The 71,887-nt window shown below is 46.4% G+C and overlaps 1 long non-coding RNA gene across 1 annotated transcript; it reads right to left on the reverse strand.

Annotated features, from left to right (window-relative positions):
- Positions 1–35,064: 35,064 nt before the first annotated feature.
- On the reverse strand, positions 35,065–52,912 carry LOC116443564. Its single transcript, XR_004239982.1, has 3 exons — positions 52,902–52,912; positions 47,273–47,276; positions 35,065–35,165 (listed from the first exon to the last, which is right to left on the reverse strand). It is a non-coding gene; the product is annotated as an uncharacterized LOC116443564 (long non-coding RNA).
- Positions 52,913–71,887: the final 18,975 nt, after the last annotated feature.

Genomic DNA, 71,887 nt, shown 5'->3' on the forward strand with positions numbered 1-71,887 from the left:
CTAAATGGTTCTGTAACTTTAAATTCAGAGAGGTTTTGCTCCTTGCTCTGCTTTCCTAAATTGCATCTTGTGAGAGACCTTGAAGAAAACTCTACGGATCACCCAAAGTGGTGCTTGGAGTGCTATTCCCAGGTTAAGAGGAATAATCTGCCTTCACTGCTCTCACCTCAGCTTGGCTCTCTCAAATGCGTTTCAAGGGATTTCAGGGTTTCTTGCAGAGCACTGCACAGTGCACAGTGAGATGACAACATGTAATTATCTGCTGGAAATGTGTCGCTTCCCACATCCATGGGGAACAGACAGAGCCAGGCAAGGTGGACAACTGTGTCACTCCAGCTCTCCCCAAGCATCACCTTGCCTGATGCTTTGGGAAAAAGGCACCACTTCGGCAGTGACGGGGGAAATTCTGTTTGTAAACAGAGTGTAAACAGAGTGTAAACCTTCAAGGGGAATGGTGATGGAGTGGGTTAAGCACTGCAGGCTCCTCAGCAGAGGAGAACATTTATCAGGGCAAGAACAAGCACAGACAGACAAAGTGGGAGTTTATAAAGGAGTCACATCCAATCTCTGAGGGGAAGAGGGAAATTGCAGAGCCATGCTTGTGTCCAGCTGGACATCACAGGTAGAGAGCTCAGTGAACATTTCTGCAGCGCAGACTCAGGGGAAGGATGGTCCAGTGATTTGGGCATGCTCGGGGGACTGGGAATTTATTCTTCCTTCATCGAGCTGATGCCTTAAGAGGCCTCCTAGAAAACAGAGACTGGACAGGAGTAAGGGAATAAAAGAGGTATTTATTCAAAAGGCCTTCAAAGGTACACCCTGGGGAGCCCGAAGCTTTTCTCAAAAATGGACCCCAAGATGGACCCCAGGTCATGAGTTCTTCACTCTTTTATAGGTCTGGTTCATTTGCATTGCAGGGTTAATTCTCCAATTAAAGCTTCAGTTTTCCCCTCAGCTTGCCCCTCCCTTAGCGGCTCTTTGGTTTATATTTTTGCCTAGGACGGTCTGGGTGTCCTTGGAGAGCAGGGCTGCAGAGGCTTTGTTATGTCTGCCCAGCATGACAGCAGAAATCAACAGGCTACAAGAAACTTCAGAGTCACACACCAAGCAGCACAGAATTTGAAAAATATAAAGGTTAAAACCTAAGGCATCGTTTCAAGTCCTCATCTTCACTTGCATTCCCAAGAACTCTATGCAGCTGGGAAAGCAGGAGAGAAGCAAAACCTCCACATTATCCTCCAAACTGCAGCTGAAATCCCTCCTGCAGAACCTCTTCCCTTGGTGGACGCTGAGTGATGGACAGGTGGATTATTCACATGCCAGGTGCCATTCCCAGTGTGGAGACTGAGGGAAAAGCAGCCCCTTCTTTTGCATTTCAAACTGAGCTGAGCTGACCTGGAAGCTACTGAGAGCAAATAAATATGGAGCATGGCTGTCTGTCCTTCCCACATGCTCACAGCTACTGGACTATTGCCATTACCTTAAGAAATAATTATTATCTCTCACCTGCATAAATCAATACTGGCCTCAACACCAACGTGGGCCACATCATCTGAGCTATTTCAAGTTCTCTTGAGAGAAGGAGGGACAAAAAGCAAAAATCAGGGAAATCCAGCTTTATTTATTAGGCTACAGCACTGCCACAGGCATGGCCGTAAGATCTCCATGTGAGGAAATCCGCGTCCAGAGCTGGGAGTGATGGACCAAACTCTGAGGAATCTTTGTGATTCAGGACCAGCTGAGCCTGTGAAACTCTGGTGTCCTTTGTTTTAAAATTCAGCTCCCAGATAAATCTAATGAAGATCTTGATGTTGAGAAAGAGTAACATAATTCTTATGATAATGAGAGATGTGGCAGGGTACCTGTAACTGGTAACATTTACAACATTCCCTTCGAGGAAATGTGCAGTGGGATGGTTCACATCTGGTCTCTGTAAGCCCAGAAGGAATTAAGGAGGGTCAAGGACTGAAGATGCCTGCAGGATCTGTGTGTGGCTTCCCTGCTTGCAAGAAAAGTCCAGAGCTTAAATGCAAGGAGGAATGAGTTTGGGAACCTCAGCTGAGCCCATTGAGCTTGCTGGAACTTGAATTTCTTTGGTGCATCAAAGACTTGCAGCAACCAGTATATCAGTCTTCATCAACTTAAAAATGGGGGGGGGGGGGGACGGGGGGGGGCAGGGAAGCATTAAAGAGTCACCTTTAAGCTAATATTCACCTCTTTAGAGGGTACAAGAGTGTGGATTTTTTTCCTCAGTGTGCAACCATCACTGTCTGCTGGGGTGTCAGAAAAGAAACATCTCTCAGGTTTCAGTGCAGGAGGTTTTTCTCTTTATTGTGCTGCAACTCTCCTTAAGGGTCCTTTTCTGGGGAGTTCTGGATGGGTGTCCTCTGGTAACAAGTGCCAGCCCTAAGCCAGGCATCACCCCACAACAAGGTTTACTTCCATCTTATCCACGGAGCAGACTCACCTTGGGAGGCACCACGCTTTCTGGTCAATCAGATTAAAGGGAAAAGGGCATTTCTGGACTTTCTGGAGAGAACCCTTGGTTGGTGCCGTTCACCCAGGGCTCCCCTTCGATGAGGAGTTTGTGTATTTCCCTCACAGCTGCAGTTTGCACCATTCCAGAGTTCTCCAACAGGAATGCAGGTGCATCTCCAGATCCTTCCTTACCTGCTCTTCCCTCTCCTTTACATCTTTGCTTTATTTCCTGCACTCTGGGGGAAGTTTAGGCTGGGACTGGGATGCTGTGATCAATGTTAGGTCCAATTTGCTGTGAATAATCAGGCAGGACTCACAACTCAGAGCCACTCTGTGTTTGACCCTACGTTCCCATCCCAAATGAATGGGAATTCTGCTCTGTCTGAGTGCTCACATCCCCCAGGAAGGGTTTACTTGACTCTCTCACTCACTGCTCTGCCATAAACACATTGGAGAGTGCTTTGAGTAAGAATCCGTAAATCCTCTTCCTTCCATCCCTCTGCTCAAGACACCTGAATATTTTCCCCTGCCTCACATATTCTCTACATCTGGTCTTAAAATCAAGAGTCAAACACGGTTAGAAGGAAAAAAGGGATTTTACCTTGGTATTTATTTTAAGGATCCTTAGGTGCACTATGTCCAGGTCAAATGCACCTCAATGCACACCACAATGCCCACCCCCGAAAGATCTGGTATAACATTATAGGTCTTACTAATTAGCATATCTATCAAAAATTCCCCAATTAGAGGCTTGAATGAGCCCCGCCCCCCCCCCCCCCCCCCCCCCCCAAGGAGCCTTCCCCTGGATGGCTCTATCTTAGTTTACAGAATGTGTTCTGGAGAGGACCTTGGGGTCTGGGGCACACTGATCCCTACCTACGAAGCTTCTAAGATGTTTGGTCTCCTGGCCGAACAAACAAGTCCAAGCATGTAGGCAAAAAAGCACAAAGAATACCGAAGTTGTAAAAAGGTATAACAGGGGTATAAAAGAAAAGGCAAAAAATCATCATGGCATTATCTGCAGATCTCTGCTTTGCCTGAAGGACTGCACAAATAATTTAAATGGCTGGCTTATTGTTAAAGGCATGTTCCTGATTTCCGCGGCGCTGAGGCGGAGTGAATCGTCCCAGCTCCATTGATTTCAGAATTAGAGTGTCAAGGATCCAGCCCACACCTTATTGAAATCAATACCAGTGATCAGGACCACACAGAAACTGCTCATAAGCTGTTATCTTGATATCAACCCCAGTTAACTGGCAATGACAACAAGTTCCATTGAATCAGATGGGCCATTAAATTTCGACACTCAAACCCTGAGCTGAAATTCGAGTCAAACATTAGTGGGAGAGAGACCCTGGCTCTGACTCTGACCCTCCTCACGCTGGACTGGTGTTACCAGAGGTTTTAATTACGCAGGGTTTCCTTTGGAGCTGCTTTATTAGCTCACTGCTTTTGTGGGTTTTCTTTTTTAATGGAGCGTGGCTGGAGGAGAGCAAAAAAAAGCTGCTCACCTGCCTCTCCAGCAAAACCTCGGCCTCCCCAGGGCAGGCAGAGTAACAGTGCACACCAATAAAATCATCACACACCCAGCTGGAAAGTGATAAGACAAAATCAAGCTGCCTGCAATAACAAAGACAGAGCCTTTGGATGGCGAGCAAAGAGGGAGGGTGTCATAATGAACATTTTATTACTGCGTTTCTCAAACCTCGCGGTGGTGGGGATTTAATTCCCTGCCACGCTGGTGCTGTACCTGGAGCAGAGAGGGGAGGAGGGAGTTTGTAGCTACCCTGGGTATCCCTGGATTGGCAATCAGAGCCTCCTGGGGCTGGAGGCAGGAAGGGTGCTCTCACTTTGGCCACGCCAAGCAATTAAAGTGTTGGGCAGCTCAAGAAGTTCCTGTGGGCAGCTGAGCCCTCCTGCCCGTGTGCTCACACCCCCCTGGGCTGCAAAGTAAAACGTGTTTGATTAAAGGCAGATTGTTTATTGATTAATAATCCTTTTTAACTCGGCTGCTTCAGATGATTGGGAATGGGCAGCAATCTGAGCGAACGTGTTCCAAGTCCTGGTGGATGCACATGGAGGAATAAAGCTCAGTCAGGAAGGCAAGCAAGAGCTTTTGAGGTGTTTTTTCAGTGAAGGGGGAGTTAAGGACATGTGAACAGCTCGTGTGAGAGGCTCATTCTGCAAAATTGGGGAAGGGGAGGGTTGCAGGGACAGGCCATTACTGCTGACAGGTGAAAATGCAGGCACTGGAGTGCTTGTGATTATGTCCCTGTGCCCTTTATGTACACACACATACAGCTCACCCTTCACACCAGGGGTTTTGAAGCACAGCTATGCAGAAAGCCATGAAATAATTGAGGTGGCAACTGAGCTCTGAAGGTCACCTGGTCCAATCCCCACCCCATTCAAAGCAAAGACAACCTCAGAATTAGATCCAACTCCAAAGTTAGACCGTGTGGATTGAGGTCATGCGCCCATGTCCAAGGTGTCATCCCACTTAGAAAAAGACATCTAGGGCAGGATTTTATCCCAGGGTAGTGGGAGCAGCTTTGCTGCACTTTTCCCATCATCTCTGTGATGGTCAACATGGCCTTGAAATCAACAGGCATCTCCAAGGGGTCTTAATGAAACACATTTCAAAGGCTCTTTACACCTCAGCGCCATAAAAGAGACCGAGGCCAAGTAAAAATTACTCTTGTCCCCTGATTCACAGCTCAGGCTTATTTCTCACAGGAAGAAGCAGGAAGATATCATTTATGGGGAAGAAAAGGGGGAAAAAATCGACTTTTGTTCGGCATGTGCCAACAGGCAACGATAAGGTACAGCTAAAGTGGCAGCCTGTGCTCCATGGGGGTGAACTACTACTCAGATAAGATGGAGGCAAGAGATCTTCGTTGGGCTAAGGCAAAAAATCCTGGTTTAAGGTTATTACACAGGAAGCGCCCTGCTGCATGAAATCTATGGGAAATTGCATATTTTGTCACATTTAGTTATTGAATCCCAATTTCATCCTAGCACGAGGAAAATATACATCACCCTCCCTTGTAGCTCTTATTAGATTTCACAGCCTTTCAATATTAAAATGCCAGCCCGGGGAGCTGTGTTTCTCTTTCCATTTTCTCCCTCTTCCCCCTCCTCCCCTCCCCTCTGCGACACTGCAGTGCTGGAGGTGTGGTGCAGGAGCCCTGGTGCCACAGAATGAGTTGGAATTACCAGCTCTGGGCATAAAGATCCCTCCAGCTTTGTCCCTAGCACTCATTTATCCTCTAAAAATACGTGGACAGGCCCAGAAGTGCCCATGCCCATGCTAGACCAGTCTAGGGTTGCATCCCCTCTCTTTTTTCAGGGATTCCCCAAATCTGCATGTTTTGCAGTGGTTTAGTTCCTGCTGAAACATACAGGAGCTTTAAGAAGGATAAGCTCACCCTGTCCTCCCCTTCCACTCGGATTTATCTTCCCAGCAACACCCTTAATGCATTGGAGTTGGTTGATGAACCAACGTCCTCATATAAGAGGAGGATAAATTGCCCGGCAGCCCAAATCCTGTCCCTCCTCTGGCCTGAGGGCTGGAATGGATCCTTTTGCAGTGGGGTGGCACTGGAGGACCATTCTGGATTGCAGCTGGAAGGATCCTGTGGCCAGAGAAGACCTGAGATTTTAGGACTTTTTGAATGGATTAAGTCATATTCCCAAAGTTCATCCAAAAACCAAATTAATATTTTTGCATCCCCCAGTCAGACTCCATGACCCATCTTTTCCACTTTCCTACAAGTGAAAGAAGGGAAACCCTGCTCTGGTTACAACCAGAAGTGTTCCTTCGCCATCCCCAGCCTTGTAAATCTTCCTCTGTTCTGCAGGGACTGGCTCTGGAGTGAGTCGGTGTTGAGGGTGTCAGAGAAGGGCTGTGAGTGCTGTTCCATAAAGTTATCAATCTCTCTCTAATATAAACCAAACTGCAGCTGCTGTGGGGAAAAATGTGCTGATTTCTCTTCTATTAAAAAAGAAAAATACCCTCCTCTGTCTATAAACAGATTGAAGGAAACAAATTATTTCCCCCAGTTAAATATTTTAAAGAGCAATCCAGGCTTTGGTTATCACCTAAAGTAGGGAGGAGAAAGCAGTTTCAGGCTAAAGGAGTGGATTGCTTTCACAGTCTGCAGGATGCACCTTGCATATCTGACCTGAGTGCTCTCTACCTGTGATGCTTTCCTGGCTCCTGGGAGGAGGAAAACCAGGGTGAACTCAGGTCAGGTCAGGTCAGGATAAACCCCAGCAATCTGATCTGAATTTGTAACAGGCCACAGGAGAAATAAATCCCACTACTCCATAGCAGAAATGGGAAAAGTACTGGAGTGCTCGAGGCTCAGTTCAGATAAAAGTCGCAGCTAATTATCTAAACAAAATATTCATATCTTTGAATCAGCATAAAACGGGGCTGGAAACTTGAAGGGAGCAGCCTCTCCTGTGATGTCTCAGTTTAAGATTTTGGTCCCTGACCCTTGGCAGGAAGGACAGAATTAAGAGAACTCCAAGTGAAAAGTGGCCAGGACTCAGGGAAGACCTTGCCGAGGGCCAGAGGAGCAGCTCGTTTTTCTAAGCACTTCTAAGGAAAAACCTCCTCCCTTCAAAGAGAGGAAAATAATATTGCACCATCCCAAAAGCTTCCACCAGCACTGCTGGACCTTTCCTGATCTGTTCCCAACCTTCTTAGGTGTGTTCCTCCCCAAATCAGAGCACTGCCAGGTGAGACACAGAGGCACAGGTGTGACATGTGCTGCCTCACACAGCCCAGGAAGGATGAGAGCCAAATTCCCTTAGTGCTCTTGGATGAACAGCCTTAAAAAGAAATAAATTAAAAGAAGTACTAAAACCCCTTCTGCCTCTGAAGCACTCCCTCTGAATAAAAATAACAGTGCTGAAGCAGCACTTTCCATCCTTAAATCCCTGTGTGCTTTTCCAAAGGAAGGTCAGTGCCATTGCCCCTGTTCACAGGTGTGGGAAAGGAGCTGCTGCTTTTCATAAAGGGTTTTCCACCCCACAGCACGGCCCTGTGTAATGAGCCACTGGCCTTGCCTTTTTCTAGAGGTTGAACCCAGTCCTGGGGGTTTCTGTGGGGGCTTCGATGCCCCTTCTTGTCCTCCCTGCTTTAAGGAGAGCAGGGTTGTGTTCCCTCATCCTGGAGGCCAGACTGGCCTGCATTTGCTGTGTTCCCCTCCTTGATCCAGCCAAAATCCCACAGCACTTCGCTACAGTGAGGATGGAGCAAAGAGTGAAGGAAGTGGAGGCTTCATGAAATTAAGATTTTGCTCTTCCTTGTGCCCTTTTTGAGATGGCATCTAACCAAAACTGCTCAGTTGTTGCCTGGCAGCACCTGAGTCCAGGTGAAAACCAGACAATGGGGCCAAGCCCACCGTCTTCTCACCTGCCCCATCCCTGCTACACTCCTTGTTTCTTTTGGAAGCGTTGTGTTCATCCTACAGATTTGTCTAACGCCTCTATCCCTGGCTTTCTCTTGCTTTTCAGTTCCTTCAGACACCTTCCACTATCCCAGGTTTTTCAGAGCCCCATCCAGCCTGGCCTTGAACATTTCCAGGGATGGTGCATCCATAATTTCCCTGGGCAATCTGTGCCAGCCATGCAGTTATTGCTGGAGGTCTGATTCAAGTCATTCTTACTTATGAAGAAACAAATCCCCCCCCCCCATAGATTTACATTAATATGAATAGAATCAGGACCACATGGGCCATTTTTAGAGCATTAAAACAAATCTTTTTTAGCAGTTCGCTAATGGCTATAGACTGTAACTCACACCCTGTCTGCTGACTAATTTTGCATGGCATCAAAGATTTTTGCAGGCAGAAATATGGCCAAAATAACACTTCAGTGGATCAATACCACTGAAATATAAGGCTATCCAGTTGCTAAAGAGGTCTGTTTAGTTTCTCTGTCAGATGCTGATCCTGGGTAGGATCAGTTGGTTTTCCTTACAAGCATTAATACATTGTGTGTGGAGGACTCCTACCCCAGGGGCAGGAGTGCTGTTCCTGATAGGGAAGTGGAGAAAGGGCTGCAAAACATGTGCAGAGCATTCAAGGAATTAAAATCTGTAGTAGTTAAATGTCTTAACTTTGTGGCACTACTTCATTTCAGCAGGTGTTTATATCATGGAATTGTTAAGGATGGAAAAAACCACTGAGATCATCAAGTCCAACCCAGCACCACCATCACATTCACCATTAAACAATGCCCTCAAGTGCCACATCCCCAGGTTTCTTGAACACTTCCAGGGGTGGTGGCACCACCACTTCCCCAGGCAGTCTGTTCCAATACTTGGTAACACTTCAGTGAAGAAATTTTTCCTAATATCTAACCTGAACCTCTCATGGCACAGCTTGAGGCTGTTTCCTCTTGTCCTGCCACAGAAAATAGATGGACATCTGTTCCCTTGATGATGGCCTGGAAATAAAGAACAGAGACTTTTCAGCATTGGTCAGACTGTGTGGATACAAAATTCTACCTCATTCAGGGAGAATATACAACACACATGGGAAAGAATTTAAGGAAGTGTAAAGCTGTGAAGGGATGGAGGAGGCTGAACTCCTCCTGTCTCTGTCATTTTTAATAGGTTTTTGAATTAGCATTGTGCCTGTGATGAAATAAATGTACTTCAACTGCTTTGCCTCAGCCTGTCTTGCAGTAATTACCCCAGAGAAATTAGGACTCCTTGTTTCCTCTCAAAAAATAATTCATGGAGCTTTTCTTGAAGAAAAATCCCCCAACAACTTTTCTGGATGATACTGTTGGATACTATTAATTAAAAGGGGTCAAACAAAGTTGAGAACTTGGCTGGTGAACCTCAGAGGATCAAAGAGTTAGCACTGTGGCCTTTGAAAATGCCCTGTCCCCTAATTCAGGCTGTACCAATAGTTAGGAAAAGCATTAGGGGGCACTGGAAGCACTTTTGTAACTTATCTGCATGTTTTGTTTAATTAACAGCTGGTTAAGCAAGTGTTAAGCCACCTAAAAGCCTTTCAAACCCTGCAGTGCTTATCTTCCCAGCACCTGCAGCTTTCTTCCTGCCAGTGCAAACCTGCTCCTTTTCATTTCCCTGCATCAATTGCAGAGAGAATATAGAAGGCAAAAAGGGAGATATTCACTGAGGTGTCCAGGTGCCAGACTCCAAACTGATGAAAGCAGACACGGCTCCACACAATCAGGCCGTGGCTGTTGTTTCCAGGAGGTATCAACTTCGAGGCCTGAACCTCTGTGGGTTTCTCCAAAGCCTTGTGCATCTCTGTGGGGAATGAGGCCATCCAGGAAAGAGATTAAACAACCTGACACAGTCTCTGTCCTCAGAGTGCCAGCCAACGTCCAGCTAATGAGCTTGGGGAAGGATTTTACTGTCTGGGAAAATGGTTTCCTGAGTGTCAACTCCAAAGTCCATGTAGAAGGAAATATCCAGTCAACAGAGTCACTCATGGGGACATGATGGAGGCTCTGGTACAGGTTGTCCATGAAACTGTGGCTGCCCCAGCCCTGGAAGTGTCCAAGGCCAAGTTGGGTGGGGCTTGGAGCAACCTGGGATTGTGGAAGGTGTCCCTGCCCATGGCAGGGGCTGGGACTGGATTAACTTTAAAGGTTCTTTCCAATCCAAACCACTCTGTGATCCTGTGGGTCTATGACTAAAGGCTTTAGTATCCCTGATGCTGAGGGTAACAGAACATATTTTCCCTTCTAGACTGAAAATCATCTAACATCATTCCCAGAAAACAATAATCTAACACATAATCCCCAGTTTCTGGAAATGAAGGAAGGACAAACATAAAATTTTTTGGGTTTTTTTTTTTGGGGGGGGAAGTTTTCTGTTGCTTTTTTTTTTAATTTGTCAAATTTGAAAATGTTGTCAGCAATTTGCAAATTCCCCACCTGTTCTGTGCATACATGAAAATAGCCTGAGTTCCTGCTCCTTCCTAAGTGACTTTTAATGTATAGCAAGAATGCACAGTGTTGACAGCTCTCTAATTTTAGCACAAGTCTCATTATCCTTTTTTTTTTTTTAAGCAAAGGCCACCTATCCCAAAATAAAAGATGTGTTGGTTTTGGTTGGGTTTTTGTTGGGGGTTTTTTGGTGAAAATATGCATGAAAAAGTCTCTACTTTTTTTTTTTTCCTTTTTGTTTTAGTCAAGAAATTTCAAGTACATCAAGAAACTCTATTTAAAGATCCACCACCTTTACGGGGATCACAAGATTACTCGTGATTCTTGTCTTCTGTTTGGAAAAGAAGGTAAGAATGTTCTGAGACTTCATGCAGTAGGGCAAAAAATGCTTGGAATACCATTTCCAGCAAACCAAAGTACGGAAAGCTCAGTTTTTTAGATATGGTTTTTTTTTGGAAGGAGTCTGCTCCATACCTTTTGTACGTGTTGGATTCGGAAATCATGAAATCACAGAATGGTTTGGGTTGGAAGGGACCTTAAAAATCATCCAGTTCCACCCTCTGCCGTGGGCAGGGACACCTCCACTATCCCAGGTTGCTCCAAGCCCTGTCCAGCCTGGCCTTGGACACTTCCAGGGATCCAGGGGCAGGCACACCAATGGTGACAAGGAAGAACCAGATGTACTTGTTATGACAGGGTAATGATACCAAAGTTGTGGCAAGGTAGCAATTGCCTCCAGATGAAGGTAGGAATTTTGTCTGCTTGAAGTTGTGACAATCAGCAAAAATAAAGGAAAAAAATCAAAACAGAACAATGACAAGGCTTTGTATCTAGGTCAGCTGTGGGGGGACATTTCCATTGCTCTGTTCCTTGGTAGATGTGCTTCTCTTTAGGTCTGAAAACTGCTATGAAAAGTTCTTCGGGTACCTAAAAGAGCAGGTATGATGGACACAGAGTGATGTCTTTGAGGCCTTAAATTCAGCTGGAATTCTGTGCTAAGCACTCCTGTCCTTTGAATGACTGAGACTCAAATCCCTGGTAAATGTGGAGCTGTGATGGTGCCCTCATGGCTAAACTGGGAGTACTGGAGTTAAACCCTCCTTCAGAAAGCCCAGATTAGCTTAATTACCACAGAGCTCCAAATGCAACTCATCACACTGAGTTCCTGCATTCTTTGAACCTTGACTGGCAAGTTTATTTGCTGATGTGCATAAATATTCCTAAAAGGGATGAATTCTTCTGTTCTCCATTTTCCTTACTGATGTTTCCCCAAGCTTCTGTCCCACCAAAGTTTCTCCACTTTGGTTGCTTTGTTGCCTCTTCTTTCCCTCCAGACCCTGGGTCTCTTCCTCCTACCGACATAAAATCTCCCCTTAAACCATTGCCTGCACTCTTCCACCTGGGTTTACATGCCCTTTCTTTCTTTCTTGGAGTGGAAATCATGGACTCTGTGTATGGACAGCTTAATTCTGTGAGGGAGACTTGACTCCAACACCAGTGAAAAAAAAGAGATCAATATAAAGTATATTGACAGCATAAAGACATCAGTTTACAGTATCTCCATGAGATTGCCTAAAGAGTTTAAGATCCTAGAAGACCCAATATTGCAAGAATTGTACACAAAATTTGCATTCTGTTTGGATGGAAGTCGTGGCTTTCAAGTCCATTTTCCCCAAGAGCTCTGGAGAGGTAAGACCCAGCGGTTTTGACTGACCCCGTACAATGAGAAGAACTGTGAAATTTAGATCCAAAATTCGAAGCTGGTTTAGTTCAGGTTTTATGATTCCTGTCCTTGCCGTGCTGGTCTGGACGGATTAAGAGAATTACCCATGCTCCTCTTATTTACATGGACGAGTTGGTTTGTGATCCCCCACAGAGCTCATTTCAAAACCCCCTTGCGCTTGGCGAAGGAAGAAACTTCAGTAACCATCAGCTGTGGCATTGATCCTTCAGAAAAATTAACCAACTGAACTGAGACATACTGTGAAATCAGTGATGCTCAGCAGCCACTAACTCCATTTGGAACTCACTAGTGTTAATGCATTTAAAGTATTGATCCTTCCTCGTGTGCTTTGCAGCCCCAGCTCCCTTTTGGCATTGTGAACACAAAGGCAGCTCTCTCCAAAGCCAGGATGAGCAAGCAAAACCCTTCAACTCCGAAAACAAACTCATTATTCAAAATGCTTGTTGGGCTCGCTGCAGCAATTGGATTGATTGGGGGAAAAAAAAAAAAGAAAATAAAAGCTCTGAGGCAGATAAAAATCGGATTATTCCAGAGCATGGGAAAGGAACAGGCAGAGGAAACAACCTGATGTCTGAAGGGAGCAAATCTTCCATTGAGTCCTCATAATTTTTTGCTTCATTACTGCATGATTGTGATACTGTTGGGTTTTTACTTGCATGTAGCACATGAGATTGAGAAAGAGCACACAGAGCTGAGGCTGTGCTAGGAGCTGGATATTCAAAACCACAAGGACCACAGGATTTGCACAACAGCATTTCTAGCACTTTTGCAGGTAGTTTTGGGGAGGACATTGCCCTTTTCCCATGCTGGGCTCCTAAAGGGGAGGCTTAGCTTTTAACTGATTACTGAACCAAAGTAGCCTGATTTTTTAGGTGGTTTTAATTTTTTTTAATTTTTTTTGCTTTTGCAGCAATAAGTGAGCCTTCAAATGAAAACTGCAGCTGAAAGCAGAGGAGCTGCGGTTTGCAGCCCACTCTCTGTGCTCTCCAGCATTCCCTGGGCTTTGCAGTGAGTTTGCTTACACAGTGCTTTCCCTTGCCCTATTTAAGTGCCTCTGCAGTGTTCTCATGCTGAATTAGGTTACTCTGTAGAAAAGGATACTGCAAATCCCCTTCTCTGCTTCAGCTGCTCCCCTTTCCCTGCATGACAAGCTGAGTGCTCTCTATCTTTCTCCAGTTTTTGGAAAATTGCAACCCCATTGTGGGGGCTTCTACAAAGGAGAATTGGCTTCCCCCTAGGATTAGTTTCACTCCAGAAGTGACTGGTTCTCCAGCTTCTCCACAGACTCCAAGCCTTCTCCACTTCCAGTTCTTAAATTGTTTTTAATTCCTTTATCCATGTATCCTGTCCACTCCCAGGCTGCAGCTCTCAGCAGTGATTGCACTTAGTTTATGGTCTCTGTCTTTAAATGTCACATCTGGGCATCTTCACATGCACACATCTCACTCTTTAAAATATGCAGGTGTCTTATCCTGACCTTCATTAGTGCTGTGACAGATTCCAGCCATCCTGCTTGTTAGTCTATCATTTAGCTGCCTGTCAGCCACTCTCTGCAGCTCCCCGTTTCTTCTGATGCAGAGATGCAATAATTGGCTGCTTTGTTTTTCAGGCATCTTCAGCATTACTTGAACCTACTAAACTCAGCCAGGATGAAAACCCAGCTGTTTCCAGGCTGTTTGTAGAGGCCCCATTATTTTCAGTGACACAGAATAGATTGGGATGTCTGGAGGGGTGCAGGGCTCAGACCCTGCACAAAGGCGACTTCATTTACCTTCAACAATGTCTGCTGGTCTCCAGGAAACACACAGCAATGCTGCAAAACTTCTCTGGCAAGAGCCAGGTAGCTCCTGATCCCTTTTCCAGCATAAACCACAATGTGGCAGCTCTAAGTGGTCTCTTAAATAGAGACACACTCCCCAACCACTGTGGAAAGACTCCAAAAAGGTCCTTTCTTCTAATTCTTCTGACTCTACAAAAAACATCGGACTTTTTTTTCCTATTCTTCAGCAATTGTGGTGTTTACACAAACTGTTCTCTGATAAAAAAACTTGTTCTGGTTCCTTTTTCTTTTTTTTTTTTCTTATGTCCTTTCACCGGCATGTTCTGCTTCTGGTTTTGTTGGGAATAAATAGGATCAGCTGTGTCATAGCATACCTGCAGTCCTACTCCCTTACGGATTTGCCAACACTGTGATGGGACAGAGGCTCCAGCACCTCTCTCAGGGTTGGACAAGTGGGCTGAGCAAACCAGAGGAGCAAAAGCTCAATGGAGAAGGGAGAGGACAGGATGTTTCCTCCTGCCCCTTCTCCCTCCACCTTGGAGAAAGATGCTGGTTGGTGTGAGAATGCCCAAGGCTGTGCCCAGCACTGATAAACCCTGTTCTTTCAGTGTCTTTTTCCACTTTTTTTGCTGATTTCCCTTCCCCTGCCCACTGACCAGACAGCATTCCTGACCTTTAGAGGACAGGGAGGTTGCTGTGGGTCAGTCTGTCCCTGAGCATCAGCAAAGCAGGAAGAGAAGCCCTGCTAGAGATTGTGCTGTGTGAGGGCTTGTGTGTTTTAGATAGAGAGAACAAGCCTAATTTATTATGAAACAGAAGTTAGCTTTACATTTTCATAATTAGGGAGGATGCTAATGTTGCATGATTGGAAAATGTCACCCTGCACAACTAATTTGAGGCCTAATTGAAGTTCAGCATCATCTGCAGCTCCTCCAGCAATAACTTTTTCGTAAGGTGCTGCAGAAATGCAGAGAGAGTGGTTAGCAGGGAGTCATTTATCACCTCGTTTCCCAGCAGATAGAGGGATCTGGGAGGAAATGACCAGAAAGAAGCAATCCCAAAGCCCGGATCATCAGGCTGGCAGAACAAAGCACTCCATATAAGCACAAACGACAGGGTTAATTATCGCAGGGCTGCTGCAGAGGACAAGACATTTCTCGGGCATTCTGTCCAGCAGTTGCTGAAGAAAGTTGGATTAGGTGTGTCACTGTATCACAACACGGTGTCCGAGGTATGGATGGGCCTGCCCTTATCTGAAGTACACTGGGGGTTGCTTTGTGTCTTGAACACAGAGGAGACAGGGGCCACAAAGAAGACACAAAAAAAGGCCACTGCAAGAGTTACATCTTCTCTTTGCCATCCAGAGCCTGTGTTACTGTGTGGAAAAGCCAAGCCTTGCTCTGGTTTCAAGTGCTGTCACACCACTCAGGCTTAGTCAGGCTTGATGCAACAAAGAAAAGCTGTGACTTTAACTCTTCTCAGACATCCAAGGTTTATCCTTTCAGTACTTAAAGGGGGCTTAACAAAATGAGGAAGAGAGACTTTTTACATGAGCAGGTAGTGATAGGGTAAAGGGGAATGGTTTTAAACTAAAAGATGAGAGATTTAGAGATTAGGAAGAAATTCGTCCCTGTGAGGATGGTGAGGACCTGGCAAAGGTTGCCCAGAGAAGCTGTGGCTGCCCCTGGATCCCTAGAAATGTCCAAGGCCAGGTTGGACAGGGCTTGGAGCAGCCTGGGATAGTGGAAGGTGTCCCTGCCCATGGCACTGGAGCTGCACAGGTTGTTCCTCCTAACTGGCTGTCTCCAAGAGTAGTTACAGACATATGAATAATGCATGAGGACAAGGCGAGGGTTTGTGGAGTTTCCTCCCTGGTACTTTCCCTGCCTCCAGCCATTTGAGACTCAGGGACTTCCATATGTTCTCCCTGAATTTAATGACACTGACTGGATTTTTCTTTGAACTTCTCTGCTCTTCCCTGAACCCTCATTAACACTGAGCACTGACTATATATCCATGGCAAGAAATTCCACAACTTGGTTGCACTTTCTCTGGGACCCCCAAGTTCCTGCACTGGAAAAGGCCACGAGCAACCATTGTCCACCCATCCTTTCCTTGACACTCATGATTTTATGTACTCCACCTCATGCCTTCCCAGTCATCTCTGTAGCATCCTAGATTATACTCTTACTCCTTATGGAGAGCTCATCCCAGCTCTTTGAATGCCCCTGTATTTTTTTTCCCTGAGCCCCATGACTCCCTCTCCTCTTTTCCTCTTTGATTAATAGGTTTCTATTGATGTCTGGTGGTCTGGGAGCACTAAGGAGAGGAATCCTAGCCGGTCTCATGAAGATGAAAGCTTCTACATGTCCCCCTGTAACAAACAACCACTGGGAGAGTGTCCGGGGTTGCAGTGTATTCTATTACCATCCTCAGGAGCTGTTGAAACCAGGTGGGGCAGTGTTTCCTTGCCTCCTCCCCCCAGACTATCTTTCTGTTAATGGCCCATCATTGTCCTGCCTCATGACTCAGAGATAACTCCCTCCGGACTATCTTCTGTTAATGAGCCTAATCAACACTTGGCCTCATGACTCATTACCCCATTGTGAGATGCTCCACCCAGAGGGAGGAACCAAGCATCCCATCGTGGATATAATCTGGGACTCAGAGACAATCCTTCCCACTGGATTTCCAGAGGACAGGAGCTACACAGCCACCATTGGACTTTCTGAGGAAGAGCAGACTCTTTTACTACAGGATCACTGCTTCAGAGGACTGTAGCCACCATTCTACCAGACTGCTACCACCACCCTGCCTAACAGGGTGTCAGGTTGTACCTGGACTCTGTCAGTTTGACAGTGTTTTCTTTTACTTTTTTTCTTCCTTTTCTTTAATTTCCATTAAATTGTTATTCTGACTTGGTGCCTCCCACTGGTTTGTTTTCAAACTAGTACAGAGAGCTCAGGTGTTTGCACTGATAATCCCAAATTAAGATAATCCTGCTTGGGCAGGATTAACAGGCTACAGCCACGAGGAAACAAATGAGAAGATTTGACAGAAGGAAGAGAGGGAAGGCTGCCTATTGAGCTGGACTTCATCCCACTCTCATCCTGATCTAAGATCCTAGAGAGATGGAGAAACAAGGACCTAAAGGCTGGGCTCTGCTGGCTCTGTGACTCATGGATATGGTTGAGAAAAAAATCATTCTGGCTCCCATCCAGGCTCCTCTTCCCCAGCCAAATCTCCATGAAGAAGAGGATGCTGTTGCTGTAAGCTGGATTCCCCAGTGTCCCCACAACATCTCCAACTCTGCTCAGATCATTGAGGGACACCAGAACTATGAGACCTCACATGCTCCTCCTGATCTCCTCCATCCCAGTGTCATCTAGGTCATCTCACCTGCTGGGGATGGGCCAGCAGCTTCTGGAGTCCTTGGCACCCCCAGCTGCAGGTGGCTCCCTGCCAGCCCCATCCGGAGGAGAAGCCCTGGGATTTTAGGGTGACTCTGGCTGACACAAACACACAGTGAAATTTAATGTCACACCCCCACACAAACACAGGTACCCGTTTCACTGTGTGGCCTCCTCCAAACCCCAAACACATTTAACATCTCCCTTCCCACAGGATACCCAGAGCAAGCCCCGTGCACGGGTGCCCTCTGAGAGATTTAACACCAGCAGGGTTATAATGAGACACACACCCCCCTCAGTTTAATGTCCCAGTGCCACCCAACAGGGGAATCACACCAGCTCTGCAAAGCCCCCTGCACTACATTAGCGGAGAGTTAATTCACTGGAGGCAGCTATAATCTGATTTCAGCCTTACAAGCCAACATTATTATTCTTTTCCTTTCTATTCTTTCACGCTTAAACTGATCCGCTGTCATCCTTTGTCTCTCTCCATCTCCAGCCTGTATCGCTTTCAGGACAGCCTGTCTCCATTAGATTTTCCAGCTCCTAATATTCAATTTAACTTTAAAGCTTGTCCATTCTCCCTCCCTTTCCCCCCTTCCCCTCCTGCCCTGCAAATCCCCCACCCCTCCCCGATGACACAGCTTTCTTCCTGATTTCCTCCCTGTGATTTCTCCTCCCTTTCTTCATTATCAGCATGTCAGATTAGGATCTGACAAGAAAGTAGAATCAACTGTTCATCCAGGGCTTTACAGCATAAGCAGGATTAGTTACCCTGATCTAAAGGACATTTTCATTTTTCTGGAACTGGAATACATCTAAAGATTCTCATCATCCAACCAAGGATGTGGGCTCCTGGCCTTTTCCACTGGGAAATGGGCAGTCCATCAAAAATTGCTCCTTGGTGCTGTAAGGCTCTCAGGGACATGGAGGGGAGAGAGAGAGGAAACGTGGAGGATGAAATCCCAAGGCTTGATGGAAGCAGATACCTGGAGTGGGAGATGTTTGGACCTACAGCAGCCTCACCACAGATCAGTCTCATCCCAGGGGATATTTTGCTGTTCAAAATCACCTGAGGAACACCAGCAAACCCCAGCCCATGAACATTCCTGCTCCCTCCTGCCAAGGAAGGGATGCCACAGACAAACCCACCTCAATCACACAGTAAAAGACCTGCTCCAGGTTGGAGAGAGTGAACTGATTAACACATTCTAATGATGAGGCTGATTTCCATACAACAGCACAGATTTTCACGATGAGACCCCTTGGCCTCCAAAGTCCTGGGCTGTAAAAATCTCTGTGTTAATGCAAACTCTCTGGCTGATTGACTCACACAGCTCACACCAGTAGTGCTCCATCTCAAGCCATAAACCTTTAAAATTGGAAAGGGAGCAGCGGGGAGGGAAATGCAGAACACAAATAAAGGCAAAGAGGGTTGAAGTTTCCTCGTGGCTGGAAGGACTGAGGGAGTGAGGGCTCCTGGGTATCCAAAGTGAGGGAGACAACAGAGATAACCAAGGTGAAGTGATTGTGTTCCTTGTGGGCTGAGGGCACAGATTCATCCCTGCCGTTCTGGCCCACACAGAGAATTCAAGTGTGAAGAACCCCAGGGTACAAAAACATGAATTGGGAGCAGCAAGATTTTACCTTCCTGTGCAGAGTTTCCCTTCTGCTCTCAGTTTGGCGTCTGAGCTAGATCGCCAAATGTACATAATTAAGGGATATCTTCTCCCCAGTCACACAGGGGTTGTCCCAGCACCCGGGGATCTGGGCTGTCAATGCAGGACACAGCTCCTGGCTGTGGCCATTGGCAGAAGGTTCAAACAAAAGTGTCGGTAGACTCCAAGACAGAGGGAAAATAATTTGTTCCCCCATAACAAGGCATCCTCCTAATAACTAAGAGATTAATTTAAAGTCTGAAACATAGGATGTTAGATCCCTCCTGAGAGTTTTTTATTTTACATCAGCTGTTACAACTTCAGATGTTCGGGTTATCCTCATAAATGTCCGAGCCATCCCTGCGTCTGGCTGAGTTCCTGGCCTCATTGACATCTTATGGAAATGAGTCCCTCAGTCTAATTACACTTTGGAAGACAAGAGATTTCCTTTGCATTGAGTATCTGTCTCATTTCTGTCGTCTGAGACAGAGAGAGCCATTCTCAGCCTACCTCCCTCATTTTACGTGCATCCTCTTGTCTCTGCCCTTTCCTCCCCTTTCCAATATACCAAAGTGTAATTTCATTGGCTTTATTTGCAGAAGACATTTCTCAGGAAGTTAATCCTTCTTATTTTTCCTCAAAACCTCCCCTGTGTCCTTCGACAGATGTGGTGACCTTCCAGGTAAATCGTGGCTGCAGTGATTTATGTGACTGCAATGCCAGATGTTCTGTGGTGTTCACCAATTCTTTCCATGTGCCATAAGGAAATGCCATAAATAAATGCCATAAGCATATTCCATAAAAATATGGTATAAGGAAGGACTTGGTCAGTAAAAATATGGCATAAAATATGCAGTGCAATATCTGGTTAATTTTTGGAATACAGCTGTCCAAGGAGATGGAGCCTCTGCTGGGCTGACTCAGGGTCCCTTCTTGGTATAATATAGTTAAATGAGAGGTCAAAAAAGTCAGTGAAAAGTCTATTTTTAATTTTTTTCCATGATTTATTCTGGGACAGTGGATTTTTCAGCTGCCTGAGGTCCCTGAAACAGTTCCTGATGTTGCCAGGGTTATTGAGAGAATCTGGTGGGTGAGGAACTCTATAGAAGATGCTCTGAACTTCTTAGGGTAAGAACAGGTGAATATGGGATGTGAATGGGTCTGAAGTGTGTATGGAAAAGGGATGGCTCCTTGACCCAAAAAGTGTCCAAACAGCCCCTAGGAAATTTAGGGACCGACTGTGACAGTGCCACTCCCCCGTGCTCTGTATTTCTTTCCTTTAGGCAAGATTTCTTTTAATGGGGATGATTTAGCTTAAGCTGAAAACTGAGCTAAACAGGCTACAAGACACTGGAGAGAGATCAAGGGGAGTTAAAAATAAGTGAGAGAAGGGAAATGCACGAGGAAGAGAGGGAGCAGCATGAAAGGGGGGCTCAGGTGAGAGTCTAACCCACATTGTCCACGTAAAAGGGGAAGCCTGCAGAAACTCTGTTACTGTTCATGTGATTTCTCCCAGAGCATGGAATTGAGAAGCAGAGGAATATCTCCCCCATGTTATGCCTCTAATTTTCTGTCTGGAGCTACCAATTTCAGAGTCATTAAGGGAGCAATTTCCAAGGCACCTTTGTCTGAAGTGCTTTTTTGAGGCCAGGTCTCCAAACCTGCAGGGTGAGGATGGCTCTGCCACCCTCTCCGATGGCCATGGGACACTGAGTGTCCACTCTGAGCCAGCAGATCCCACTCTGGAGGCCAATAACAAAGATGAGGTTTTAGTCCACAGTGCTTTGGAGTAACCAAACAGAGGCAATTTCATGACCCCCAGTTGTGGCTGCCCATCCCTGGAAATGTTCAAGGCCAGGCTGGATGGGGCTTGGAGCCACCTGGTCTAGTGGGAGTTTGCCCATGGCAGGAGGTTGGAATTAGATGACCTTTAGGGTCCCTCATAACAAAAAAAGTCCTTCCTTATCTCTATTCTGATATAACCTAGTCTAGAATCCTACAAACTACCTTAAAACCCCAAAGCAAACCCATCTACCACTTAGAAACAAACAAATAAATAAACGACCAATAAACCCAACTCAATCTACAGCCCACAGGGGTGAGATCTAGAAGTTTTATCTCTCCATTTCCTTACAAATCAGTGGCTTGGGCAGACCTGAAGAGCTGGGTGAATTTTGATTGACCTGACACCTGCACTTACGGATAAGAAGCTCCCAGGGCAGCTCAAGAGGCGAAGAGACAGTGCCAGGACTATTTAAAGCAGTGGTTTTAAATTTAATTTCCTAGCTGGGGGAGTAGGGGGAGGGATAGAAGGCAACAGCTGTCTCATTATGCCACAGAGGGTTCCTTAAGTGAAAACTGAATAGATTAGTCATGGAGAAAATTAAGGCAAGGTCTTTAAGCCATCAGTATCTCCCAATTTGAGTGCAGGAGGGAAGGGAGTTGGTATTTGACTTCAATCTCTGTGTCTGGGGTTCAAACTTTATTTTTAAATCTCTCTTGAAGCCAGATGTGAAATATTTTCTTTCCCCCTTTATTTTTTTTTTTTAATTTTCCAGTCCAGCAATGATGTTTTTCCATCAGTTCCCAGGCCAGCGTGCAGGATGGGAGAAACTTGCAGAAGTCTGCATTGTGTTTTTAGTCAATGATTTGAGTTTTCCTTTCAAGTAGAAAGTCAGGATCAGTTCTGCCTCCCACCAACGGATTATATCATGGCCAATGTCTGCAGATCCATCCCATCACTTCAACAGGAAGACCTGCAGGTGTCAGGACAGACATGAATGTGGTTTGGAGGTATTTTTGGTGCTTTCGAGGCTCCCCTGAGCATTTGCATCTCACCACCAGCACTCTGGGGAAATGAGCATTGAATGGTCAGTTTCTGAGCACTGGTTTGAGGTGGTCTCTGATGTCCTTCAGGGGAACACAGGATGGGTAAGGTTGGAAAGGATCAGTGGGGTCATCAGCTCCAAGCTCCTTTCCTCATGCTAGCTGTGCTCCAGACTCCAGCCAGGTCTCCAACTCTTTCTTTCTCTTTCTCTTTCTCTTTCTCTTTCTCTTTCTCTTTCTCTTTCTCTTTCTCTTTCTCTTTCTCTTTCTCTTCTTTCTCTTCCTGCTCCTCCTTGGCATCTCCCTGAAGTATTTGACACAGCAAGATGAAATGTGGTAGAGAGGGACCCCCAAACTGACCTCTGCCCACTGCCCCCAATTATTTGGCTAATTTTTGATCACACCAATTGCCAGTTTGGGGTGCTCAAGAAGCCGAGGCATTTATTGATGGAGAGGATGTTGCATGAGCATGTCAAGAGCTTTGCTGAGGTTAAGCTGTCTTACATCTGCTGCTGCTCCCCTGACCCACGAGGATCATTACACTGTCATAGGAGGAAATTAGGTTGGTTGGATGTGATTTGTTCCTCGGAAATTGAGGCCGGATGCTACTTATCCCCTTGCCATTTTCTAGGTGCTAAGAGACAGACTGCTTGACTCTTCACTCCAAGATTTCTCTGAGCACTGAAGTCGGGCTGATTTGTCCCTAATTCCCCAGACTCTCCTTTCCTTTTACTCCCTTTCAGGAGGATGATGTATTTGCTAGGTGATGATAGCTTTACATTTCTACCAGATCTTGAGGTTCAAATTGACAGAGGGTTGTTCTGCAGTGCTGAAGGTCCTTCCCGTGGCATGTGGGCAGGTCATCAAAGATTCGGTGATTTTAGTTGCCCCATCCTAGAGCTAAGTGGGGCAGCTCTGCCCCAAGCTGAGAGGCTCTGCCTGGTACAGTTTCCCAGGAGAAGCTCTGGGAATCCCAGTCCTTGCTTGCTTGTGTTTAAATCAAACCAACTCATTATCAGGCAAAGCTAAAAGGCAGGCAGGGAAATAAAAATGTGCTCAAACTCCCTTTATTCTTTTTCTTTGTTTATTTTTTTTTGTTGTCCAACCTAAGTATCACCTCTGTTGAGACTTTAATTATTTTTTTTCCTTTAATAACAAGCCACTGCATTGTTGTCTCCCCGCACCCTCATTGTTGTGCCTCTGAAAACACAATTAGAGTATACGTTGCTAATTTAGTTTTGAAGAGTGTATTGTGGGGAATTAAAAAATAAAGGCGAGGGGGGACCTTGTGTTCTCCGCCGTTGCTGCAAACAAAAGCGAGCAGGGTTCAGACAATTGGCTGGCTGGGATGGCTCTTGTTTCCTGCCTGAAGAGAATGAGCAGGACACAGAACAAAGCCCGGGCTCAACATCTCATGGAGTACGCTCCGATGGCCAAAATGGAAGGGTTGCTGTGTGTGAATAGCACGAAACAAAGGAGATTTTAATTGCAAACATTGATCATCCCCTTTGGTTTCTGGCACAGATTGCTGTGGCTTCGTCACTTGGAAGCTTTGCTTGCTGCAGCTTTGCAAATATTTTTCAGGGGCCTCCGTCATGTGACCTTGTCAAAGTGACAGAAAGTTGCTTTCTTTTTTTCCCCCCCAAACAATAATTATCCAGATTTTTTTAAACTTCTTTTTCTATTTTAAGGTTGCAGCAAAACCCTGTTAGCTGCAAGGCTGCCACAGTTTCACTCTCATCTGACCAAGCTGCAGGAAACCGGGACTCCAGTGACCTCTGGCTAAAGAATAAGGTGGTCTCTGACTTTTTCTCTGCTCATAAATTCTGTTTGGGTAGATAAAGGTAGCAAAAGGTCTGTGTTGTGGCCTCGCCACAGATCTGCTGGTTGGAAGCTCTCCTGGGAGGCCAGGAGAGAAATTACATCTGCCTCCTGGAAAACCTCTGCAAATACCAGGCTGCAGAGCAAACGGAGCAGCCTCCGCCTCCTCTGGGCACTTGGCTGAGGAGGGGGACGTGGTGCAGGGAGTGAAGGTGGGTAATGAGTATCTCTGGGTCTGCCGAGCACACAGAGCTGGAAAAAAACCCAATCCAGGGGCAGTTCTCTGATCCTGAGGCCAGCTGGCACTTCTTGCCTTGCATCCTCATTGCTGAGCTCTCCTCGTCTCCACATCACAGTGTTTTTTTGTTGGGAATGGCCCTGGCATGGGGTAGCCCCTGAGCTGTGCTGGACTGGGGTTCAGGACAGTCCTGTCTGGACACAGAGCCATTGCCAAGGGTTTAGCATGTGGATGATGGAGGGTCAGTGCTTGGTTAGGTATAGCCAGAGCTTAGTTAGGCCAGCAATAACTTAATTGTGATGCTCGTCTCAGATGTGAAACTTTTCCTGGCTACTTTTACAGTGTGGACAGCAGGGAAGTTGTTGATGAGGTGCATCATGCCTTGGTTACAATATTTACTCATGCAGAGGCACCTGTGTGCTCCTGGACAAAGCTTAAGTGAAATAATGGACAGAGAATGTCAGGACTCGCTGTTCACGAGCTGTGGAGTGCTCCAACAGCTCCTTCCAGCAGGTCTCAAGGTTTCCTGACAGCAGCAGAGCTAAGCTTAAACCTCTCCTCCTGTGATGCTTTTTTTGATGCAGTGTCATTCTGACTTTCTGCCTTCCTTCTACCATAATAAAATGTGCCCTCTCCCTTCTCCTTCCCAAACCTTTCCTGTCCCTCTTTGAGCTCCGTCCTTTATTTTTTTTTTTTTCTAGACAGCCCTGGGGTACTTCTGCTGAAGATTCATCTGGCTTGAGGAGACATTTACCTGTGTCCAACGAAGCCTTGATCCTTTTACCATCACTGGAGGGAAGGAGGCACATTCAGGGTGATGCTATGATGATTTTTTGCCTTTTCTTTTATACCCCTGTTATACCTTCTTACAACTTCTGTATTCTTTGTGCTTTTTGCCTTCATTCTTGGACTTGTTTGTTCAGCTAGGAGACTGAACATCTTAGAAGCTTCATAGGTAGAGGATAGTGTGCCCCAGACCCCAAGGTGCTCTCTGGAACATATTCTGTAAACTAAGGTAGAGCCATCCAGGGGAAGGTTCTTTGTGGAGGGGGGGGCTCATTCAAGCCTCTAATTGGGGAATTTTTGATAGATATGCTAATTAGTAACACCTCTAATGTTATACCCAATCTATCAGGGGTGTGCATTGTGGTGTGTATTTCAGTGCATTCAACCTGGACATGGTGCACCTAAGGATCCTTAAAATAAATACCAAGGTAAAATCCCTTTCCCCCTTCTAACCTGTTTGACTCTTGATTTTAAGACCAGGAAAAGGCATCACAGGGAACGATTAGTTCAAGTCCACATCTGAATCAGATCAAGGAAACTGTGCTAAGTGGCATGAAATCCTGCCTGGCAGGGTATCTGTGACCTCCTCAAAAGACAGATGTCGGGAGAGACAGCACTGGCAGAGCAACCTGAACTATCCCCTGCTCTGCATCTTTAGTCTGTTTGCCCTGGAAATTGTAGCTGGAGGTACAGGTGGGAGTGAGCTGGAAAAAGGCAGCCTGGCATGTTCTGCTGTGGCTTGTTTGTTATTTTAAAGTTTCCACCATTCTTTAATTTTTAAACATTTTTATGAGGTTTTCCCTCTGCAGATAACTGTCTCCCTCACATGGATCCCACTTCCTGGACCCAACACATCTCTGAAATGAGGAACGCTGGTCTGGAACTGCACTGGAGGCTTTGCTAATGTCAAAGTACATCTGAGCTTAGCCACAAATATAGGTCTGGTTCCTGTCACAACTCCTGGGTGCCCCATCTTCCCACCCCACAAGAGCTTTCTGTCAGCTTCCTCCAGAGCCACAGGGAGCCTGTGCCAGTGCCATTCGTGGTGGAGGCTGAGGACATGCTGTGTGCAATGGTATAGAAGAGGAGAGTAGTGTAAGGAATTACACATTTAGTGTTGTGGTACCGGAGGAAGGAAAGTCCTCAGTCTCACACAATGTTTGATGTTATCTGAGGTGAAAACACAGGGTGAATAATTTCAGGCCAGTGTTCATTGTCTAAACCTAACCAGAATCTTGGCTCCATTTAGAAAACTTTTGTAGCATGAAGGGTAAAAAGAGCAGCAAAAGTCAGACTGTTGATGCTCCAAGGGCTGGAGCAACTCTGCCCTGGAGCCAGGCTGGGAGAGCTGGGGGTGTTCACCTGGAGAAAACTCCAGGGAAATCTTAGGAGTCCCTTCCAGGGCCTAAAGGGGCTCCAGGACAGCTAGAGAGGGACTTGGAACAAGGGCCTGCACTGATACAACAAGGGGGAATGGCTTCACACTGAAAAAAAGCAGGTTTAAATTAGATATTATGAAGAAATTCTTCCCTGTGAGGGTGGGCAGGCCCTGGCACAGGTTGCTCAGAGAAGCTGTGGCTGCCCCTGGATCCCTGGAAGTGTCCAAGGCCAGGCTGGATGGAGTTTGGAGCAACATGGGATAGTGGAAGGTGTCCCTGCCATGGCAGGGAGTGGAACTGGATGGTCTTTAAGGTCCCTCCCAACCCAATTCCCTGTGATTCTCTGATTTCATTTGGCACTCTGGCCATGCAGAGCTGTCAGATTGGGATATGGACGCTCCCAGTATTCCCCCTCCTTCCCCAGGCCTCTCCATGCACAAGGTCACTCCAGATATCAGCACCAATAAAGATCCAGGCTCTGACAAAGCAAAGGCATCTTTACTGACATGCAGCAGACACAGGGCAGAGCGCCTGGCTCCTGTTAACCCTTGACACCTGCTTTTTGAGTGGTCCTGGTGGTTTGTGTATGGAAAACAGACCTGATCTGTCCTGGGAATCTCAGCAGCTCTCCAGGGTCTTCAGTGCAATCCTGGGGCTGTGTGTGGCCCTGGCTGTAATGCAGCATGGGAAAGTACAAATGCTACTGCAGGGAGATCACTTATAATAAAATGTAGAGTGTTTTGCAGTCATTTACACAGAGATCTGCCAAATATCTGGAGTTTGTCTCTGATTTTATTTGGAGTTTCTCTCTGTGTGCTTGTGTGTGTGCAGGCACAAGTTTTGGCTGGGAGATGCTGTTGCTTTAAATTCCTACCAGCATTTGCAGGTTTCCAGCCCTTCAGGGACAATTTCACAGAACAACTCCAGTTGCCTGTAAACATTTGAAGCCTTCATTCAGCCCAACTCAATTCCCAATGAGTTCTTATGCCTGGTATTCCTTACGGACTGGCTCTCCATAGCTCCCTCTGTAGCGCTTTCCTTAAGCCGTCTCAGTGGCTGAGTCTCCAACAAACAGGGAATTTAGGTAGGAAGTTTAAGCTTCCTGCATCTTGGCTTTCTTTCCCAAAGAGCCACGAGTGCAGCAAAATGCTCATCATTTTCCCCAACCATCCCCAGCTTTGTGAAGGGGCTTTGAATTCTTTGAGTGCCTGAAGACATCACCTCACTCAACCATTCCTGTCCCAATAAAATGTAAATGGATTTGCTTTGATGCAAAAAAAACCCCACCCAACTCTGCTAATGGCTTTTTATTATGTTTGACTTAATGCTGGCATAAATTCTCCCAAATTTATTTCAAGTTTGCTTGAAAACCTCATTTGCCTAATTGTAATAATAAAACAACATCATATGCAGATGTCTCCTGTCTTTTTCAAACTCAATTTATTTTCAATTAGCAGTGATTCAGTGTTTGTTTTTTGGGGGGAGGCACATGGATGGCTGTTGGGGAAAAGGTGTGTGCGTCAGGTGGCACCTCGGAGTTGTTAGGAAAACAGCAAATTCGGGCACAAGGGATTCACAGAACCCATTGCCCTGGTCTGGCTGTGCAAATCTGCGAGAGATCAAATCCAAAGCATGAAAAAATATGATCTGGGAGGCTGGGAAGTGCCAGGAGAGGAATGTACTGTCCAAAGCACTGTGCCATGGGCAGGTGCTGCCTACCAGCCTTGGGGAGGTCTGGACCACACTGCAAGTCATTTGGGAGGTGCAGCCATGCAAATTAGGGAAAATCCAGAGAACATGATGAAATTATGAGAGGAAATGACTCCACTTTACCCTGCTTCAGGCAACACTGAGAGCCCTGCTCTGCTCTTCATTTCCACAGCTGACCGAGGGCTGAGCAGCTCAGATCACAGTTAAACCCTGCAGGCACTGGTTTTGGGAAAATAAATGGCATCAGCTTCATTTAAGAGATGGGGAAACCGAGACACAGCAACTCTGCCCATGGCAGGGGCCAGGGGAGGTTGGAACTGGATGATCTCTAAGGTCTCTTTCAACCCAAACCATTCTGACTCTGGGATTGTATGAACTCTGCTTTGGCCACTCAGAGTAACGTGATTTTACAGGGTTATGAAACACTCTTTTTCTCCATGTTGTGATTGTTAACAGGCTCCAGCTAAGGCTCAGACCTGAGCTGATGGGGAGCTGAGCTGTCTTCATCTGCTGCAGGATTTGAAGTGACTTGAACCAGGCTAAAACCCATGTAACAGCTGCAACAGGTCTGGAATAAAATCATCCACCTCCCTGACAGACACCTCTGAAAGTCATTGATGCAGCACCTGAGAGCAGCAGGGAAGCTGTAGCATGGCTGAGGTGCTGTGGCTTTGCTTCTTCTCTTCTCCCTGCTGGGATAAACGAGGCAGAGATCTCCCAAAGAATTCAGCATTTTCTTGGCATGTATTTGTACAGGAGAGGTCAGACGGGGCTTGCAAGAGGTGCAGCAACATGCAGGGAGAGCAAACCATCAGTGACCTTTCCGGGTGTTTCCAGAGTCATGTTGGTCATGATGCCCTGGCATAAGGTTGGAATTCGAGCCCTTGTACAGCCTTTGGCTATCTCGAGCTGTGCTGAATGAGATGCAAATGAATTGTGATGAGCATCTGGAATTCAAGGAAATTGCTATAAATAATGCATGTGACTTGGTCAGGTTTGTAGGTTTGCCAGGCAGGACTGTTCTGCAAATCATTTAGGGCCAGTGAAAGGTGCCAGGTCAGTGTTTGTGCAGAAAGAGGCTCAGGCTTGTGCCCCACAGCAGCAGTGCCCTGATTGGGCTGCCCAGAACTGCCACCTTCTCTCTCCAGTTTATCATCCAAAGACTTTTCAGCTCCTGAACTTTCCTAAGACACTCCAGAAGAGTGTCCATCAGTGCCAGCTGCCACTGTGGTGTTCTAAGATGGTCAGCAGCGTGATGAGACCAGGTTGGAGGAAAAATAATCATTTAATAGGTTCTTAAAATGGTAGGATCCCAGACTGGTTTGGGTTGGAAGGGACCTTAAAGCTCATGCAGTTCCAACCCCTGCCATGGGCAAGGACACCTTCCACTATCCCAGGTTGCTCCAAGCCCTGTCCAGCCTGGCCTTGGACACTTCCAGGGATGGGGAATCCACAGCTTTTCTGGGCAACGTGTGGCAGGGCCTCATCATTTCACAGGATGCTCAGCAGCCATCAGCTGCCAACCACCAATCCCACCCCCTCTTCTGCCTCTGAGGACATGTTGTTATCCAAGACAAGAGAGTTCCTTTTTCCCATGCCTGGTCTTTCACTTCATCAGCCTCACTCAGCTGGTAAAGAGGGAAGGAGGACTCTCCCAGTAATGCTCCTACCATGGGAGCTCTGCTCCCTGTCTGGTGGTTTTAATTGCTTGGAAAAAATCAGACGGAGGGTTTGCGTGCCCTGAAGCTCATCCATTCCTTCCAGGGGCATGCATGAGTTGAGGTAGCAGATGATTCCTCCCTCCCTTTGTGCTGCAGATGAACTGGGAGAGTTCATTCTCTCAGCCCCTGCACGGGGTTGTAAAGCACCTTGTAACTGGGTCACTTGAAGGTTTCCAGCTCCAAGGGTGTCTGGGTAAAACCCAACCCTGTGCCGATGTGTGAGGGAGCAGATTAGAACTGGGAATTAATTTGCTTTGGTTTTAGCTCCGTGAAATTTGTGAAAGCAGAGAAGTCCGGCTCTGTAGTCCCAAAGGAAAGACCTGCTGTTGACTCCAAGATCCTGGCTCCTGCCATGGGACTGGGAGGTTTCAGTGCCATCTGCCAAAGGGCAGAGGGACCCTCTCCTTCTGGCTGGGGCATCAACGTGGGACTGAACACGCACAAAACTCACACAAAATCTGTGAGAGGCCTTGCATGCAAATTACTGCAGGATTAGTGCTTTTAGCATCAGGGTGAGGCTTTTCCTGAGTGTGGCAGGTGAAAATTCACACATGAATTCAAATTCAAAAATTTTTATGTGCCTCCTACTGTGGCTGTGTTTTGGTCAGAAGCATTGAAGAGAAAATTTAGAATCAGCTCCATGCCATCTCTTTTAGCCTCTGCCGTGAAAAGGTAATTTATGGAATAGACTTAAATGCAATATTTAAGGCAGGATAGCTGCAGCTGCAGCAATAATGCCTCCTAAAATGCTTGGAGCAATCAGAAATTTCCATGTCCTATCTGCCAGTTTATTTTACAATGTCCTTGGACAAAGAAAAATAAAAAGTTGACTCTTGCAGCTATGTAGGCAGGACAGAAAAGATTCATGTGGGGAAGGAGGCTGTAATCTTCACCTGTTCTTTGGCTGTGAATCTGGTCCTTCTGAGATGAAGTAAGATGTTTCTTCAACTCAGTCTGAGATGTTTTACAGGCTCTGGGGGTTTTTTTCTGAGGGTTTCTTAACAAGGATTTCGGGTAGTGGTCAAGGTCCCATGAGACACAGGAAATTCTGTTCAAACATAAAAAGAAAACCAAACCTTTTTACTGAGAGGGTGATCCAACACTGCTACAGGTTGCCTGGAGAAGTTGTGGACTCTCCATCCATGGAGATACCCAAAACCCAATTGGACACAGACCTGAAGTAGAGCTGATCCTACTTGAACAGTGGGATTAGTCCAGATGATGTCCAGAGGTTCCTCCATCCTCCAGCAGTTTGCAAATGGCAAATTTTAACTACTTTGATCAAACTTTCTTCCACAGGTCCTTAAGAAGAGAAGACTTTAATCTCTGACTCACCATATCCAGGTGTGTTGGCCTAAGATGAGCATTAACACCCTGTTCTCAAGACTGCTCTGAGGCACAGACACAAGGAATGGCGAAAGCTCCAGCACAGGGAGGTGATGGAGCTGATAAGATGAAGATGTGTTTTTCTGTCTGTCAAACTGACTGCTGAGCAGGAGGACAGGACTGGTACAAACCACCTCATCAACCAGACACAAAAATGGGAAATCTGGCGTGTTCCAGCTGTTTACCAGCGGTTCCTGTGGATTTGCACAGCGTCTTCCAGTGGATGCAGCTGCTCACTGGCACTTCTCCCTCTGCATTTGGAGAGACTTAATGAGCCAGCTGCCAAAACCCAGCTGTTACAGATGCACCCAGCCTGCGAGCATGTTCCTGTTACCTTTGATAGCAATTTGTGCTTCCTCATCAGGGGACTGAGGCTGGTCAACCAGCCAGGGCATCCACCTCAGATTGACTCATCTGCTGAATTACTGACAGCCCAGAAGAGAAGGTAGATGTCCGTTCAGCTTAGAGGATCCCAGCCCAGCTCTCAAAAAACCCCCAAACCCTGAAAAAAAGAGAAAAAATACAACAAAATCTAGGCTGCTTTTCTCCAAGGCCATCTCCTCTCACTGGTACCCTATGCTTGTTCCTATTTTCCTTTTCAGTCCCTGTGCTGCTGTGCTCTCCAGATTAAAGCTGATGGGGATAAAAGCCCTGTCCCTTAGTTTTATGGGAAAATTATGTATCTAAATTCTGTGATCTTTTGTTTGACCTTTCTTTTTAATTTTTAAATTTTTTTGAACCAGCTTTTAAACACCTGCTCAGTTTTCACAATCAGAGAAGTGTAGTTCAGGCTGAACTTGACCGTAGTATTAAATGACCAATGCATGGTATCTCTGTTTCTGTGTTGACCTCCTCTTTTCCCCTCGTGTTCTCATTCCAAGCCTCCTTTGTTCCACCTGATTTCTAATCTGATCCCTTTCCTCCTCTTCCCATGAATGTTGGCTGCAGCCTACCCTGCTAAACAATCGAATTTATAAACCAATATATATTGTAATTACAACCTGAAGCTGATTTCCGGGATGTTATCTTTGCCCTGAGACTGCGAGGCTGGAAAATAATGAGCAGAGAAGGTGAGTTAGGATGGCTTCCAGGAGAAACTGGGAGAATTAACACAGGGTGACAACATTTGGATACAGGCAAGCATCATCCTGAACTACAGATTTGGTTTCCCTCTCATGGGTTAAGCAGGGATTCTGGGAAAGGCTGTTGCCTTTCTGAGGAAAGAAAGAAATTTCTGAGGAAATGCCTTGAAGAATTCTCAGGAAGAGACAGGAGCTTTACAAATCCACTATTTGGATTTTACTGCCCCATCAGCTCAATGGCTCCAACCTTTTGGACTCTTGGACTGTGTTGTGACTCCTGAAATCTTTGTGCTTGTTCACTGGTGACTCCCACAAGTTGAAGGCCACATCATCTGATCCATATTATGGGCCAGTAAAAGCCTGAAGACAACTGAAAAAAGCAGAGCTTTTCCATTTTGTCTATTCCTCTGTCTGAGCACAGAGCTCATCCTATCCTGGTTTTTGTACCAGGATGCTTTCATTGACCTTCAACAAGGAGATCCCAACACCTGTCAAAGGCATTTTCTTGAGCATTAAATATTATCCCAGTTTCTGCCCTGCACATCTCTCTTTGTCATTTAAGTTCATTATTGTGTCCTACATGGAGATCCCCATCACCAGCAGGCACAGGGAGCAGTGCTGCCTTTGATGATGAAGGATTTTTTGACCATTCCCAAACCACCCCTCAGTCCTATCTCCTCTCTGCTGAGCAGCACTGACTTTCCCAGCAGGATTTATTTTTCTGGGCCCGTTTGTGGCCTTTCCCAGACTATCCAATCACCCCACATTTTTTGGGAGGAGCACAGCTTTTGCTGAAAACTTCCTCATGTGCTGTCTCAAGAGTAACAACTCATATCTTCCAGAAATTTATCCTGTGGTCTATGACAGCTTTCAAGCATAATTCTGGAGCACTGCTGCCCTGCCCTACACACAACACACTGTCCCAAGAGATGTCCTGTCCCTGTTCAAATTGTTCCTATTTTCTTTTTCCATCCATTTTCTCTGCTCCCTGGCCTTTTTCTTTCCTACCAGGTTTAGCACCACGACAGAGGATGTTGACTTTTAAAGCAGGTGGGGGCTGTAACAGAAACCAAGTGGATAATTGTGGCATGGAATAATAGTTTCCCTCTCAGTTGACTGCAGCTACTTTGAATTTGAAGCAATCCCTCCTGATGTTTCACTCAGTGGATTGTTCAGAAGTGGTTTCCTGGAATACGCCTCACATTTGGCAGCTGAGCTGTGCAGCCCAGCTATTTTGAGGTAAGAAACTCCCAGAGTCCTGCTCCCAGAATGTCCCTGGATTCAGCTGTTTTCCAAGCATCAACCTCTGCTGGAGTGAATTTTAAGCAAGGACTTTGTGGGTAGCCGTGGAATGCGGTCCCACCGCTCTGGATGTGATGAGGAACTGCTGCTCAGTTCCTCTGAGCTGTTCCCTCAATGATGGTTTTTCAGCAGAGGATTTTTGGCTCCTTTTTTTTGCTGGAATGAGCCATGGACCATCTCCGTGGCTCTTCTGGAGTGAGGCTGGGACGCTTCCTTTGCTCACAGTAGGATTTGCTCCTGTGTTTCCAACACTTGATCCAAAGTTCTGCCAAGCAGACACAACTCTGAGCATTGGTTTGGCTTTCAGGAAACCTCTCCTGGAAGAGCTGATGCTCACAAGACCTTGTATTACCCAGCATCCACAGGAAGCCCATTTTGCCCTCACAGGAACATATTTTGCACTCAAAAGACCCGAAATTTCCTCAAATTGCTTCCCACTGGAATTAGCACGTGCTTGAAAATCCTGACCAAGGCTCCCAAGTGGTCACAGCAGGAGTGTGGTTTGAAGAACTCATGGGATGTCACCATGCACCAGTCAGGGTCAGGGGTGCAGCTGAGGACACCAAGGCTCCAGGTGACACATGGAGATGTGAGTGATGGACCGAGAACAGGTTCCAAGGGATAATTTTAAAAATGGTGCAATCCCACACAGGTTTCAAAATAGGTTTAAATCACAGTCAGAATGAAACCAGGATGGCTGGCAAAACATAGCAAAAACTGGTAAAAACAAGCAAACAAATCCACTCAAACAAAATCATGGAGTTCCCCACCTCCAGGACCGATCATGGTTTTTTTAGCAGGAAGGTGGTAGGAAATAGCCAAATAAATAGGATCACAATCTTAAACTCATCCTGGAAGGGGAAAAAAAAAAAAAAAAAGAACCCGCAGATGCAGAAACAGGGAAATTAATTGTGTTTTCTGATTAACAAACACAATTAAGGAAACAAAGCAAGAAAACCACTGGCAGCACTGGGCAAGGTTATTTTTATATTATTCTGATTACATGAGACGGTCAGTGCTGGATGACAGCTTTATTCCAAGAGCTATTAGAGGGACAGAAGCAGATAATGCTACCAACTAATTATTACTGCAATCTGTAGTTTCTCTGCAGGGAACTGGAATTGCAGGGACCGGGGTGAGAAAGAGAAATAACCAATAACAACAACAACAAACGCGAAATTGCGGAGATGAAGGAGGAAAGCGGAACCAATGGGGAAATTATTTTCATAAAGCCGGAGTGAAAGGATGGGAAAGTTGTTAATCTGATTTCATGGACTAACACTGGCAGGTCTTTTAAGGTCAAAACAAAGATTAAAGAGTCCTGTACGAGGGAAACCAAACAAACTGTACTGGTGTTGGGAGAAAATAATACATGACTGGGTTATCAGCAAAAGCCAACAACTATTCCTGGAGATTACAGGGACCTTTTAAACTGTGAGGGAAGCAGAACCACACTGTCACTCCAGATGGGATTTGGATGATTAAGTGTAACCAGCAAAAGCTGAGCTGGTTGTCCGCGGATCCTTTCAGAGACAGTGGAGCCGACCATAAATCCTGGTTCTCTTGGGCCGGGGTCTGCTTTAGGGTGACAGGACTGTGGGTGAAGGGGGTTTGCTTTGCTGGGAGCATCTCAAGGAGGAGAAATGACTCTGAGGTAATTTCAGCTGAAGGAGGGTAGGTTTAGATTAGAAATTAGGGAGAATATATTTACTATAAAGGTGGTTAGGCACTGGAACAGGTTGCCCAGAGATGTTGTGGACTCCTCATCCCTGGAAGTTCAAGGCCATGTTGGATGTGGTTTTGAGCAGCCTGGGATAGTGGAAGGTGTCCCTGCCCATGGCAGGGGGTGGAACTGGATGATCTTTAAGGTTCCTTCGATCCAAACCAGTCCATGATTCCATAACTCTGTGACTCCTGTTCCTCATGGACTATGGTTGTACAGGAGTAGCTCAAGGTTGGATATAAATGTGATTTTTTCCTTTTTGAGATGATTTTCAGGCTGGAATGATCCCAGGGTGACCTGCTTGGGAACCCAATGTCCTTCCAGCATCTAATGTTAGCCACAGCAGTCCCAGCAGGTGCCATCCATCCCAGGTCTCGTGGTGGGATTGCAAGAAGGTCTGCTGTCCCTGCTTCATGGATCGATGGCATTTGTGGGCAAGTTGGACTTGCCTCAGTGAGACAGGTAGATCTTCACCTCCAAAATTGCCTGTGTTCACCATGTAAATCAGTGGTGGCCCCAGACTAAGTCAAGAAGGTTGCTCAGTTGCTTTTTTATCTGTAAAAATAGCAAAAGTCCTTGGGATATTTAAGAGAGAAAAACCCAGCTATTGGAGCCAAGCAAGGACCCTGCGTTAGTTTTGTTTCCTTTAGCCTCAGCATCAAAGCTGCTCTATGTCCATGTACGTATTAGATGGCACATCCATGATCCTCCTGTCTGGACTCATGACAAGCGTGGAGAGGACAAAGAAGAACCAGGAGAGACACCCTGGGGCACCACACCACAGTCCCAAACTCCTACTGAGCCTCTTGAAAGTCAACACAGAGATGGGAGCTGCTTTCTTTGGTGTGATGGGGCAGTCATGGTGTCGTTTTTTATTTCAAAGTTGTAACAGGAATTTATTAAATTAATCAAACAAACACAGCTTCCAGAAGCTGACTTGTTAAAGGATGCATTGCATTGATCTGCTGGAATTAGTTCCTGCTGTAAGAGGGGAAAAAGGACAGGTGGAACCAGAGGACAGGAATTCTGTGCCTTCTGTAATCCTGCCAACAGGTCTTAGAGACAAGAAAAATCCATCCTCTTGGCAAAATGACCTAAAAACCAGGACCACGTCTTTTTACATTGTAATTCCAAACCTCTCTCTTCTCCCCACTCCCTTTTTCCCTTTGAGATCTCTTCTGGGACATGAGAGCAGGGAAAACTGATGTCTGTGGCAACTTAAACTGCTGTAAAAATAGAAGCCTACACCTGATAACATCATGGGTGACATCAGTTACAGAATCTCAGGCAGAATGTTCATGTGACCCCTGGTACTTGTTACTCCCTCTCATACAGAGTTGGGCTTGCTTCTTGGAGTGTGGAAGGTCAAAATATCTCAATGTGTGGGTGCTGAGGCAGATTGGTGAGATGGGAAAACGTTTTGAGGGGAAAAGATTTATTTTTGTAGATAGAATCGTAGGATTGTTAAGGTTGGAAAACATCTTTAAAATCATCAAGTCTAACCATTAGCCCAGCACCACTAAACCACATCATTTCCAAATGCCACATCCACATATCTTTTCAACACTTCCAAGGATGGTGACTCCACCACTTCCCTGGACAGCCCATTCCAATGCCTGACCACCCTTTCAGTGAAGAAATTTTCCCTACTCCCCAACCTAAACCCGTGAGTGTTTTCTGAGGTGTCAACATCCTTGTGGAAGTCATCAGGAAATATCGAAGTGATGAATCCCACATAAGGCCTGATCCCACGAGAAGTGAGATCACCTTCTGATACACAAAACCCAACCAACTCTTTTCTCATTGAGCCTGGCATTTAACATTATCAGTGTCCAGTTACCTGCTGGACCATGATTTCACACAGACCTCACTCCAATGAAGGTGCCAGAACGTCCCTCAGGATGGGATTCCAGGTGTTGTCCACCACACCTCCCGCTTTCCCTGATCCAGGGGAAACTTGTGCTATCAAGCTTTCCTTGTGGTACCTGTGGGTTACATGTTAAATATGATGCATATCAGAGTATAAATCAGTTTATATCACAGTATAAATCAGACAGATGTGTGGGGCAAAGTTTCTATGTAACTCGTTTTTATTAACCCTCTATATTAACTCCCTGGTTTTATTCCTCCATAGTTGCACTTTACCTTTATTTTTCCATTTCATTTGCAGCCTTCTTCCCACTTTATCTGCAATATTTTTTTTCCTTGCCCAAATATTCAGGCTTTTAAAGCATTCCTGGTAGAACCATCTTGGCCTCCTGCCTTGTTTTTTTCCCTGTGACACTGAGGTTTGCTGATATGGATTTGATGGACTCTTTCAGCAAGAGCCAATATTTATTTCGTTGCTACTGAGCCTGTTTACCAAGGAAGCAGCATTATTTCTCACATTTGTTGCCCACTTTGTCAAGCCTGTTTCTATTTGGCTGTTCCTACTCCTTCACTCCCTTAATAAAGTGACAGTTACTGCCACTGATATTTCCTGGAAGAAGTTACCTTTCACCTTTAGATTTTTTAGCATTTTTTTTCTCCTGCACTTTTTTTTCCCCCTTTCTGAAAAAAAAAAGACTGAAAATTTCAGCTCTCCCTAGGTCACATGCTGCTGCATTTCTTCTCCTATAAATATTCACATCCCCTGGGACTTCCATGGTCTTCTTCTCTCCTTCAGCTGCAGCTCTCTCTTTCCCCTGCGCCAAAACTGCACTGTAAAATTCAATTTTGGGGGGTTTTTTTTGGGTCACTTGCCACCATATTCCTTCAAAAATGGTCTGAAATGGTACTGGTGTTACAGAGTTTTGTTGTGTGTGAAAGGGAGAGGACCCAACGCCAAAAAAACCACCTATTATTAGCCCATCTAACTATAATGTGAAAGTTAATTAAGTTACACTCATAATCCACACTGATGAGACTCTGTAGTTATAATAACATAAAACTGTTCTATAAGGAAGCTTTCCAGCATCTACCCTTTTTCTCTGGTCCTGCCAACATCCCTCTGCATCCAAGGATTGACAGATTCCATTCCCTTCAGCACAGAGAGAGGGTTCTGAAGAGTGGTCACCACCCTGAGAACTTTCCTGGGAGCTTTGTGATGCTCATGGTGGTCTTTTTCACTCCTCACTCCTGCATGCCCTCAAGGGTATTTTCACCTCTCCCTTTCCCATCCCACCATACCTGTAAGGACTCACAGCTCCTTCCAACCTCTGGGAATCACTGCAGGAATCCTCCTGCTCCGCAGGAATTTGCATTCACCAGCAGGCAATGCCCACTCCTGGGCCGCTGCTTTCACATTCCTGCCTGTCTCCTGGAAAAAACCTGTTTGCAAACAGAACTTCAGGTGGCTGATACCTCCCCCCAGCACAAAAGCTGGCAGAGGAGTAATTGCTGCAGGGAGGGACGTTCAGAGGCTTCCCAAACTTTGATGCCCTGTGATTTGCAAGTCTCTGTAGTTGGAACTTGCAGTCTTGTCTTTGCTGCACAATCCTTCAGGGGATGGAAACCTGTCGAAAGGCTCTTGCTGATTTCTGAAGGGTTTTGACCAGCTCCTCACTGAACTTTTAGAGGACTTCAAGCGAGCTAAAACTTCACACATCCTTCTTTACCCCATGCAGTGGCCGACTGCTCTAAAGTTTCCTGGTTCTCAGCTTGCTGAGGAATTGAAGAAACTGTGTCACCTTGCCTGAGTGTTGTCCTTCCCTTTTAGCTCCCTGCTAGGTATTTTATATGTTAGATGAAAATATTTGCCACGATAGTGAACACATCTCAGTGTCTGAGTGTGATCTGACGGGATTCTGATCCTGTGTGCAACCTTGGGCACGGCTGAAAGACAGAAAATAATCACAGCACAAAGTAGGAAACGTGACCAATTTTCCAGTTGTAAGCTTCTCTCTCTCTGTCTGGTCACTCAGAGCTTTCTGCTATTCATGAAATGTGCCATACAAACTGCCTGGAATTGGTTTTGGCTTCCTCACTGGATGCCTCAAGTCTTGAGGGTTGGGTTTTTTCTATTGAATGGAAAAATGATCAGTCACAAGGAAAGGATAAACTTGTGCCTGGTATGAACATCTAGGATCTTCTGTGATAATCTTACAACCCACCAGAATAATTCAGCTGCAAGAATATCAGTGTCATTAACTTATCTGACAATTAATTTTCCTTGCACTGTCCTTGCTGATTGTAACTCCATGCCCACGACAATCACCACACACGTGTGGGTAATGTAAAGCATTGCACAACTAATGGAAGGGGAAAATACAATCTTGCTGTTGAGGTGGCTCCAGATGAAGTTCAGATTGCTCTGGGAAGTGTGGATTTCAACGTGCTGGGAGACAACCTCAGGTGGAAAGCGTGGAGGGGAACCCCTTGGCCACGGAGAAAGACTGTGCAGAGAAACCTCAATTAAATTAAAAAGCTCAATCAAGTTGTGCTTCCAGCAGGAACAGCTGGAGTTGGCTGCACCATGAATCTGAAAAGGGTCGGTGGCCAGCACCAAGCAGGTCTGGGAGAGGGACATTTGCAGGCACAGATAAGGAATGATCATCACCCTGATTTCAAGTCAGGTGAAAACAGCAATTAAAACATTCTATAGTGCAGGAACTGGAAGGAACAGAATCCCCTGCCCAAAGCCAGGGCCCACCCAGCAGCTGGGCTGTGTGACCTGAGAACAAGACATTTGCTCCTCAGTTCAATTACCTAGGGATTAAATATTTATTTTTCTCAACTCCTTCTGCAGTCAAAACAGAGAAATGGGGTAGTTTACTCCTCACACCTTAAGCTGAGGTTTCTTCCTCCTCCCTCATGGGTCTCCCCAAGATAAATTCATCCCCCTCCTCCCACCACTTTCTCCCACCTCCCTGGTCCCCAGGTAATTTTCCTGTGATGCTCGAAGGCACGGCTTGTGTTCTACTTTTGCCTGACAACATTTATGTCCACCTCTGTCATGCCCCAAAATGACACCTTAAACTCTCACAAACATCAGCTTTAGGGGACTCAGGATGAGGCAGGAGGCTGCCCCTCATTGCTGTGGAAATAGAGAATAAACTTCCACTTCAAAAAGTCATCATCATTTATACTCTGTGGCTGTAACAGGAGAGAAGAGTTAGACTCAGGTGGAGGAGAAACCAAGATTTGGGCGTCCACAGCCCAAGAGACTCTCCCAAGCTATTTTATAGATGGAGGCAAGAAGGAGCTGCTGCATTTTAAAATAAACCAGCAGCAGCTTTGCCTCTGTGGCTGCAGAGAGCCTCGGGCTGTCTCGGAGCTGCTGAGAGATAAAGGGATGTTCAGGGTAGGTAAACTAAAGAGCAGGGGGATTTCTGGTTAGGAGCTGCTCAGCTTTGCCATGACCAAAGATCTTCTGTACATGCCAGTACAGGGAAAAAAATGGTACCTGTGTAGCTCAGGAACCTCTGGGATCAGGCAATGGATGAGTGGGGATTTTCAGGTTTGCTGTTTCAGAGTTAGGTGCCCAAATTCCCTTTAAATCCCCCTTTAGGTTTGTAAATCCTTTGTGAATGCTCTCGGTAAATAGGATTGCCGCCAAGAAATACCTGGATTGTGTCAGCCATTTCTCTCCTCCAGAAATTAATCCTGCAGGAGAGTGAGTGTTGGTTAGTCTCTGCTGAGCCCCATATGCTGGGAGCAGGAGGATGGAGCAGCAGAACTGCTGCCTGGTCATTGCTCTTGGAAGGACCCCACTGGCTCCTGCCCTGAGGAGGGAAAAGGTGGGGAAAAAGGAGATTTAAGTCTCCCAAGGTAAAAGGGAGACTTAAATTAATCCCACTGTAAGCCAGGTAAGGGTGAAGAGAGGTGAACTCTGGTTTTGTCACATCACCAGTATCAGCATCAGGGTGCTGAGATCTGCCTGGTGCTTGAGTCCTGCTCTGTAGGGCCTGGTTCCATCACAAGGGGATGGCTCCTCAGTGCAAGCGGAATTCATTCCTTTAGTTCAGGTCCTAAATGCCCAGGCGTGGCCGAGGTCCCCAGTTCTTCCTCCTGCCATATAAAGTGGGCAGAGATAAAGGAGAGTCAGCCTCACACCAGGGTGGCTTCCCCGCACTCCCCAGCCCCAGCAGCCCTCCTTTTCTTCCCTTTTTCTTCTCCCATTTACATTTTTCATTCATTTACACGTGATGTTAATCTTTCCTTAATCTCCAATTCCTTGGTGTGTGTGTGGGGGATGAATTCCATTTGTTTTTGTTCCACTCTATCAGACACAGCAGCTATAAGATTAAATGATAACTGTGGACCTAATAATAAAAATACAATATAATGTAATGAAAGTAATGTAGATCTAATCCTCTGTTTTATTGCATCCTGAGTGCCTTTGGTGCTATTATTTTTTTTTCTTCCCTATGTCTCCGTCTTTGACTTAGCTGCATCTTTTCAAGGAAGCAGAGGCATTTGTAAAGATTATGGTATTATTCTGTTGAGCACAGCCTTGCTGTGGGGCACCTTTAATTACAAAATGCTATCACTGCTTATAGGGCTGTGTGTTTCTATGTGTGCAAAGCAGATATTCCAAGCCCCCCAAAGCACTAATGCCAGCTCAGGCAGCTGCACAGGGGAACTTTTGCTCTCTCCTCCTTTATTTTTCGTGCTTCTTGTCGCAGTTCCTACACACAGACACTTTCTTTCTGCGTTGTTATTTTTATTGTTTTAATCCTTGTTTAGGGAGAAACTTCAGAAGTGTTTAAAGCAGGACTCAAGTCTCTGTGCGAACTCCCACTCTGGTTTCATCTGCAGCTGTGGCTGGCCCTGCTCTTTGGGTAGAGAGGCTTCAGAGGTCTCAGAGACACAAGGCACCGTGCCCTCCCTGACCTCTGCTGCCCTCCCCATCTGCCTCTCTGTCTGGGTCATGCTGGGGATGTCACTTTGAATGCTGAAAGTGGCTCCATCTCCGAGTGCCTGAAAGCAAAGCCAGCCCTTCATGGCAAGGATGCTTTGAAAGCAGCTCAGGTGAGGTCTGGGATGGGGAAACAGCTGGCAGAGCTTCTTTCCTGGTCTCACAGCTGTGGTTTGGTGTGGCTGGCTGTGCTGGGGTCAGCCAGGAGAGGGAAGGAGCAGGTCAAGTGCCTGGTTTGTTGTCCCTGTGCTCATTGCAGGCCAGGACACAGGGACATCAACATCACCCTGCTGCTGGATTCAATCCTCTGATTAAACCAGGGACTGTGTGCAGCTCAGGGAGCCTCGGAAAGACCCTCACCTTGTATTGTACCCCCCCAGCCTGGGATTCCACAAACCCTTTCTAAATGTGGGGTGTTTTCCACTTTTCTCCTCAGCTTCCCAATGCTCTGACGCAGCTTGTTCCCCTGGTCCATGAAAGATTAAACCTGTTGCTTCAAACACAGTACTAGGGAAGAACTTAAACATCAGGCAGAGAGAAATCAAGAATTCATCCATGCAATAAAATAATTCAAACATAAAACAATTTTTTTTTCTGCATTGTGAAAACACTGAGCCCTTGATGTGCTCCCCAGAGAGGGGAAATGAGATATTTTCTACCCTGGACATCCCAGAACTCACCTGGGATGTGACCTAGGCTGTCTTGGCCCAGCAAGGACCTGAGAAACCATTTTAATGTCACATTCATTGGAAGCCCTCTGGAGTCACGGGCACTTTTGGCTCCTGTGAACTGGTGTTTGCCGATGGAAAACCAAACTGTGGGGAAAAGCTGTGACATCCCCTGAGGGCACATCACCCTCATCTTGGGCTGAGTGCTCCTGCCCATCTGGCTGCTTCTGCGCAGCCTCCTGTAAACCAGCAGGTGAAGAGGGTGCAGTTCAGCTGTCAAACACAGATTCCTGTTTGAGTTTTCCTAGAGCATCCCCAATGCCCCTGCAGAGAGTCAGAGATTTCCAGCTGGTCTCGTGTCACAGATTAGTCCCATAAGAGAATCTCAGGTGACATCATGTCCCATAAAGCTTTGCAGATTTGCTTGGTTTCTGCTGGTACCTCAGTTTCCCCTCAATGAACCTCTGTGCTCCCAGCTTTCCCCCCTTTATCTGCTCACCTGTCCAGGCTCTGAGTTTCCTCAGGTATGGATATATTCCAACAGAGTGTTCAGGCATTTGAACAGAGGGAAAACAGATCCTGCAAGCGAGATCCAGCTCCATAGGCACTGTGAGTTTCAATACAGATCCATATTTCAGGAACCTGGTCTCATGGAGGGTGTCACTGCCTTGGCAGGGGGGAACCCGAGGGTCTTCAAGATCCCCTCCAACCCAAACCATTCTATGATTCTTTGATGTCTCTCTATCCCACATTAAAGCCAGTCTAGCAAGCGTATCTGGGTGACCCAGCCATGCGATTCAGCCTCCTATTTACTGTCCTGACAATGATAATTTTTCTAATTCTTTTTCCTCTGGACACCTCCAAATTATGAGGCTTCTGCCTGCCAGGGGGATGTGAATGCTGTCTGTTGATGCCTTAAGAGGCCTCCTAGACACAGAGACTAGACAGGAATAAGGGAATAAAGGTAGGTATTTATTTGAAAGGCCTTCAAAGGTACACCCTGGGGAGCCAGAGGCTACTGCCAAAATGGACCCAGGATGAGAAACAGGTCATGAGTTCCTCACTCTTTTATAGGTTTGGTTCATTTCCATATCAGGGTTAATTCTCCAATTAAAGCTTCAGTTCAATGATGTAATTCCCCTCATCTTACCCCCCCTTTGAGGCTCTTTGGTTTATACTTTTTGGGTCTAGGACGGTCTGGGTGTCCTTGGAGAGCAGGCCCAGGGAGGCTTTGTTATGTCTGCCTAGCATGAGAGAGGAGAAGTTAACAGGCTACAAGGAACTTCAGAGTTACACTCCAAGAAGTACAGGATTTGAAAAATATAAAAGTTAAAACCTAAGGCATCACTGGGAGCTCCTGATACACCTCCTGCAGTGTCTCTCCCCGCTGCACAGAGCAGTGCTAACACAGCTCATAGTAAATCCACAGGGACACAACCTGGATGCAAAGACCCATCCCTGCTCCTTGAACTCTTGGAACACCAGGAAAATGCAAATCCCGACTATTGGAGGGTGCAGTCTCTAGAGAGAGAGACATGTTATACCAATTTCAACAAGGTATTTCCTCCTGGGGTGTTGTGCTGGAGCACCAGGGACCACCCTGCAAGCCCCGTGTCAACTTTGCATCTGATCTCTGTCACCTGCAGGTGCAAAATTTTGGTTAAATGTGAAGAATGGCAATTCCTTGGACAATAATCTCCACTCAGCAAACAGGTTTGATTTTCTCTTTTCCCTTTCTGCAGAGCAATGCACCCTCCACACTGGGGAAGTGCTCCTTAAACACAGGACTCATTTTTCCTGTAGTGACATCCTGAGTGATTTTCTTATCAGTCTCACACTTGAGTGTTGGTGTCACCTGTCCTGATCCGTGCTGCTGTCTCCAACCTGCTGTCAGAACACAAGGAGGCACTGAAGCAGAAGGTGCAAGACTCTGGATTGATGCAATTGTCAGGTGAGCTGAGTCGGATGCCAAGCAATCATAAACCTCGGTTGTGGCTGTAGCCTGGCTCTGTGGTGATCTTCTGGCACTGGGAAATCACATTAAACGTTGCAATGATGGGGTTTCAGTCTGTCTGCTGTGGCAGATGTAATGTCTGGAGGGTTTTTTGAGTTTGTCTCTGGTCTTGATGCAGCTGGATGGTTCTGTGAGCTGCAACTTCCAGTGACTGCATCAGATTTGCATGTCAGAGCCACAGGAATCCAGCTGTGCAATGACGGCACCTCTCGCTTTCTGCAGGGCTTAGCACAGTTTAGTCCCTACCTCTGGAATTTGCCTGCTTCTGGGAAGGAAAGTTCCATCCCTTTCCAGTTACAACAGCAGCAAAAGGGAAAATTTTATGCTCTGCTTGGGCATAGAAGCTCTAGTGACAAAAACTGGATTGGTTGACTTTCAGAGGATTTGGTGGAACATACAGATTAAAATAAAAAGGGAAAATATTGACATTTTTGAAGGAAAATATTTCTGGCAACTCGTACAAAAGCATCATTTCAGGGGTGAACGGTGCTGCTGAATGTCCAGTCTGTGGTTTGCACTTGCCAGGGGTGTGGGAGGACAGAAACTCAAACCCTGATATCCTTCTCCAACCACAGTTCCTACCAACAATCCCCCAGATTTACCGGGTCAGGATTTACCTTCTCTCTCTCTCTGCTGGTGTTCTAACCTGTCCTTGCTCTCCCTGTGTGAGGAGATGGACACCTGGACTTGTTTAGACCTTGGGACACCCAAGCATGAGAAATTTGTCTCCACAAAAGTTGATTTCATTGACTTTCCAGTTCAGGGGAGGAGCTGTGAGATGGGCTTCTCAGTCTGTCCTGTGTTGAAAGACAGTGTTTGTGTGAGACCCCATAACGTGCACCTGCGAGGTACTTCTGCCTTGACCTTTAAATATAACTGCCATAAAACAACTCTGTACCCCCCTGGATGGATAAAAGCACAAGATAAGAGCTATAACGAAGGTATAGCCTTGGTAAAAGATGATCCAGTGCAGACATAGGATGTAAAGAAAGCCACCGGAAAAGAGCCAGAGAAAAGTGCCCTCTGCATCCCCTGCTCCCGTGCAACGTGCAGAAGGACCCTTAATGACCACGGTGGTTGGGCCTGTGTCTTACATCTCATTTGAAAGGCCATCTTATGCAATTAGCCACCTATTACTGGTGGTTAATTGACATCCAAGGGACATCAGGATTACAGTTAGAGCTAAAAGTCAATTAATGGCTCCTCGCTCTGCTCCAGCCGTGTTAAAGTGCGGGAACAGCCACGGTCCCAGGGACATGTGGTGTGTCCCAGGTCCCTGAGCCTACTGCTCCCTCCCCTTCCCCTCCTCCCTGGAAGAATCGATCATTATGATTGATGCTAAATGGCTGAGGTTTCCCATTATTGACAGATTTCCTCTTGCTTTCCAAGGGGTTTCTCCCTCCAGCAGAGACCTCTTGGTGCAGTTCCAAGAGAAGCTCATGGCTGGAGCCAGCAGAAAGGTCAGCTGGGAGTTAGGCACTTCAGCCCTCAGGTTTTCCAGCTTCAAGGGTTGCACTGGGGCTCTCCTGGCACTCAGTCTGGAGGGTAAAGTGACATGAGAAACCCATGGAGACTCTTGGGTTTGGGACACCTGGGATGCACCAATCCCAATGAGGAATCACAGGTGGCTTGTAAGGGGTAGAACTCATACTGCAAAAGTTCTCTCAGAGCAAAAGTGGACTTGTGTCCTTTACTGCCAGTCACTTCTAAACTGTCCAGAACACCACCTTCCCTTTGCCAGCAGCAGGAACTGCTCAGAATCAAAGAAGAAATTGTTAAGAGTCAGGGGAGGGTGTACAAGTCAACAAAATTTACAGAGTGGTTTCCTCAGACTTGTCACAAACACACAGATTCTTGTTTTCCCTTTACAATCTAATTTCCCTTCAACAATTCACACCAAAGTCTGACCCCGGCCATGTGAAGTTCTGATCAGTTTTGAGCAGCATATTCTCTGTCTCAATCCTGCTCCCCAGATATTGCAAGGCCTCTGAGAAGTCCACCTGATGCTGGATTTTTGTCCAGGGACAGGGCAAAGAAAGTCTTGGTAAGATCCTCACTAGAATAACTCAGGTTCCCTGACTCCAGTTGGTGCTGGAGTGCTCCCTAATTTATCAAGGAGAGCCCAGACTCCACTGGCTGTGCTGGGTTTCCTTAGGGATAATCACTCTGCCATTTGAGACTCTCTGTGGTACTCAGCTCATCCCCACGGAACCAGCAGACATGACACTGGATCCACTGGTGACCTGAGCCCCTCAGAAACAAAGGCTGAAGGTAAATGGGACATTTCTGGGCATCTCAGATGACAAAGACATTTGACTCACAGGGAGATACTTGTAAGTAGATGCCGAATTTAGGTGCCTGGATCAGTGAGGTGAGTCAGAGGTGGCTCTTATCAGGTAATTTGAACCCTCCAGAACAACACAGGAATGGCCAAATGCTCCGACTGATGAACTTTTCCCCCCAGGATCATGTCTATCATGTCACCAGTCATGGCCAGAAGAGGTAAATACAAGTACAGGCCACATCAGAGTCACCATTCCCCAAGTTTAGTCCCTCCTCTGAAGTGATTTATGAGTCACTATCCCATTACAGCTCCTGAAGTCTAAAAAACCTCACTTCTCCTCCTTAGGGCAATTTTTCTCAGGTTTGCATTAAAAGCCAACAGCCTTTTTGTCCACAGCATCCTAAAAACGATGCACACTGAGTGTTCTCATCTGCACTGGACCTTCCCCACTCTGCACCTGTAGATCAGAGGCAGAGCTGTCACCCCTCTGAAGGACCAGGGAGAAGGTCAGACCCACCCCACTTTGCAATGAGGTGACTTCCCACTTCTCAGCAGCAATTTCTATTCCAGCTGCACTTTTGCAGTTGAAATAATTTGGCCAGGTGTCCAAAAGCTGTCGCTCTCCTGTTCTTCAAGGTCTTCCTCTCCATCAAGACACACATGCCTGGAATCCCTGCTGCTGTGACTCTGGCCACAGCAAGGACACAAACTGTGCTCCCTATTTTTGTCCTGAAAAGGTAAATGAAGATAAACAAATCAATAAACAGTGGCACCTGGTGAGCTGCCTTCACCCAGAAGATGCAGTTGTGTCTGTGTGTTATTAAAAACACATCAAAACACAACACAAGTGAAGAAATCCAACACAAGCCAAAATAAAAGCACCAAGCCTTTGGTTTGCACCTTTTCCACTGGGGAAGCCACCACACAGATTGATAGCATTTTAAATTGGGCTGGTCATGGATGAAGAAGAATTTTAAATGGGATCAATTTGTTTTCTTCTTCTGAAAGACAGTGTCTCCCCCTAGAACAACTTGTCTGGTGGAGAAGAAAAATAAACTCAGCATGAGATTTCTCCCTTTGAATGAGATTCTGGGGAAGAGATGGGCTTGGAAGTTTGGGTTGTGCAAGTTTTTACATATTTTTTTTTTTATTATGGGGCACAAACCGTGGTTCCTGTACAGGACCTGATACAATGAAGGGCCAAGAAAGCTGCAAAATACAGAGAAAACTGTGAGTTTGCTTAATTGTCATAGAATCAAAGGATGGTTTGAGTTGGAAGTGACCTTAAAGATCACCCAGTTCCAACCCCTTGCCATGGACACCTTCCACTAGACCAGATTGCTCGAATTCTGACAAATTCTGGCAGTTCTTTTCGAGGTGAGGGTGGTTTGGTTCATGTCAGCTGCCTCTGTCCATCAGCTTTTTATCTGTGGCAGGTTTCCCTAAGGAGGGGCAAAGCTGGGAACAGAATGGCTGCAGTTCCACAGGCTTGGGTGTCACTTCATTTCCCTGCTCCAGACAAGCCACACTGCCACAGCCATCATTAATGTGTTATGAATCTAATTATTATCATCTCTCTGCAGACATCCCCAAGCATTTGAAAGGGCTTTCATTAAAAAAAACCCACCATGTCCTGGGTTCTGCTGGAGTGAATGGAGAGATGGCTGCTTTGTCATTTCTACTTGTGCATCCGTCTAATGAGAGCTGCCCTAAAAATGTTGGGAATTAAAGAGGTAACTCCATTGTTCCAAACGTTTTTAGCTTTGTTTTCTCTAAAAAAAGTATATTCCTTTTCAAAGAACCACGGTCAAAGGGCCCTTTCTATTTGCCAATACATTCATGGAGAGGAGAGCAGGAGATTTATCCAAGTGTTGTCAGAGTTTTAAAGGATTTGGAATGTAAGTCCCTTACGCACTAGTGAAAAAGCTGGAGTGACTCTTAGTTTAGGCCAGCCTAGCTACAAGCATGACTTTTCTGCAGGTGGTTTGAAGAGGGCAGATTTTGCTGCCTTGTCTCCATGGGAGGGTTCCCGAGTATTGGAGAGGCTGCCTGGTCACGTAGTGACCGTGGCAGGCAGAGATTTGGATTTAGATCCTTTTCCTCCCAGTGCTGCCTGTGGAACTTGGCTGTGTTTTGTGTTGGTTCCCTTGGGATGGATTTTTCTCTGAGGATGAATGCATTACAGATGGGCTGTGGCACGACAGAAGGCTTAAAAACACAGACAATTCTCTGTTGGAGGTAAATTCAGTTTCAGTGTGAAATGTTGCTTGCAAAAGTTAGGGGTCCTCTCAAGAGAAAAGAGATAATTTCGCTCTGAAGGATTGCAATCACCACTCCCAGTTCACCCAGTTTCCCAGTGCACAAGCTGTGCTGGGCTCTGAATGAAGGCCAGGGCCCAGCTGGGAGCTCTCACTCCCCTCTTCCCCAGCATTCCCTTGTCTGGGAGGGTCAGTTAAACGTGACACGACTTCCTGGTGAATTATCTCATCATTCCCAATAATCCTATTTGCCTGATGGGGCTGCCTCACAAACAGCCCCCCATGGACTATTTCCCCATCTCTGTCTCTTCCATGCATCTTGTCCTAATGACAAGCACTCCACTTGGAGCCTGCTTTCCCAGCAGCCTGATGGATGCCACGTGTGGATTGATTCCAGCTGGAGTCACATCCTCCTCCTCCTCCTCCTCCTCCTCCTCCTCCACCTCCTCCTCCTCCTCCCCCCACTGCATGAGAGGATTGTGCTGTTGTCCAGTGACACCTCAAATTGCTTTTCTTCCCTCTGATACTGGGTATTGAACCACCCTTAAATGTTGATGGGTCACAGCCCAGTGCCTCTGTTTGGCTCATTCTGCACCTCTGCAACCTTATTTATAATCTTAATCTTATAATATTAATTTATAATTAATAGCCACACCTATTCCAGCAGATGCAATGTCCAGGCTCTGCCCTTCTTGCTGCTGGTATGGCCTGGTTTGCTCTGCCAGAATTGATCTCTCTTATCCCTGATAACATGTTCCTCACCTGTGCTACCCCTGGAATACCTCCCTATTCAATGTCCAGGCCTGGGCTATTCGGTATCAGTCAAAAACCAGGAAAATGCCAACAATGAAAGGGCAGGGCTGTGCTCAATTCCTAAATAAAGCCAGACCCATTCTCGTTGCTGTTGAAAAGCTCAGGAATGGCCTGGTGGGAATCTAACTCACAGGAAGGCTTCTGAGATTAGGCTCAGCAGCAGGAGCCATGTCCAGCCAGGGAATAGCTCACTCTGGACATGCTCTTATCACCACCAGGATGTGCCCATACTCTGGAGACTGCTTTGGCTCCAGGCTAGCAGAGACAGACATGCACATACTTGACTGAAATGAATCAGTTCCTCAGCCAAAGCAGCATGGGTCAGCTTTTTTGTTTGGCAGTTTGTGCCAAGATTCCTGCTGTTGAAGATGGATGGACACTTTACAGTTTAAAGAACATGGAAAAATCCAGTTTCAGGCTCACAGAGTGGAAAATACCTGCACGCTTGGGATCTGTAGCAGCACTGGAGGGGGTGGAGGCACACACACATCATGTCTACAGGTGTGCAGGCTCTCTAATTAACTCTTTGGAGGGTCCCTGAGAGACACAAAATCCCCCTTCAATAATGGAACTTATTCATTATTTAATTGGATGCTAATAATTAAAATATACCTCCTTTCAGCCCAAACCTACTGAGCACACACGAGCTGCCACCGTAATTATCGAGCCGCGCTGATCGCTTCATTTCCATGGTCCTTGCTTTGTGAGAGGCAGCACTGAGGGTGTGAAACATGGCAGCACTGCACAATTCCTGGGAAAAGACACCTTTGCAGCTCATGGGAACAGGCATCCACCACTTCTCCCCCACTTTTCCAGCCTCTGCTCTACATCTGTATACAAATAACTGATGTGAAGGATCAGGGAGAGCTGATGCCACGAAGAGAAAAGCAGCCACATCTGCTGCTGCTGGAACCTTCCCCTAGCAGAGTATGAGCTTAGGGGACCTTGCTGGTGTTGTTTTTCATCTGTTCACCTGGTTTTGTTTTGGTTTAGCAGCAGTTGGAGATTCTTACAGGCCATTTTCATATCAACATTTGTAACGAGCCTGGGTTCAGGCTTCGGCTATCAGACCACTGATCTGAAGAAATCAAACACTATTTCCAAGGTGGAAGCCAAACAGGGAAATTTTTTGCCCAGATCTTGCTATGGACATTTTGGGGGAGGACTGGAACATTCAGAAGGAGGGAGCACAAAGACTGAAGATGTGAAAAAAACTCAGTGCCTGGTGGTTCTTGTAAAATCAGTGAGAGCTGGATTAACCTTGCAGATACTTGTCTGAGAGAGATGGAATGGTGTGCTGCTGCTATTATTATTATTATTATTATTATTATTTATTATTATTATTATCATTATTGTTATTATTACCATCATCATCATTATTAATGTCCCACTTGAACTTAATGCAATTTTTAGTTAAAGGAAGTCCAAGGAAATGTGCTGGTCCATTAGTTCACTGTCTCAAGGATGACCCCAGGGATCAATAACAGGAGAATTCACTGCACCTCAGCAGACAGGGCTCTTTAATCTGACCAAGCCTGAGGGATTTTTCCCCCCTTTTTCTGCCAATGTTATCTTAGTGCAAAGGTTACAAGAACTCTTAAACTGGCAGAGTTATTGCCTGGGAAGACACAAGAGTTTACTGTCTATGAAAAGGAGGTGCCATGTGCTTAACTCCTCAGTGGCTGTGCCCAGCCTGCTGTCTGCCCAGAAGCTGATTTTTATGGATTTTCCTGCAACCTCACAGAGAGCTTGAGCTGTTACTGGTTTGCCATAGCCCTGCTGCAATGTTTGGGGTTAGGCTAAGCAGAGACTTAATTCCCTTCCTCCCCAGAGATCCTCTGACCCTTCTTACAATCCGTTAGGATAACCTCACTCAGTCTGCTCTGAGTTGGAGGATGTGCTGCCGGTTTACATTCACTCTTCAAAGCCAGGAGATGTGCAAAGTGCCCTGCAAATCTGGCATGGGGACAGCAGACCTGGAGCTGAGATCAGAGATGGTTTTTGTTTCATCCAATCTGTCCTTAGGAGTTTGCAACTTCTATTCCCAGATCACCAGGGAATGAGCCCCTGCATCAACACTGGGTTGGCATTAGAAAGAAACAGGGAATTGTCACAGAATTGGTTGTTGAGGCTGTGTTTTCCCTATTTTTTCCATTGGCATGGACACCAGGGATGTCATGAAAGCTTCCTGTCCTGCTTCAGACTCAGTTCTATTTCCCAGATCTGCTCTGCATCTGCTGGGCTGCTGCTCCAGGGAGCTTTCAAGAGGAGTTCCTCTACCAGGTCATGTAAAATCATGGAATAAAGGATGGTTTTGGCAGGAGCCTTCAGAGGGGACTGGGCAGATCTACCAACATGGCTTTACATCCTTCCATTCGTCATTAGGCAAGACAAAGCTCTCTGGAGTGCTGGGAATAGCCCAAATGACATCATTCACCGACAGACACTGCCATGACTTTTCCTCTTGGACCTTCCAGCTGTGAGGAGCAGATTTTCTTTCCTCTGCAAAGCTGCCACCTTGCCTCCTCACATGCACCCTTCATGATTTTTTGGTGCGTGAAACCTTGTCCTGTTCTTGTCCTGTTTATCTGCACTTTTACCTCATCTCTCAGCCAGAAATCATCTCGCACTGACCATCTGCCAAGCTCTGTGTGCACACCCTGCTTTGGGTTTTTCCTGCACACAGGAGCAACTTTGCAGACAGAGGCTCTGGGACCCACCTAAGTTAATTTGAGCAGGGAAAACCTGGTTTGCAATTTCTTTCTTCCCTTCTTTCCCCTCTTCATTTGCCCTTGACTCACTCAGCTCCTCCATCACCAGTTTGCTGTCTGGCCAGGGCACGCTGCCAGGAATCCCTTGCCAGCCCTGAATAATAAATACCAGCTAAGTGATGGACTAATGCCAGGGTGAGCTGCTCAGAAATATTCCCCCTAGGTCCCAGATCAATAACACTTAGCTCTTGTTCTGTGATTGAAGACAAGCAAGAAAACCACATCATCTCCCCAGGAGCACAGGAGGAGCCTACAAAGAAACCCATTTACCCCTCCTCAGGTCCCCAGGCATCCACATGTGCTTTAAAACCAGAGCTCAGGTGTGAGTTTGCATCTTGAAGTGCTTAGCTGGGACGTGATCAGCCAGGGAATGGTTGATACCAGGGCCTGGGATGTGGAGGGAAAGATGCCAGAAAAGAAATACCAATTTGTTGGAATGAGGGGCTTATCTCCATCAACATGACCAGGGCAAAAGAGTGGTGATGAGCACCTTGGATGCACCCAAAACTTCCAGGCCAGGTTCTCAGTGTGCTGGGATGTGGTCAAAAATGGGAGAGCATCCCTTTGGTTCATCACTTTTAAAAAAGAGACAGATTTCTCTGCGTTATCAAAGGGATGTAGCCCTCACCAGAGCTGGCACCATTCAGCACTTGGGAATTCTCTTGACTGTGAATCAGGGCATGGCACTCCAAACTGGGGCTCTGCCAGTGACAGAACGGATATGGATTTATAATAACACAGCAACATTCCTAAAAGAGGCTTTAGCACCTTGGTTGTGCATTTTTTTGTCCTCCTCTTCCACAGATGCAATATCTTCCTCTGACCTTGGGTCCCTCTGCTTCTGCATCTTGGATGAAACCAGGCTCACACAGCTCCTCAGCACCGACTGAGAGTTTAACATGCCAGGCAGATCTCTGAAATCTGATGGCTTTTAAATTACTCAGGTGCTGGAAAATAATACATTGCTCTTCCTGACAGGTTAATTGGAAAAGCCCCTGTTCCTCTGAGTGAGTGTGAGAAGCTGCTGGAAGCCCCTGGGGTGAGGGACGGATGTTGGGCAGTGATGGGAGGAGGGTGGCAGCCCAGCCCCAAATCAGAGTTTTAGGTTTTAGCCCTACAATTCTCCTTTCCAGAGGGAGGATGAAGTTCTCCTAGTCCCTCTCCACAGTCTTGAGAAGACTTGTGTCCCACAGCGGAGGTAAATCCTCCTCCCCTGCTGTTTAGCTGTTTGTTCAAGTTTTAAATCACGTTGGTGTTGGCTGAAATGGCACCAGGGCCCACATCCATGGAGTTCAATGGGAATACTGGGATGCAGAGCAGCAGTCTCTCCAGGGATTTCTTACTTTTGGGGGAGGAGCTGGAGGCATGTGGGAGATATCCACAAGAGGGGTGTGGAGATCGTGGTTATCAGTCACAGACTGAGGTGTTTCAAGAGGTGAATCTATCAACGTTCTTCAGGTATGCAAACCCCGTCACCCAAATTCTAATTTGTGCCCCAGGAACACTGAAGATCTGGAGTCAGAAAGCAGGACCCCATGATGTTCAATATTCTGTCAGTCTAAATAAGATAATCCCTCTCCACATGCAACATCTGATGGGAAAGGCTGATTCTTTCTGTGGAGCTGTGTTCAGTCACCTATAAAAAGATTCTGTTTATTTAATTTAATTTCATTTCGTTTCATTTTTTATATTTGACCTGATTTTATTTTTTTAATTTTTTTTTTAATTTTTATTTTTTTCTATTTCAGTGCTCCTCTGCTGGAATCCTTTGATGGATAACCAGAATGTCCAAGCACCAGCACCAACCCCTGACTGGAGACAGCCCTACCCTTGTAATTCCAAGAATCAGGAGCCAGTGAACATGTATGTTGTATTCCCCACATGGATCTCAGGCACCCATGGTGAAGGAATTGTGCCCATTCATTTCCTTTGGATCACTTAATACAATTTTCCTCATTTAATCCTTCTCATCTCAGGGCTCTTCCAAAAATCTTTTGAGTTTTATTGAGCATGAGCATGAAGGAGAATTTAGATTGAAACCCTTGGCTGACAAATAGACCAGCAGTGGATTTGTGCAGGGCCAGAGTGCCCAGCAACATCAGAAAGGAGAGTTTTTGCTCATGTGGGGTTATGATGGCAAAGTGCGAATTATTGAGCACGTCAGAAACGTCGTTTTAATCGTGTTTATGTATCATATATGTAACAATGACATGTTTGCCATGTTTAGGTGCTGTGGCCAAGAAAGCAGCAGTGATGGAGCAGGTGAACCAGAGCTTTTCTCATCCACCTGTGGATGAGCTTTTCCTGTCCATCCCAGAGGCAAGCAAATGTAATTCCCTGCATTTATCCCTGTCTGCACTGCTGCCTGGGGAAGATGTCTTGTATTAAAATAAAAACCAAGGCCAAACTTGGATAAACTCCTCTTTGGTGTGGTAGCATCCCACAGCCTGCAGATCAGGAGTACCACAGGGAGAGAAATTGTGCACAGAGGAAAGGGGAACTTGTGGCAATCTGTTCACCCATTGCCTTTCCTACTTCACATTCTTGTTCCCCCACTTTTCCTTGCCACTAGCCCTGGCCACTCCCTCAGGCCCTCCCTATTGGTTCCTGTACCCCAACCCCGCCCAGGTACCGCCCCCGAGCCCCTACAAAACCACCCTGCACCCGGACCACGAGGTCTCTCTGCCTCTGGGAATTGCGGGGACAAGATGTGATTAAAGTCCTCTCACACCCTCATGGGAGACCCTTCTCACCTCCTTCATCACCACTGCGTTGTAACGCTGCTGGCTGCCGGAGCAAAAACCGCGGGGCTGCCCAAAATGGACTCCGGGATGCAACCGGGTCACACTGCCCTAAGCAGCCCCACTGCGCTCTCAGGAAGCTACAGCCTGCTAAGCTAAATCTAGCACTACAACAGGAACTCACCTACAAATGGAAATGGAGCTGCTTTTGTTCAAACCTAGCAGGACGTACTTGAATTTTCCCCCTCATTTCAGACGTCTGCTGGAGCAGCAGTAGAGTTGTCCCTGAAAAGACTCTCTCACACTGAAATGCCTCAGGTGGTCACAGGAGGTGAGGGCAGGGACAGGAGCAGCCTCTTCTTCTTTGCAGGGATTTTTTTCACCTTGGCACCAGGCTGAGGTGACTCTGCTGCACACATTCCCTGTCCCGGTGATTTGCATCTGTGTGCCTTGCCTGGGAGATGTCACCTCGGAGCCTGCTCCCCACCAGGCACAGGGAGCAGGCAGGGAGACAGGAGGAAATATGAGCTTTATTTGTTTAACATGGAGAAGCAAGGACAGGGATTAAAAGGATTTAAGATTCAACAAAAGGTGAATGCTAAATTGACACATGGCTGATTTAGAATAGAAGTTATCTGAGGAGGATTAGCCATGCAAGGGCACCAGCACCACAGGGAAGGGAAGCGGGTGGCAACAAGTGGATCCAATGTCTTGCAAAGCCTTGCACAGAAATAGGTCATTCCTAACAGCAAATGGGGAGAGGCACCATCATCACAGGGGACAGGATGGATCACAGGGGCTTCCATGGGGGAATCTGCATGGGAAATAAGTGACAATGGGTCAGGGGGGAGAGAGAAGCACGGCCTGAGTGTGAGACACAAAAAGGGTGCAAGGTCTGAAGATCATCCAGTTCCAACCCCTCTGCCATGGGCAGGGACACCTTCCACTATCCCAGGCTGCTCCAAGCCCCAATGTCCAGCCTGCCCTTGGACACTCCCAGGGATCCAGGGGCAGCCACAGCTGCTCTGGGAATTCCAGCCCAGCCTCTCCCCACCTTCCCAGCCAGGAATTCCCAATTCCCAATATCCCATCCATCCCTGCCCTCTGGCACTGGGAAGCCATTCCCTGGCTCCTGTCCCTCCAGGCCTTGGCCCCAGTCCCTTTGCAGCTCTCCTGGAGCCCCTTTAGGCCCTGCAAGGGGCTCAGAGCTCTCCCTGGAGCCTTCTCCTCTCCAGGTGAGCACCCCCAGCTCTCCCAGCCTGGCTCCAGAGCAGAGGGGCTCCAGCCCTGGGAGCACTTCCATGTCTTCCTCTGGACCTGTTCTAAGACATCCACATCCCTTTTATTTTGGGTTCTCCAGAGCTGGGCACAGCACTGCAGGTGGGGTCGGGAAGCCAAAGAAGCCACGGAAAGTCTGGGGTGGAGAGAAGCTACAGATGGAGAGGCCATTTGTAAAGCACTGGGCATGGGGTTTCTTCTCTGTTTTTCCTGGATTTTGATCCTTTCTGCCAAGACTGGCTGCTTTAACAACTTTTCCAGACCAGAATGTGCAGTGTGAAAGCCAGAGCCTCTCTTCCATAGCGGGAATCACCTCTGCTGACCACAGGATCCATGACCAAGGGACCCTTCTGGTTTGTAATGCCTTTCCTGGGGACCTGAGGATCATCAGGGTCATGGCTTCCATGTCAAAGAAACACATCAGTGGGAAGATCATCATGCCCGGTGTGTCTGGAGAGGCAGCTCTGTCCAACTCTTAACCAGCTGCCTGGAACACCAATAACCCTGCACTGTAAACCCGGGAGCTGCTGTGCCAGGACAGGAACAAAAGAAGGAAACAGGATAAAAACTGAAAATAAGGAGCAGCAGCACCATTCAGGGTGCAGCAGACAGGAATCTCCCTGTGCATTGACCTGATTTATCTTGTCATGGGCAGTTTGTTGGGCATAAAATAACAATAATTACTACTGGAGTAAATATAGAAACTCTTCCCCATACATTAGTGTTTAATGAGCTGGGTTTTAGCTGTCTGTAGAGTTACTCAGGGTGCCTTCCTGCTGCTGTCCAGTCAGGACAGCACCATGACAGATGAAACATTTAAATCTGTTTATTTCCCTCTCCCTCCATCCTGCCTCTCTCCTCTGACGACACATGAACAATACACAAGATCCCAAGCTAATCCCACCCTGTCACTCTGCTTTTCCAGTCCGCAGAAGCAGAGCTGGACTTGTCCTTTGAGTTGCTTTTTTTTTCTTCCCTCCCAGTGTGGCTCAGCAGGAGAAAAAAGCATCCTCCAGTTACCGAGTGATTTGAAGGTTAACACAACGACCTTCATCGGGCTCCTAAGAGGGATAATGATCTCTCACTCTAATCAACAATGCAGACTCCTTTTGATACCAAAATAGCAACTGTTAAGTAAAGCTGCCTTTTCCCTTCTGGTTTTTTTTTTTTTCTTCCTTCTTCTTTTCTTTTCTTTTTTTTTTTTTATTCTTTACCTTCTTCTTAACTCTGAGCAGAAGCTCAGAAAGCAAATTGGGCAATCCTATGAGCTTGAAATGGAAGCGAGACAGTCTTCAATTAGACTGTTGATCATGCTCCAATTCAATTAGTTAGGAGCTGATGCTAAGTTTGTTACGGGGTCCTGGGGAGGAAAGGTGCTGACCCTGTTAAGATGATCACTTGTTGGAGTGGTTCCTAAGTGGTGCTGGATATGGATATGCACACAGTGCAGGACAGAGATAATGGCAAAGCTTTCCTTTCTGGCCCTGCTGGGGAAGGGAGCCGGCCAGCTCTGGGATCTGAAGGTATTGATGCTTAATTGCCATTTATCTGTGCATATCACACACGATCTGCAATGTCAACCACCCAATGGCAAATGCAGATTAACTGCCTGTAAGTGATGTATTTACTGACACCTTGCACCTGGAGGGTTTAATGCTGTTTATCTTTATTCTGTGTGGGTACCTGACGCGTGACAGCCAATAAAGTAACAAACACGTGCCCACAGAAATGCACAGGATGATTCCATAGTGCTGTGGTGTCCTTCCATATAATTATGGGGTGGTTTTCTTTGCATAATCTGCATGGAACTGTTGTTTCCCAAAACCTTGCATTTGGAGGCTCTGCCTCCGTGTGCACTCTCCTCAGCAGGTGTGGATACTCCAGCTAACCTCTGTTACACCATGGAAGTGTCCAAGGCCAGGCTGGATGGAATTTGGAGCAGCCTGGTCCAGTGGAAGTTGTCCCTGCAGGTGGCAGGGGGTTTGGAACTGGGTGACCTTTAAGGACTCTTCCAACCCAAACCATTCTGTGATTCTTTGTCAATTCCAAACGAAAACTGTAAGTATTTATGCTCCAGGGTGTCATACAAGTCACAGAATCACAGAATATCCTGAGTTAGAAGGGACCCACAGGGACCATCGAGTCCAACTCCTTAACTGACAGCTCAACTGTGAGATTATCTTTTATCCCAGTTTCCAAAATTTGGCCAAAAAGGCAGGAAAAGCAAAATTCAACACCACCAGGGGCAGATTGCATCCTGTAAAGATCCACAGTTCTGGTGCAGGCAGGGCATGACCCCAATGCTTTATCAGCTTGAGGTGAAACCTTCTGCTCAGTCTGATGACCATTCAGATTTTCATAATTCCCTGAGATCCCTCAGAGCCTCTTCCCCAAAGTTTACTTGCTCCTGGGTCACTGCTGTGTCTGAACAGAGGGGCAGTGCTGGGAGCACTGATGTCTCTCTGATGTGCTGCCTTTGTCCCTTAGAAAATGCGTGGAAAAATGTGTCAGAAAATGTCACAGCACCCACAGGGTTGGTTTTCTGCCTGGGCAGTTCCTGCTCTGGACTGCTGAGGTGAAGGAGAGCTGGAGTGAGGCTTTTGGCTGCCTTGTTTCCCACTCACAGACATGTTGGACTGGGAGGTCACCCCAGAATATCCAAGACTGTAGAGAGAAGATAGGATGTTCTCAATCCATGGAGTTGTGTTCTGTCTCCAGAAATGACTGAAGAAAAATAGAAGATAGAAAAAAAATGAGGCTGGTATGTGGCGGCATTTACATCTTGTTGCCTTCTGGGAGTAAGAGGCCTGAAATTGTATTTTCATATTTAATGCACCTTCTACGTTTCTATTTCATCAGTTTCCTCAAGTTTTGAACCATTTGTATGTTCAGCAGCCGCAGCTGCTTTTCTTTTCCTAAGAAAAGGAATTTCACAGGTGAACTTCTGTGTGTGAATTATCTCCATCCAGTTATGCTGAATTTAACTTCTGATGATTCTTTCTTTTTTTTGGGAGCCGTCAGACCCTGCTTCCCTTTCCTTGTACCTCATATTACTCAGCAACCAATGTAAAAGGGAACAGGTCTGTAAATCCCCCCCACACCACTCAGGAAATGATGTTTGCTGGGATGGTGTGAACCCAAACAACATGGATTATACTAATGAAGGAGGTCATATGGGAGAAACGTGGAGAACAGCACTGTGGATCTTCTGCTGGGATGAATTTGCAGCTCCAGGGGAGTTTGAGGTGTAAATACTGATTTACACCCTTGGAGTGTCCAGTATGGAAAGCTGGCTGGAGGATGCTGGTGCCCTGAACCAGGGGATGACGTGGGGGACGAGGCAGAGCTACCTGTGCAGTGTGTGAGGAATGTGTGGTCACCATCAGCGACAGGGCTGAATGACAGATGGTGATTTGAAATGTTTAATATTCCTGCCCTGTTGAAGGATGTTTTACATTCAGATAAAAGGAGCCATAAATCTTTCCTGGCAGTTGAAGCTCAGCTCTAGCATTCCTCCCTTTCCCTTTCCGTTTTTTTTTTTTTTAATTGAGAACTCACCTGGAAAAGAAAAAAAAAAAACAGATGAAGAAATGATGATGAATCGTAGCAGCCATGGAACAGCCCAGATAAGGCACAATTTGCATTTTCATGTGATAATTTCCCTCTCTTGACACTTTCAAATTACCTTTAGAACCACATTAATTCTGTCACCACAAACTCCAGCGTGGGGAGAGACCAACCATGAGAATGGCAATTCAAGGGGCTCTGTCTGGCCTTTCTGGGCCTTGAATGACACCTGGATTTGACAGGACACTCGGGTGGCTTTATCACACAGCCCTTGTCCCTTCCAGGGCGTAAAGCCATTGGTCTGAATGGGCTGGTTTGCTCAGCCTGGTCCAGATTAAGTTCTGGAACATCATCTTTTTTGTGATGTACCAACTGTGACACATGCTAGGGGAGAACTGTTGCCTCACAAGAGCAGAGTCACCACAGCCAATAAATGCTGAAGGAAAATCAGTGTCCCTGGCTCTTATGCTCCATCTCTGGAAGTGTCCAAGGCCCGGTCGGATGAGGCTTGGAGCAAGCTGGGATAGTGGAAGGTGTCCCTGCTTATGGAAGGGGGTTGGAATGAGATGATCTTTAAGGCCCCTTCCAATCCAACCCATGATTCCGTAGTTCTATGATTCCAGGATTCCTATTATGACTACTGGAATGATTATGTACTTTGAAGTTTTTCAAACAACGACATGGATTTGGTACAGAAGGGAGCTGGTTAAACAGCCCTGCACTATTTAATTCTCTCTGTCTGGAATGAGCATCCCTCTGAGTGGTCTGAAGAGAGCCCCGCGTCTGCCATGCTCTCAGCTGGAGGTTGTCATCGCCTCGTCCGTATCCAAGCAGCACCGGCTACACCCAGCTGTCTGTGATCCTACTCCCCAGCCTGCCACAGCCAAAGTGAGCCAGGCTGCTTTAGAAACACTTTCAAAAGTGCATTTCTGCTAAGCCAGTTCCTATCAACTGCGGTGAGTTCGGAAGGAGCAGCAGCAGCACTTGGGCTGATCAGCTGGAGGAAGCAGGAGGAAGGCGATAAAGAGCTGCAGGTGCCTTCGGGAGTTGTAACCACTTCCAGAAGCACAGCTGGAGCTGGAAGTGTATCCTGAGCATTCCTCCACAGGCAGCACTGCACAGCTGTAGCAAGGCTAAAGTCACGCAGGTTTAAACCTGACGAGGGGCTGCTGGCGTTGGTGGATGAAGGAAAGGTTCTTTGGGAGTAGGTTATAAATTTCAGCATGTTTGATTCCAGTTGTACAACAACAACACTGCAGCAGTGTAAGGGTGTTTGTCATGGGAGAAAAAAAAATAAAAAGAAAAAAAATTCTTATTGCATTATTTTTAAGGCCTTTGCATGTGTGTATGCTCTGGACAGGAGATTTAGGAAGTCAAGACAACCTGTTTCTGACCTTTCCTGTGTTCTGGACAGGAGATTTGGGAAGTAAAAAAATAACCTGTTTCTGATCCCTTCTATGTTCTGGACAGGAGATTTTGGAAGTCAAAATATTCTGTTTCTGTCCTCTCCAGGACACAGCCAAAAATATTCACTGCTATTTCCCTCTTCATCCTAATAAAGTGCTGTGAATGCTCCAGGTAAGAGGCTTCATGAGATAACTGAGTACTCCTTAAGCAGTCTTGACCCTCATAAAAACCATCCCCACCATGGTCATCTTTCTTCCTGAATAATACATTACCCATCTGGTCCTGCTGATGATTATACAGGCTGGCCAAGCTCATCTTTTTTATGCGCTTATCACTCACATGACTATTGATTAAGTGTCTTCTCCTTTTCCCTTCAAAGCTGAAGGCACATCTCTACATGCTCTGAAACAAGGTAGGATCAAACTCCAGCGTAATACTTTCTAAAATCCCGTGTCCATGAAATGCAATTCCATGTGCTGGGGGAATAGGAGGCTTCCCATCAACGCTGGTGACAGATAAGTGGAGCTAACACTGGACTCTGACCTCTCTTTTGTGCCAGGAGATAAATACTCAGGGCATCTGAAATAGCACAGATATTTCTTATTTCACCAGTAGAATCAAGCTGGGGAGATTTCCCACGAAAATGCTTCTCTTGCAAAGCAACTTCATCTAACTCTGACATGAGGACTTTCTCTATTGACCCTGATGGGGATGGAGCAAAGGCTGCCACGGGTCACTGGAAACCTGATTTAAACCTGATTTATTCCATGACTTAGTGGGAAAAAAAAATGGAGAAGAAACGGCTGGGGCACATTTTAGGCTGGAGATCAGAGCAGGCCATGGAGAGAATGGAACAGTGGCCATGAACAAGAAGAGGTCAGTGCCCTGTGGTTGATGCCACTGGGAATAACACCCTGGGACATCTCTCTGTGCTGTCCTTTGCGGCCCAACTAAAGTGATTTTAGCCTTTGACAGTGAAAGGCCACAGGCTTTGAGATGACCTGACTCTGGGGGAGCTCAGGATGTCTCTGGACTTGCTGTGTCCAGAATGTGGTGTCCCTGTGACCACAAATGTCCCGTGAAAAAGGGTTTTGTGCCTGAGCTCAGCACTGGGGACACCCCCATGGCCACTGACCAGTAAACCCCAGCCCTGGGTGGGGACAGGGGGATGGACATACCGAGAATGAGGAGAATAAACCCCACCATGGTCGTCACACCCCTGACAGGGAAGAGCTCAGGGTGGTGATGACTTTTAATCCCCCCTCCTCTTTCTCCACAGAGAAACACTGGATCTGTCCACCTTGGGATGAAGAGGAACACTGGCAGGGTGAGCAGGACACCAGAGGTGGGGGGTGGATACTGGGAAGGCAGGAATGTCTCTGTACAGCAGTTTTAATTACATCATTAACAAATCTTTATTGTACTAATTGGATAACTTGAACTATTAAACTGTTAAAACACTTGTTGATTTAAGAATAATTTTTTGGCTCAGACAGATAGTTTTCCCTTTGTCCTATAACAGATTTTGACAGCACTGCTAAGCCCTTTTATCACTCTCGGAGAGAGACGTGCCCTGTTGGTGTTCAGAGCATCTCATCTTGAGACAGAGCTGTCGAAACCAGGGCAGACAAATCTCATCCTGGAAGTGCCCATCTCTCTCCCCTGATTATAAAGAGCATCCAGACAGCTGGCTCAGAGGGCGATGCTTGCATTGAAACAGGAGAGGGTAGGTGAGATAAATCCCTGGCTGGGTGAATACATTTTCAATTTGACTTCAGCAGAGATGTGAGGAACGCTCTGGGGAGCCTTCCCTGATGGAAGTGTCATTAAATCCAGCATGCTGGGAGTGCAGATAGTTCCTGCTCCTCATTGTTCCCCTGACCTCCAACACCACAGAAAATATCTGTGTTCACTTAAGGGGGCTCTGATGGGAGCACAAAAATGGCCACCCATGCTTTAGGAAAGAGAAACAAGTCAGAGAGAAATTTTAAGATTAAATTTCCTCCAGTGAAGAAATCCAGATCCATCTGCCACCCCCCTGGTGGAATAGTTTACTAACACGATTTTCCCACTTTCTGGGGAATCCCACATCTGTGGGTCTTTTAAGTGAGAAAGGTCTAAACCCTTGTTTTCGTTTTCTTTTTCGTGGAAATTTCTGTAGAATAACTGTGTTGTTTGTCAAAAAGAGCCATCCCCTCACCCAACACACCCTGTCCTCATGCTCATAACCAGACAAAGACCCTGGAAACCATCAGGAAAGGTGTTTCAGAGAGTAAAAGAAGCTATCTAAAACAGCAGACAATAAAGTGAATCACAGGGTTTATTCTGAGTATTACAGAGACGTTGAAGCTTCTTCCCGAATGAGTGGAGCAATGGTGAAGTGAAAAACTAAATGCTGAGTTTTGTTTATCCATAACTAAAATGTGGGAGATGCTGTCCCAAGGTGTCAAAAATACCATGCATTTAGGTCTCAAAGGAGGATTAGACTGTGAAGGAGAAAAAGAGTGGGAATTTCTGTAGGTTGGACAGGCATAAGGGCCAGAACCCATCACTGCTCCAACCGGGTTAAGGGAAAAACCTTTTGGTTGGGAAATTTGTCCTCCTTGAGACTTCCTGGGCTGCCTTTGAAAGCAGCTGGAGGGTGTAGCTATTGGATGTAGATATAATTTCAATATCAACCACTCCAAGAAGCCCCCTGGCCTGGGAGATTTTACCTTCCTCAAATATTCCCAATAGCTGTTACTTTAAAGGGTGAGCAAGAAAAGGAGGCACGTTCACAGATCGATTCTGTAGAAAGAAATCCTGCAGAATTAGCAGAAAGAGAAAAGGGAGTTTCCATGACAACCACCTTCAACCAGCACCACCAGCACCACCAGTGAGTGCAGAGTGTGAAAATACAGAGAAAAGGGGTAGTTTGGGGTGCAGCTCCCTGGCTGTGTTTGGGGGAGTGGGCATCTCCCTTGGGAAAGGACCAGGAGGGCTCCCAGAGAACAAAGCAGTCTGAAAAGGGAAGGTCTGAGCTGTTCTTGGGAGTTGAGGTGAGGTGGAGAAGGTGGATTTGTGCCTGGTGAGCTGCAGGGTGGGTGTCCATGGGCTCAGCAGGGCTGTGCATGGGGCTGTGATGGTCCAGATGGATATGGAGAAATCTGTGGGCAAAGCTCTAAATTCTCCACCATGCTGGGAGATCCAGTGCCCATCCCCACGTTCATCACCCCAGGGAATGTGTCCCAGCACTCATCCTGCACCCAGCACCGTGATCCCAGCTAGATACAGCCCTAAAAATGTCCAAATTGCCTCCATGGCCAAGTGGCCACTCACTGACCACCCCGAGAGGGGCTGATGTTGAACTCCTGCCTTCTTTCTGGGAAGAGACTGCATAACCTCAGCCTCTTGATGAGCATCATCCAAAGGGATTTCCATCAATATAATTCCCAGGGGTTAATAAATAGACAGCAATACCTGCAGAGTTGGAGTAAATAATTTCCAGTGTGTTGTTCCAATGTCATTGTTTTACTGCCACATAAACACATATATTAGAGGGGGGGGGAGAATCGGCAGCTGTAAGTAATACAGAGAGGTTTGTATAAAAATGAGTTATGCAAATACAATCTCCCTTTCCTTGTGAGCGCAATAATAAAAATGTAAAATAAATCTTAATAGCATGTCTCAAACTTAAAATGCTAAGGGGTAAAAGGGGACGGGGGGAGGGTCAATGCTTGTTGTTTATTATTGAATTCAGTGCTGAATCCAACATGCCTAATGTTCTTGGAGAAATTGAAACATCTAATGTCAAATAAGATCTCCATGGTCTAATTCTTCATTCAGAGCCCTGGGGATAATGTATCCGACGTGACAATCCAATAAGCTTTCACATCTTCATCCATTTGTTTTCAGGGAGCCCTCACACCTCTGCATAAAAAGTAAAAAATATCTTTAAAAAGTCATTTTTTCTTACATTGTAATAAATTTCACCGGAGCAATAGGCGTAATTTAAGAAAGGGGAGGGATAAAAAGGGAAGGGAGGCTGGGTGACAGATTGTGGACAGACTGTCCACAATTTAATATACAGGATTCAAGCTATCATCTATCTATCTGTCTATCTCCATATCTGTCCGTCTGCCTATCCACCTATCCATCTTTATTATCCTGGTGACTTCCATTCCATCTTGAGTGAAGGCTGTAGAACTGCATCTTTGCTGGTGAAATTTCCCCTGATCAATCACTGCCTCTCCTCAGCTCTGAGGTTTGGCAGGGAGGGCCTGAGCCAAAACGAAAAGACAGATGAGCAAAGGCAGCAATTCCTGCTGTGGGCAGTGCAGTCCCACCATGGAGTCAGCAGGAGAGGACTGTCCCCCCTCTCCCCAGGCATCACTCAACTATCCAGAGGTACTGCAGGTACTTCCCTTGGAGGGAACAATCCCAGACTGGCAGGAGAGCAGCAGCCTGGGCTAAAAGGGAGGCAGCAGGGAAATTGGGCTGGTCTGAGTTGAATATCCCATGTTTAGTATTAAATGGTCCAGATGAAGAAGGGTTCGGTGGGAGGGACTGGAAGCAGGATGCTGGTGTGAAGCGGGATGCAGGATGCTGGTGCAGAGACATCTGCTGACCCTAATCTGGGATCTGCCCTAAGTATCAGACTCCCATCAACTCTCCCAGCCAGGCACAGGATGCAGAACATGAAGGCAGAAATAGTTTTGAGAGACTTGCAAAAACTCCTTTATTCTCTGATGAGGTATTGTGTCACATTTGGTGACAGCAGCATCCCAGGGCTCCGATGGCAGCCTGCAATCCCAGATGGGAATGAATGTTAATGACTGGTGAGAGCAGCAGAGATCTGAGCAGAACCTGAGCCTCCCTTGGGAGTGGCATTTGGTGCTGTCCCACGGAGCCGAGATCAGCCCTATTCATCTATTTTCCTGCCGCGGATTTTTGCCACTTTTGTTGCTGTCATTTGCATTATTATCTGCCAGGTAGGAGTCGGGACTGCAGGGCTCTGCTGCTGGCTTTATCTGCACTCCCTGCTAATGGAGAGGATGGGAAATTAGAGGAGGACCTCTCATCTGTCATTGTGCTTTAAGGCTGGGAATAAGCTCTGCTATCAGAACTGCTCCACAGAAGCACAGACACATCAAGGTAAACAGCAGTGGCTCTGTTGCCTTTGGCCAGCACGCAGATCAGTCTGTTCCCTGGCACATTAACAAAGTGTTAATTGTTCTTTTCAGATGTGTTTTCCCTGCCAAATGCAGGAGTAATCCTGACACTGCCTTGCATTCTAGGCTTTGGGGCTTAGGTCAGGCTGGAACAGGGGTTGTGGAACAATAAGCGAGCATTAGGCTTTCATTTGGAAACCCAAAGCTCTGCAAAGCCCCAGGGCACAGGGATGTTGTAGCCAGCTTTGAAACAGAGGTGAGGCTTACTGAGAAGTTTATTAAAAAATGAAGAAGTTGAGAATGAACCCGTGGCCTCTGGTCTGGAGTGGATCTGGCCAGGGATTTCAAATGGAGGCTTTAGATAAATTGGAAAGAAAAGATAGTTGGTATAAAATGAGGTAGAACAGGATCATGTTTTCAATCAGCTTCATTTGCAGCAGCAATGGGAGCAAATTCCAGACTTTCTGAGGAGTCCTGAGGCTCAGTCCAGGACAAATCTGTGGCCAAAGTCCAGGAAGGCATCATGGGCTAAAGTTCAACTTTCACAAGGAAACCAAGATTGCTTTCTCAGGCCTTAAATGGGGTTTCAAACAGGTCCAGAGCATCGTGTGCTCCATGTAGCACCCCGAGTTAGCAGTTATTCACATTTAGAGATGAGTTCTGTAGCTTGCAGAAGACTAAATAGGGGAATTATTACTGTGGGATGTGATCACTGTGTGATTTTCCCAAACAAAGCTGCGTATCTGTCTCCTGGTGAGCCGTGGGTTGTATGGGCTGGAAGTGTTTCTTCAGCTCCTGGGGGTAAACAGGGCACATCTCTGCTATGGGACTGCTCTGTCTCGCTGTCAGCAAAGGATGTGTGTTCCTGAGGTATTTCCACATTCCCTGGCCTCCAAAAACCACATGGAAACCATGGCAGGAAGAGGTAACCAAAGACAACAAGCCACATGAAAAGGGAGATGTTGTGTTGAGGGAAACGCTTCCTTGTCCCAAGAGAATAAAGCAAACTGATTTCCCTGAGAAAGAATTTGCCATGAGGTTTTCTGGGTTGGGTTTTGTTTTGCTTTGCTTTTCCTGGGAGAAGGGGAAATCCCAGCTTGGACTCTTTTATTTTCTCTCTACAAAACGCCGTGTGTTTTTGAGCAGCCCGACAGAGACTCATGTTTTTCCAGAAACAAGCACAGGCACATCACTGAGGTGTCTGTCTCAGCAGTTCTCCTTCCCATCAGGTGCTGCCAGTCAGTTTTTCTGAAGCAGGAAAGGTGGGAATCGCCTTTGGCTGCCCACTCTCAGAACACTTTGTCAGGTCCCCGGCGTGCTGTGCACAAGGTGAGCCCATCTGTAACACCAGAATAACTCCCCCTAAGATTCTGTATCGAGAAAGTCCAAAACAACTTACAGTTTTATCTTTACACCTGTAGTTTTTGCTGCTTCACTGTGTATTTTGCAGGTGACTGAGAACCTGGAGGACAACAGGAAAATAGCCATATAGACTGAAAATAAACCAAAGCTTTTCTAGGCCAGAATGACAACCCCATGATGCAGAGAAGAAAAATTGATAGAGTTCAACTGAGTGGTGTTGCCATTTTCCAATCTCGACAAAAATCACAGTGCCATGAGACCTGGATTTTCGGGATTATTCTTCTGTAGTCCAGGAATCTTTGTTGACGTCCCTTCCACTGAGTCATGAAATGAGTTCTTTGTCCCAGTTAAACAAGGCTGGAACTTGGAAGGAAGAGGAATTTCCCCTCAGCTGCACTGCACAGACAGAAAGAGAAGAGGAGAAAGAACCATGATACAGAGTCGCTGGAAGAGGAAATAATTTCCAGGCAAAGAAAACATTTCAACTTTGCAAAGCACATTCATGTGTATGTATGGACTTCCATCATTTGCACATAATTTAGCAAAACCAGGAGTGAAATACAGTGGAAAGTTTCAAACATGTAACAGAGCCATAATTTTCCTCTGAATTATGACTGAGTAGTTATTATTTGCTCGGGAAGACATTTTTTTCTTTCTTCCTTTTTTATTTTTCCCTTCTCCTTTAACATCTCATTAATGTTAATGCAACCCCAGCTCGATAAAAATGGGAAGATAGGGCAATAGCAGTTTGACAAATTTATTTTGTGAGAGCAGTATCTTTGGTCTGTGTAAATGATTTTACTCCACGGCTGTGCAAAACGAGCATCTTTGGGTCTCATTAACCCAAAGTGAAAGGATCTGGGCAGGCATGATCAATGGGAAATAAAACAGGTTTTTTACTTCGTTTCTTGCTTCCATGTGGAAGACTGAAAGATGAGTTCCAACCTGGTGGAGCCATCAGAGAGGAAATGAAGCTGGAAACAGGGAGAACGATGCTGCTGTGGGGAATCCAGGGTAAAAGTGATTATAGGGCTCCATGGGAAGAGCCCTGCTGTTTGTCTCTGTTTAAACATCAGTTTTTCACTGTGCCTGCAGTTGGTCCAGCCTGTCCTAGAGCCAGGTGGGGCCTGGCTGTTCCCATGGTCCCAGAACAAGCTTCCTGCCCCTCTCAGGAGACTGGGTTGTTCAGAGTCTTGGTCCCCATGGAATGAGAATCAGTGCAAAGAGCATCACAGCCCCTGTTTGGGTCACTTTCTTCTGCTTCTTCTCATGAGATGAAGAAGACCATGACATGGAGTCAGACAAGACATGGATGCAACTGAACCTGAGCAGTTGGGCTTGTTCCCCAGTGTGCTGAACTGGAACTGGGTGGTGCCCTGGAGGAACTTTCATCTTTCCTTCTGTGGGCTGGGGATTTCCAGCTGCAGATCTCCAGGGGGTTTCTCCTTATCTTCCATGGCTGAGTTCACCTTTCCGTGAGTTCAGGTGGGTCAGAACAAGCCATTTGTGCATCCAGGAAGGTCAGGGAAGCACTGGGCAGACACTACTCAAGCAAACTCAGGATCTTCTGCCTAAAGCTTCAACTTAGATCCTTCAAATCCTTCAAACCCATCATGACAGAACTTCCTAGAGACAGAAGATGGTGGATGGATTATTTTCTTTCCTTTTCTTTTAAACAGGACTTTATTCTATCTATCCAAACTCTACCTACTCTTGATGGAAAAAGACCTCCTGAAGGTGATTCAACCACCACTGGTAGCAAGGACATTTAAATTTGTTTGCATGATAATGAACCCACTTCACACATCTCTGGTGCAGATCCCCCTGTCTGAATTAGCCCCTCACTTGTCTCCCTGTACAGTCAGCGGGATACTCAGAGGTCCAGTTTGTCTTCCCAAGCTAAGGATCCCAGAATAATTAAGGATGCAAAAGACCTTAAGAGGTCTGTAGTCCACCACTGTTCACCCTTCAAAATGCAGTGCCAGATAGATTTGGTTCCCTAAAGGTCTCACCCAGCCAAGCTCAGAAATATTCATGTATTTGGAGCCTGCAGAGTCTTTGGGCACCTGCCCTGGTTTTTATCTGCTGGCCTGAGGACCAAAGGAACAAACACTTTAATGCTGACTTTGTCTTTGAAGTAGGTGCAACATCAGCCATTTTTGACTTGGTTTGATAGAGATATCTTGTTCTGTGGAGCTGGGGTTTGGAGACATCTGTGCAGGGCTGGCTGGCAGGGAACAAGACATCCAACACATCCATTCCCTGCCGAGTGTCAGGCAGGACACCCCAGTGACACAATGCCTGCGAGAGGGCAGCTGAACCAATTGCCAAAATATGACCAAATCATTCCTTCTCCTTCATAGAAGAGGAACTGAAACGGCCTGGAATGTGCAAACAGTAGAAGCTCTGTTCCATAAATTTTATTCATCCTCGAGACACTGGCAGATGGAAGCCCCCATCCTGTTTTTCCATTTTTTTCCATTCTTAGTGTTCTCCATCAGGACCACACAGCATCTCCTGTGTCAGTAGCACATCCAGCTCTTCCTTTCTACTTCTCAGGGAAGCCAGCTACTGTTCTCTTTAATAAAAATATTAAAAAAAAAAATTAAGAAAAGGAGTGAAAGGTAGAAAGGTAACAATTATCTTTTTCAATCAACATTCATATGAAAGGTCTCTAGTAATAATAGCACTTAACACTCTTGAGCTCCAAAGTGCTTTTCAGACATTAACTAATGAATCAAGGAATCAGGGAGGAAAGGCAAGTAACTCATCCATCTTGAGCTTTCCAGCTGTCATGGGATTCAGACTGGGCTACTGCAACTGCAGGAGCACGAGAAGCCAGAGGTTTCTACAGCTGAAGGCAGAGGACAGTCTTCAACAGTCCTGGGATCTTTGAACACTGGATTCTGAGTCCAGTTCGGGGGTCAGGAGCTCTCCATTTCACTCGAAGGGAAAAGGCAGGCGGACTCCACAAGGCACAGCTGTCCAATGTCCAGCCCAGTGTCTGTCCCTGCTGTTTCTCGGGGTCTCCTGCAGCTGCCTGGAACTGGAACTAGGTCTGGGTGCTCCTGTGACTCTCCACTGCAGTCCTGAGCTGGGGCTCAGCCTGGTTGAGAGGATTTACAATCTGCACAGAGAAGGTTTAATAGAGGGAGACTTAACCCAGCAAGGGACTTCCTCAGTCACTGGAAATTAAGGCTGTAAAGAGGTGGAAAGACAGCAAAGCAAGGTCATTTCCACCTAATTAGTTCCTGACAAATGCATTTCTTCAGCCTTTCAAGGATGGCAGCCCTGCCACTGCCATCACCTCCTCGCCAGCCTCTCTGAACACACCAATGCCACCAACACAGTTTCTTATCCCAAACCATTCTTTAAAACAAGTTTCTTGCTTTATCCACTGATGAGATTCTTTCACTTCAAGGATGAGATATCCTTCCCTAGAGCAGCAGAATTTTACCAAATCCCACCCTCACCCCTCCCTTCTTGTCTCACCTCAAGGAGCACCTTTCCTCCGTATGTTTCCCAAACTTGTGTTTTTACTAAAAATCTGTAGCAGCAACAGGAAGAAACCCCATTCTCCTGCCTTTAAATTCTTAGTCCTGATGAGCCTTTCATCCTTCTGTTTTAAAGGTGCGGATAGAGAGGAGTTTGACACATCATAAACACAAAATTTCCATTCTTAGGGAGCTACGCCACTTATTGTTCAAGACAGAAGGAAATAGAAAGGGGGAAGGAAAAAGGAAGTAAGGGA

The sequence above is a fragment of the Corvus moneduloides genome, chromosome 4, assembly GCF_009650955.1.
Source record: "Corvus moneduloides isolate bCorMon1 chromosome 4, bCorMon1.pri, whole genome shotgun sequence".
NCBI classification, from domain to species: Eukaryota; Metazoa; Chordata; class Aves; order Passeriformes; family Corvidae; genus Corvus; species Corvus moneduloides.